We start from the raw sequence: 70,001 nt of genomic DNA, 5'->3' as shown, positions 1-70,001 counted from the left end.
TAAACATATGATCCTCCTGCCTCAGCCTCCCCAGTCACTGGGATTACAGGTATGCACCACCATATCTAGCTAAGTGTGTATCATTTTAAAGATGTCTAATTGCTACTAGATAATTCTTATTAGCCATGAGATACTGGATATAGTTAAAAATATAGAACTGTATTTAGCTGAGTGTGGTGGCACATGCCTGTAATCCCAGCGACTTGGGAGACTGAGGCAGGAGGATTGCAAGTTCAAGGCAGCCTCAGCAATTTAGTGAGGCCCTAAGCAAATTTTTGGTCCTCTCTCAAAATAAAAAATAAAAAGGGCTGGGAATGTGGCTCAGCGGTTAAGCACCCCTGGTCTTAATCCCCAGTTCCAAAAGAAAAAAAAAAAACCTGCATTTAAAAATTATAAGTAGGGGCTGGGGGTATAGCTCAGTTGGTAGAGTGCTTGCCTCTCATGCACAAGGCCCTGAGTTCAATCCCTGGCACCAAAAACAAAAACAAAAAAAAAAAAAATTATAAGTAAAATATTATAATGAAGTTTGCAAACAAGTTATACTTGCTATTCTTCCAGCTAATCTGGTTAAGTGTCTATTGGTACACAGACTGCTTCCCATTGACACACTAAAAGCCTGAGCAAGCAAGCATTTACTGAGATCCTACACAGTGTCAGGCCCTGGGGACACAATGCTGACTAAGATAGGACCCTGCCCTGAAGAAGCTGGCAGAAATACTGGCAATAAAGTGATTCATGGAGGGGCTTTGAAAATGAGTTGCATGGTACTATGTAGAAAAGACTCAGTGTTGGGGTTCCCCAGGACCATACTTAGATTTGATGATTCACTATCAGGACTCAGGACTAAGCATATAGTGATACTCACAGCTATATTTTTTTTGTTTGTTTGTTAAGATTGAACCCAGGGGCATTCTACCCAGTCCTTTTTATTTTTATTTTTTTATTTTAACACGGGGTCTCACTAAGTTTCCAAGACTGGCCTTGAACTTGAGATACTCCTGCCTTCAACATTCTGACTCACTTGGATTACAGGCATGCACCACTGTATATGGCTGATAGCTGCCTTTTTGTTGTATCCTGACATAACCTTTGCTTTGTCTGTGCAAGGGTAGGGAGAGACCTCTCTGCTATCTCTTCCTCTTCTTATAAGGACACCAGTCCTATGCACTTAGAGTCCCACCCTTATGATCTCATTTAATCCTAGTTACTTCCTTAAAAGTCCTGTCTCCAAATCTAGTTACACAGGAAATTAGGGCTTCAACATATGAATTGTGGGAGACAAAATTCAGTCCATAACACCACCAAGGGCTAATCTTTGCAAGTAGGTCTTTCTAAGAATAGCAGTCTTGGGCCTGCTATTGTAATGTTTTCCTGTACAGTCTCTAATAACAGATTCTGGAAGCCTTGAAATGGTTGCCAAGTACATTTCAGCCTGGGAGAAAGGAGGCCCCATTGGGTTCTTTGTGATCTACATTACAATGGCTCTTCCCTGTGGATTGAGAACCTCCCTGAGCTGGGGGTATAGCTGTGACAGAGCACTTACCTAGCATGCAGAAGACCCTGTTTCATCCCCAGAACCAAAAAAAGAAAACGGAGAAAAATAAACTGATCTAGGCATGGTGGTGCATGCATTTAGTTCCAGCATTCCCAGCAATCTGGACACTGCGGTGGTTGGGTCTCTTGAGGTGAGGAGTTCAAGACCATCCTGGGTAAGAGTAAGATCCCATCTCAAAAAACAATCAGGACCAGGTATGGTGGTGCACGCCTGTGATCCCAGTGACTCAGGAGGCTGAGGCATGAGGATTCCAAGTTGGAGGCCAAACTCAGTAACTTAGTGAAACCCTATGCAACTTAGCGAGACCATATAGCAAATAAAAAAGATAAAAAGGGCTCGGGATGTGACTCAATGGTTAAGTGCCCCTGGGATCAATCCCTGGTACCCAAATGAACGAACTCAAAAACAACAATAACAAAACTCCAAAAAAATTCAAGCAAGATTTTGCCAGTAATTGCTGACCAAACATGAATTGTGGGCAAACGACCTGGGGTTCTATGTCATTTCTGAGAGAACAGCGAAGAGCTTCTTGAGTCAGAAGCAAGCAGATGTGTTCAAAAATACTTTCCACATTATTCATGCTTTTTTTTTTTTTTTTTTTTTTGGCAGTGCTGGGAATTGAATCCAGGGCTTTGCACTTGTGAGGCAAGCACTCTACCAACTGAGCTATATCCTAGTCCTCCACACTATTCATGAATCCTCATAACCACTCATGAAGTAGGTAAAATACTAATATACCTGTTTTAAAGATAAAGAACCTGAGGTACAGAGAGCTTTAGTAACGTGTCCAGAGTCACACAATGAATAAATAGCAAAAATGGAATTTGAACCTAGCTGGCTTCATACCAATCAACTTATCCCATCTTTAATCAGTGGAATCATCATCACATTGGCTTCTGGATCTTTCTTCATGTCTTCTGGAATTGCTACTAAGAGGAATTCTTTTCTAATGTTGCAGGCACCTCTTATTTGACCCTGACTTGAAACTTTCTCATAGATTCCTTTTTTTTTTTTTTTTGGTATTGAGGATTGAACTCAGGGGTGCTTAACCACTGAGCCACATCCCCAGCTCTTCATTTATTATTATTATTATTATTTTAATTTGAGACAGGGTCTCCCTCAGTTACCTAGGGCCTCTCTAAGTTGCTGAGACTGGCTTTGAACTTAAGAGCCTCCAGCCTCAGCCTCCCCAGTCGCTGGGATTACTCTTACAGATTCCTCTTTTTTAATTTTTTTTAAGTTGTTGACGGACCTCTATTTTATTTATTTATTTTTTGTGGTGCTGAGGATCGAACCCAGTCCTTCACACATGCTAGGCAAGTGCTCTACGGTTGAGCTACAACTTCAGCCCTCACAGATTCCTCTTGATGGCAGTGTTGCTCCAGAAATACACGAAAGCCCCACCATCCCTCACCCAACCCCCAAATATATGCATTTTCCTCCCACCCTTTGGATCTGAAAAAAAAAAAATTACCCAACCAGGAAGGCTGAAAAACAGGTTGCATGCTGTTCTCTCTGCAGGGGGAGCTTCTCCTGGATGCAGCAGCTTTGTTTCTTTGAATTTGAAATCTTTCTTTCTGTTGTCTAAACTGCTATCTGTCGTCTTTTCTAGAATTCTATTTTTTCTCTACTTATACTTTGTGAATCTGCACTCGATCACTCCACGTTAGATCCTGTGTAGTCAGGTTGTCAATTTGAGGGGGCCCATCTCACGAGCCAGCAACCAGTGCTGGAACCTAAAAGCCACAAGTTCCAGGGCCTTGCTCGCTCAGGCTGTCCTCCAGTTACTGACTCCTACACACAAAGGGGTGGTCTCAGAACCGGCTGCATCAGGATCAATGGGGAACGTGTTGCAAATGCACATTCTCAACTCCAGCCCAGACGCACTGAATTGGAAACTATATGGCTGGGGCCCGCAGTCTGTTTTCGTAAGACTCCAGGGAATTTTTGTTGGTGCGCTTAATAGGACACAGCTATTTGGTTCAGATTCTCACAGGACTCACCGGATGATTCATCAGTGTGCGCTACACAGTGCTCACCAAAAGGACAAATGTCCGTAGGAGTGTGCGCATGTACATCTATGCAAGAGTGCACTGCTGCATGCACGTGTCCTGTGTGTGCGCTTGTGTGTGTGTGTGTGTGTGTGTGAGTCTCAGGCAGAGGGAGGGACAGTTTTGCCTTATGGTTTTACCACTTGCCATTGGAAAGAGAGCCTTTTCTGCCACCATTAAATAGCCTTCCATTGTTTCCTTCCCTCTACCCCAACCCCTTTCTTTGAGAAATAGTGTTTTCTCTTCTTGTTAGAAGAATCATCCTTGACCATGCCCTGGCGCTGGCCTATAATCCCAGCTACCTGGGGAGGCTGAGGCAGGAGAATCAAACCTCTCAAAGGTTGAAGGCCTGTCTCAAAATTTAAAAGGGGTCTGGAGGTGTAGATCATTGGTAGAATGCTTGCCTAACATGCTCAAAGCCCTGGGTCCTATCCCAAATGGAGGAAAATCAAACAAATAAAAATGGTCATGAGCCTCCTGTAATCCCAGCTACTCTGTGGGTTGAGGCAGAAGGATGGCAAGTTCGAGGCCAGCCTGGGAAATTTAGTGAAACCATGTCTCAAAAGAAGAAATAAAAAGGGCTGGAGATGTAGCTCAGTGGTATAGTGCCCCTGGGGGTTCAATTCCTATTCCCTCCACACACACATATTCTCTGTCTCTCTGTCTCTCTGTCTCTCTCTCTCTCACTCACACGCGCTCGCGCGCGCGCGCGCGCACACACACACACACACACACGTCATCCATGCCACTTGAAAGTTTTTCAAAAACAGAAGGAACTTGAATTGTGGGTATAGCTCACTGGTAGAGTGAGGCCCTGGGTTGGGGCCCCAGAACTAAAGAAAAAAGGAACTACATTCTAGAAATAAACGGCACACATAACCAACATACTCCTATGTATCATTTCTATAAAACTGAATTTACTTGTATATATAATTTTGATTTATACTTTTTCTCCTCTATACTTAATGTGAAATTTTTCAGTTACTTGTGAATGCAAATTTTGCAATTTTAAAATTGTAAATCAGTTTTACTTGATTATTTTTATTTTTGCAGTGTTGGGGCTGCACGTAGGCTTGCAATTGTTCTACCACCAAACTCCACCCAGTCACATTAATATATAATTTTTACACTTTTGACAACAAGCTGAAAATTAAACTACCAAAAATATTAACTTGAGTTATGAGAGGAAGTGTCCTATGATGCAGATGAAGCTATTCTTGTTAACGTGATATGTACGATCTGGTGTTTTAAAAGCAGATAATAGGGGGCTGGGGTTGTGGCTCAGTGGTAGAGCGCTTGCCTAGCATGCGCAAGGCACTGGGTTGGATCCTCAGTACCACATATAAATAGAATAAAGGTATTGTGTCCATCTGCAACTAAGAATTTAAAAAGCAGACAATAGATTTATTACTCAGTGACTTTATATAGGTAAAAAATCCAGGTTTCAGTTAAGAATCCTGTATAAATGATAAAGTAACAGGAATATGAAATGTAACTTCCAAGGCATTGAGGGAAAGGAATAAAAGTCTCTAAATCAATCCAAGCATAAGCTTTTCCCTTCCCAGGAAAGTTATTTGTAGTCCAATCCTCTCTGGAGATGCTGGGCAGTAAGCTGCAGCTCCCAGTCTGCCACACCACCACAGGGGAAACAAGGAACCCCCTTGGATGGATTAAATATATTTTCAATTTACAATCTTTTCAATATACAATGGGTTCATGACGATATAATCCCATCCACTGTAAATTGAGGAACACCTGTACCCATATTCTACACCAGTTTCTTTCTTTCTTTCTTTTCTATTCTTTTCTCTTCCTTCCTTCCTTCCTTCCTTCCTTCCTTCCTTCCTTCCTTCCTTCCTTCCTTCCTTCCTTCCTTCCTTCTTTTTTGATATCAGTGATTAAACCCAAGGGCACTTAACCACTGAGCCACATCCCCAGCCCTTCTTAAAATATTTTATTTAGAGACAGGGTCTCACTGAGTTGCTTAGAGCCTCACTAAGTTGCTGAGGCTGGTTTTGAACTTGCAATCCTCCTGCCTCAGCCTCCCAAACCACTAGGATTACAGGTGTGCAACACCACACCCAGCCTCCATACCAGTTTCTTTGCTTATTTTTCACCCTTGTATCCCACTACTTCGTTCTGTTTTGTTCTGTTTTGTTTTTCCTCCTGTTAACTGGAGTACATTCTCTGGGACATAAAGTCTCTGGGTGGTAATCATGGAATTCTTACTGTCCCATGGTAACTATGATGTTCATTTTTTTTTTTTTTTTTTTTTTTTTTGCAATACTGGAGAATTGAATCCAGGACCTCCAACATGCTGGGCAAGTACTCTACTACTAGAGCTAACCCCCATGGTAACTATATCTTTTCCTCACTCTTGCAAGTTCACTGGCCAGTGATGAAGACCTAGGTTCTAAGCTAGTTTTACAAGTGTTGGCAAGGATGTGGAGAAAAGGGAATACTTGTACACTGTTGGATGGAATGTAAATTAGTACAGCCATGTTGGAAAACAATATGGAGGTCCCTCAAAAAATTAATAAAAGAACTACCAAATGATTCAATCATTCCACTACTGGGTATATATACAAAGGGAATGAAATCAGTATGTCCAAGAGGCATCTGCACTGCCATATTCATTGCAACACTATTCACAGAAGCCATGAAATGGAAACAACCTGAATGTCCATCAACAGATGAATGGATGAAGAAAATGTGGTACCTGTACATCAAGGAATACTATTCAGTCATAAAAAAGAATGAAATCTTACCATTTATGACAACATGGACGAAACAGGAGATCATTATGGTAAGTGAAATTAGCCAGGCACAGAAAGACAAATGCCACATTATCTCATTCATATGTGGAATTTTTAAGTTGATCTCGAACTGGGCTATATACATATAGCTCAGTGATAGAACACTTGCCTAGCATTCATGAAGCTATGGGTTCCATCCCCAGCACTGCCAAAAAAAAAGTTTATCTCATAGAAGTTGAAAGGGAATGGTGATTATCAGAGGTCAGGGAGAGTAGGGTGGAGAAAGAGATGGGGAAAGTTGATCAATGGGTACTAAGTTACAGTTAGATAACAGTTAAAAGTTCTAGTGTGTTATTGCACATTGGGGTGACTATAAAGAACAATAGTATGCTATAAAAATTTAAAAGCCAGAAAAAAGGCTTTTGAAAGTTTTCACTATAAAGAAATGAAAAATGTTTGAGGAGTTGGGTATGTTTAACCTGATTTGAATATTCCATAATGTGTACATGTACCAAAATATTACATGGTACCCAAATAAAATTATATATATACATACATATGTGGTACTGGGGATTGAACCCAGGGCTGCTGTACCACTGAACTATATCCCCAGTCTTTTTATTTTTTTTATTTTAAGACAGTCTTATTAATTTGCTGAGCTTGGCCTTGAATTTGTGATCCTCCTTTGTCAGCCTCCAGAGTTATTGGAATTACAGGCATTCACCACCACGCCTGGCTGTATGATTTTATGTATCTTTTTAAAATAAAATTTTAAATGCTAGTTTTAAAGACACTGCTCTAATCAGTCATTACAAGTAGGTACTAAGTGTCCATCATGTGCCTGGGGCTTGGACATATCAGAGAGAGAACAATGAACAAACAGTTCTTATTTTTTCTTCCAGTCTAATGAATAAAGATCCTTTTGATACTTACTCTTCCAAATTTAGTCTGTTTTTTCTCTTAGATTTTAGAATTTTTAAAAATTCTTACACTCTTGAAGTTTTTTTTTTTGTATTTGGTATCAGGGATTAGTCCCAGGGGTGCTTAACCATCAAGTCACATTCCCAGGCCTTTTTAATATTTTTATTAGAGACAGAGTCTCACTGAGTTGATTAGGAGCTCACTAAGTTGCTGAAGCTGGCTTTGAATTCACAATCCTCTTGCCTCGGCCTCCCAAATCACTGGGATTACAGGCGTGTGCCACCACACCTGACTTGAAGTTTTAATACCAGTTGTCCGAAGAGAAATTTTAAAATATGTGACTCAAGTCCTGGAAGCTTGAAGAAAGCACTGTGCTAAGGAAACTAGAAATGGTAGGTGAAGGGACTTAAAGTCTCAAAGAAATAAGCATGCTGGAGCAGAGAGATTATGAAAGACTGGAAAAATGTGCTGGATGACTATGTCCCATGGAAGTCCAGGAGATTCGAGGTTTATCAAAGTGATAAGTGATGCCCAGATAAGGGGGCCAGCATCACTAAGAGGCTGGGCAGAGGCCCTGTGTTAGCCACTGTCAGCAGGAGCTCTTCAGGAAATGGTGGAGTGGGATGTGGGTGTGCCATGGTCTATATGTGTCCCCCAACATTCACATGTTGAAACTTAATCATCAACATAATAGTATCAAGAGATGAAGCCTCTCGGAGTGGTGAAGTCAGGAAGATGGAGTCTCCATGGATGGGATTGGTGCCCTTATAAAAGGGGTGAGAGGCAGCTCTTTGCTCTTTCTGCCACTTAAGGCAGCAAGAGATGCCATCTATGAAGCAGAAGGCAAGCCTTTACCAGACATCGAATCTGCCAGTGTCTTAATCTCAAAGTTCCTAATTTCCAGAACTGTGAGGAAGAAATTTTTGTTCTTTATAATTTACCCAACCCAGAGTATTTTGTTATAGTAACCCAAACAGGAATGGAGAAAGAATGAGTTGAGTAAGAAAGTCTTGTGCTCAGCCTGAGATACCCCACTCATCCTTCAGGTCACCAACATCCTCAGGAGGGATTCAATGTCAACAAAATACATACTCCTTGTGTTTCTCAAAAATAAAATTGGGAGCCGGATGTGGTGGCACATGCCTGTAATCCCAGCAGCTCCAGAGGCAGGAAGATTGCAAGTTCAAGGCCAGCCTCAGCACCTTAGTGAGACCCTGTCTCAAAAAATAAATAAGTAAATAAACAAACAAATAGGGTTAGGGATGTGGTTCAGTGGTTGAGCACCTCTGGGTTCAATCCCTGGTACCAAAATATAAAATAACATAAAATTGGAGTTTTGGGATGTGACTCAGTGGTAGTGCACTTGCCCAGTATGTGAGAGGCCCTCGGTTGGATGCCCAGCACTGCAAAAATAAAACAGGGCTGCGGGTATAGTTTAGTAGTAGAGAGCACTTACATGAGGCAGGCCCTGTGTTTGGTTCCACAGTGCTGCCAAAAAAAAAAATATAAAGCCAGTGAATGTAGCTCAGTGGCAAAGCACTAGGTTCAATTCCCAGCATCAAAAAAAAAAAAAAAAAAAAAAAAAAAAAAAAAACAGCGAGCTCGGTGCAGAGGCACACACCTGTTGTTCCCAGTGAGGCACTAAGCAACTCAGTGAGACCGTCTCTAAAACACAAAATAGGGCTGGGGATGTGGCTGAGGGGCCGAGTGTCCCTGAGTTCAATTCATGGTACCCCGCCCCCAAAAAGAACAGCATATAAATGCAATCATAGATCCATTTCCATACAAGCTTCTTTCACTCTACGTAACGACATTGAGATTAATCCAAGTTGTGCTGTGTATAAATACCTTGCTTCTGCTATTACAGAGCACTATTCCATTGTCTGATTCTACTATAGTTTGTTTATCTATGTACATATGGATAGATATTTGGATAGTGTCCAGTTTGGGGCAATGATGAATAGAGCTGCTATAAACACTCATGCATGACTTTTTTGTGTGCATATAAGCTTCTGATTCCCAAGAGTAAATATCAAGATATAAAATAGCTGGGTCACAAGGTAAGTCATGTAGAGCTATTTAGGAACCTACAAACTATCTGAAGAGTAGTTGTACCATTTTACTCTTTCAGCATAAATGTACATGTGATAACAGTTTCTTTGCATCCTTGACAGTATTATCAGCATTATTTTAGTCATCCTGCCTTTTTATGTTTATATTAGTGCATTATAGTTATATATAATGTTGGGGTTCATTTTGACATAAGAATATAAGCATCAAATATAATTTCCTCTGCTTCAGTCTCTAGTACTTCCTCTTTCCCTCCCCGCCTCCCCTCTTCTGTTCCCCTTCCTCTACTCTACTGGTCTTCCTTCGATTGATTTATAGTTTTTATAACTAGTGCTTTATAGACATACATAAAGGTGAGATTCACTGTGGTATATTCATATTATCCATAAAGTCTTTTTTGTGCTATGGGGATTGAAATTGGAGACAGCATCTTCAGCCATATTTAAATCTTCTTTGTTTTGAGACAGGGTCTTGCTAAATTTTTGAGGCTGGCTTTAAACTTGAGATCTTCCTGGCCCAGCCTCCCAGGTAGCTGGGATTACAGGTGTGTGCCACCACACCCAGCATTTTAGTTATTCTGATATGTGTGTATGTCATTGGGATGCAAACCTGCATATACCTAAAAGGTAATGAGGTTGAACATCTTTTTATGTGCTCATTTGCCATCCTTATATCTTCTTTGGTGAAGTACCAGTTCAAATCCTTTCTTCTTTAAAGTTGGATAACATGGTTGAGTATGGTGACACACTCCTGTAATCCCAGTGGCTCAGGAGGTTGAGGCAGGAGGATCATGAGTTCAAAGCCAGCCTTAGCAACTTAGCGAGACCCTAAGCAACTCAGGGAGACCCTGTTTCTAAATAAAATACCAAAAAAGGCTGGGGATGTGGCTCAGTGGTGAAGTGCCCCTGGGTTCAATTCCCTGTTCCCCCAAAAATATTTTACTAAAAATCATTGGACTGACACAATGGGAGAATTTTGTGGTATGCAAATTACGCCTCAAAGAAGAAAGAGAAGGAGGGAGGACGGGAAGGGAAGGGAGTCACTAAGCAAGCAAGTATGTACAGAACCAGATCAACAGGCTTTATCTTGTGCCAGCAGCCACAGTAGCACCAACCACAGTTTGTGCCTGGAAGATAAACACAGGGTCTGGCCTTCACTCCACAGATGCAATGCAAGAGCTGGCCATGCTGCAGCTTTCTCTCTACCAAAGAAGGTCAACTTGCTCAAGGACCCGTGATGGGAATTGTAAGCACCTTTTCTAGGAGTCTTCAGAGAGAACTCTATAATTTCCTTTGTTTGCAGTCAGACTTTTCCAGCTCCCACAAATGGACCATAGTTCATGGGGGATATCTCCCCATTGCCCCCAAATCTTTTTTTCTTCCTTCCTTCCTTTTTTTTTTTTTTTTTTCATACTGGGGATGGAACTCAGGGACACTCAACCACTGAGCCACATCCCTATCCCTTTTTTTGTACTTTATCTAGAGACAGGGTCTTACTGAGTTGCTTTGCACCTCGCTGGCTGTTGCTGAGGCTAACTTTGAACTCATGATCCTCCTGCCTCAGCCTCCTGAGCCGCTGGGATTACGGGTGTGTGACACTGTGAACTGGCTCCTTCCTTTCTTCTCGCCTTTTTTGTTTGTGGTGCTGGGATAGATAAACTCAGGGTCTTTGGCATACTAGGCAAGTTCTCTTGCAATGAGTCACATCCCCAGCCCTTTGCTGTCCTTTTAAACAAGGTTCTTTCTAGCTGATGTATCTGTAGTTGGAGCACTGGGGAGACTGAGATAGGAGGATCACTTGAGCCCAAGAGTTTGAGACTAGCTTGGGTAACAGCTAGGTCCTGCCTCAAAATAAATAAATAAACACAAAGAATGTAATCTAAATTATTTCTGTTCAATTTTTGTTCTCTAGTGGCCCTATTTTTCGCTTTCTTTTTTTTTTTTTTTTTTTTGATAGAAAAAGAATTGAACCCAAGGGTACTTAACCACTGAGCCACACCCCCAGCCCTTTTTTATATTTTATTTTGACACAGAGTCTTGCTAAGTTGCTGAGACTGGCTTTGAACCCACAGTCCTCCTGCCTCAGCCTTCCAAACTGCTGGGATTACAGGCATGCACCACCAAGCTCGGCTTGCTTTCTATCATCTCTTAAACCTGTTTCCAATATGTGTCTCTGTTTAGACTATGTTAAAGAGAAATAGCTTTTCGGCTCTATATAGATCCTACTCTTCTCTTTTTCTTGTACTTCTATATACTTTTTTGTATTTTTAAAACTTATTTTTATTGCTGCATATTAGTTATACAGAATAATGGAATTCATTGTGCTATTTTCCGATATGTATATAACATACTTGGATCATATCAACCCTCCCATTACCTTCCTCTACCTTCTATTCCTCTGTCTCCCATTCCCTTGGTCTTCTCCAATAGACTCCCTTCTACTCTCTTCACCCTCTCACTGGGGATGGAACCCAGGGGCACTCTACCACTAAGATATATCTCTAGTCCCTTTTAAAATTTTATCTTGAGACAAGGTCTTGCTAAGTTTGTCCAGGTTGACCTCGAACTTGTGATCTACCTTAGTCTTCTGAGTCACTGGGATTATAGGCATGTAGCACCACGCCTGGATCCTGCCTATTTTCATGTTTTTATTATTTTTTTTAATTTTGCCAGATTCCACATATGAGAGACAATATACAATACTTATCTTTCTGAGTCTAGCTTTTTTTGCTTAGCATGATGATTTCTAGTTCCCTCCATTTTCCTGCAACCAATTTGATGTCCTGCATGATACATTTCTAGAGAGGAGAGGCCAGGCCTATTGCAATATCATTACATAGTGCCCCCAAAATCGCTGTGTGCAACAAGGTATTTAATAAATATTTTTTGAAAGACAGTTTCTAATCTCTTTGGATCATTGGAAAACCACAACCAAGCAAAGGCAGTAGAATTCAGTGGCTGATTAAAGACCTGCAATGTATTTCTATTTCAACTGTGAAGACTCTAATCATATGTTAGTTACTTAGTAAAGGAATTGATTGAAAGGACAAATTTTCAGTGAGGTATGTGGGCCCACAGTCCCATCTGCATCCCCACCCCTGGATTTCAAATTTTGAGTTTGGTTATTCATTTCCTCCAGAGGAAATGTCACCTAGGCATTGTCAAGTGGCAACTTTTAGGAGGTCACTCTGAAATGAAAGGACAGGGTGGTTCATTAGGGAGTGCTTAGTCTCAGCAAAGTGGGACCCACATGTTTCCTTTCCTTAGAAGAAGACTGAAAGGCACCGCGGGACATTGGCAAGCCCTGGGGAGCAGCAGGGGGCAGCAAAGGTCTTCTCCAACTGTGCCTAATTAGAAAGCCAGGGATTTAAGAGAAGGCCAAGAAGATTCCAAAAGGGCCAGGAGTTCTCTTTGTTCTACCACTTTTCCCATGCTGAGAACTGGAAGAGAAAACACACTGCAGGACAAGAATTAATGGTGTCAAACAAATGCCATCAAACACAATTGAAGAATTGATTTCTCTGTCGGAAATGGATGAAGGAGACAAAAGAGGAGGGACATGCATTTTACCCATTAACTAGCCCACTTTTGGAAAAGACAGGCAGACCATTATTTTATCGTATTTTTATTCACCTTCGCTAATGCTCACGAATATACAATTCACAGATTTTTTTTTGGAGGGACTTGCTACAAAACTTATAGTTTACACTGATCATGACCATAACCTTGTTTATATTCGGTCTTAATTATAATCTCAAAATGCTAATATGCCTACAGTGACTATGGAATCGTTGTTTTAAATTCTTTTTAAAATAGACTTTATTTCTGTCTAAAAACGGACTTTATGTTTTCAGTTTCACAGCAAAATTAAACAGAAATGCAGGGATTCCCCAAACACCCTATGCTCCCCCCACATACAGTCTTCCCCATTTTCAATATCCTCCACAAGAGTAGTACATTTGTTATACTTGATGAGCCTACATGGACACATCATTATCACCCAAAGTCCAAAATTTGCAATAGGTTTTACTTTTTTTTTTTTTTTTTTTGCAGTGTTGAGGATCGAAATCAGGGCCTCATGCATGCCAGGCAAATGCTTTACCATTAAGCCACATCCCCTGCCCCTTGGTATTGTATGTATTTTCTGTGGATTTGAACAAGTATGTATAATGATAAGTATTCACCTTTACAGTAGTGTGCAGGCTTTTTTTTTTATTGGTGCCAGTGATTGAACTAAGGAACACTCGACCACTAAGTCACATCCCCAGCTCTATTTTGTATTTTGTTTAGAGACAGGGTCTCACTGAGTCGCTTAGTACCTCTCTTTTGCTGAGGCTGGCTTTGAACTCGTGATCCTTCTGCCTCAGCCTCTTGAGTCTCTGGAATTGCAAGTGTGAGCCACCACACCCAGCATGTGTAGACTGTTTTTTTGTTTTTTTTTCCCCCCAGTGCTGGGGATTGAACCCAGGGCCTTGTGCTTGGGAAGCAAGCACTCTACCAACTGAGCTTTATCCCCAGCCCCTCATAGACTGTTTGTTTTTTCCTTTTTTTTATCTTTAATTTCCCTTTTTAATTTTATTTATTTATTTTTTAAATTTATTTTTATTGTAAACAAATGGGATACATCTTGTTTCTCTGTTCATACCTGGAGTAAAGGCATACCATTTGTGTAATCATACATTTACCAAGGGTAATAGTTTCTGATTCAGTCTGTTGTTTTTTCCCTTCCCCCCACCCCTCCCACACCTCTTTTCCCTCTATACAGTCACTCCTTCCTCCATTCTTGCCCCCTACTACCCTATTATTTGTCATCATCTACTTATCAGCAAGATCATTCTTTTTTTTTTTTGAGATTGGCTTATCTCACTTAGCATGATATTCTCCAATTTCATCCACTTGCCTGCAAATGCCATAATTTTATTCTTCTTTATGGCTGAGTAATATCCCATTGTATAAATATACCACAGTTTCTTTATCCACTCATCAATTGAAGGACATCTAGGTTGGTTCCACAATCTGGCTATTGTGAATTGAGCAGCTATGAACAGCCCCACCAGCAATGTATGAGTGTACCTTTTTCCCCACATCCTCGCCAACACCTACTGTTGCTTGTATTCTTGATAATCACCATTCTAATTGGGGTGAGATGGAATCTTAGGGTAGTTTTGATTTGCATTTCTCTTATTACTAGAGAAGTTGAACATTTTTTCATATATCTGTTGATTGCTTGTAGATCTTCTTCTGTTAAATGTCTGTTCATTTCCTTAGCCCATTTGTTGATTGGATTATTTGTATTCTTGGTGTAGAGTTTTTTGTGTTCTTTATAGATTCTGGAGATTAGTGCTCTATCTGAAGTATGGGTGGCAAAGATTTTCTCCCACTCTGTAGGCTCTCTCTTCACATTGCTGATAGTTTCCTTTGCTGAGAGAAAGCTTTTTAGTTTGACTCTATCCCAGTTATTGATTCTTGCTTTTATTTCTTGTGCTATGGGAGTCCTGTTAAGGAAGTCTATGGCCATACTACCAAAAGTGCTATATAGATTCAATGCAATTCCAATTAAAATCCCAATGACGTACCTTACAGAAATAGAGCAAGCAATCATGAAATTCATCTGGAAGAATAAGAAACCCAGAATAGCTGAAGCAATCATTAGCAGGAAGAGTGAAGCAGGGGGAATTGCAATACCAGATCTTCAACTCTATTACAAAGCAATAGTAACAAAAACGGCATGGTATTGGTACCAAAACAGACAGGTAGATCAATGGTACAGAATAGAAGACATGGACACAAACCCAAATAAATACACTTTTCTCATACTAGACAAAGGTGCCAAAAATATGCAATGGAGAAAAGATAGCCTCTTCAACAAATGGTGCTGGGAAAACTGGAAATCCATATGCAGCAGAATGAAACTAAACCCCTATCTCTCACCCTGCACAAAACTGAACTCAAAATGGATCAAGGACCTCAGAATCAGACTTATAGAAGAAAATGTAGGTCCAAATCTTCAACATGTTGGCCCAGGATCAGATTTCCCTTTTTTATTAATGAGAAGGTTCTGTGGTTTCAAGTCTTGATGGGACACCATTCTTCCGTGGCAATAAGTTAACCCATGTAGAATTTGGTATAGAAACATCAGATACTCAAGGACCAGAGTCAAAGATTTATGTGTGTAAATGATGTAAATGATGTCTTGTAAGGTTACTATGTTTGCATGTTTTAAATCCTTTAAGAGTGAAACTTTCCAAGTTTTTCTAATTTGATTTCCCAAGCCCAATTTCTGCCTGCGAGCAAAACTGATAAATTGAGTATTTATTCTTAAAATTTCATCTCTTCCTCAACTTCTAAAACTCTCTAATTCTGTATTGAGATCCATCTATGATTTCTGAGACAAACACCTGTCGGTGACTGGACTTCATCAGATGACTTCCAGAAGATTGGCCACTCTCAACATCTGATCTCATTTTTAGATATTTGTGATCAATATCTCCTCGGGGATGGCCAGATCCGCAGTCGAGGAGGCCGCAGCGCCAGCCTCCAACTCCATGTCCCAGTTGAACAGAGCCTGGCCCTGTTCCGTGCTGCTGCCGCCGCTCAGCGCCACCATCTCATAGACTGTTTTAACGGCCCTAAAAATCCTCTGTGCTCTGCCTGTTTATCCATTCCACTCTCCTGAGTCCTGGTAACTACTGATCTTTTTACTGTCACCATAATTTTTCATTTTCTGGAATATCATATAGTTGGAATTATACAGTATGTTGCCTTTTTTAGACTGGCTTCTTTCACTTAGTTATAAGCATTTAAGTCTCCTCCAAGTCTTTTTTGTTGTTGTTTGGTTTTTTTATTTTTTTGGTTCCAGGGATTGAACCCAGGGGCACTTAACCTCTGAGCCACATCCCTAGCCCTTTTAAAAATATGTATTTTATTTAGAAATAGGGTCTGACTGAGCTGCTTAGGGCCTCACTAAGTTTCTGAGGCTGGCTTTGAACTCTCAATCCTCCTGCCTGAGCATCCCAAGCTACTGGGTTTACAGGCATGTGCCACTGTGTCTGGCTTCCTCCAAATCTTTACATAGCTTGATAGCTCATTTCTTTTTAGTGCAGAATAATATCCCATTATCTGGATGTAATGCAGTTTATGTATTGAATCCTCTACTGAAGGACCTCTTGGTTGCTCTCAAGTTTTGACAACTCTGAATAAAGCTGCTATAGACATCCATGTGTGGTTTTATGTAGACATAAGTTTTCAAGTCATTTGGGTAAATATCGAGGAGAACAATTGTTATATGGTATGGTAAAACTTTGCCTAGTTTTGTAAGAAACAACAAAACTATTCCAAAGTGACTGAACCATTTTATACTCCAATAGCAATGAATGAGAGTTCCTATTGTTCCACATCTGTGTCAGCATTTAGTGTTGCTAGTGTTTTGTATTTTTGCCATTCTAATAGGTATTTGATGGTATCTTGTTGTTTTAAATTGCAATTTCCTAATGATACATGATGCTAAGTATCTATTCTTTTTTTCTTTTTTTTTTATTTATGTTTTGAGCCAGGTTCTCCCTACACAGATTCTTCTGCCTCAGCCTCCAAAGTACCTGGGACTACAGGAATGTAACACCACATCCAGCTGAGCATCTTTTTATGCTTACTTTCCATCTGTACTTCCTCTTTGGTGAGTTGTCTACTCATGTCTTTTGCCCATTTTTAAATTTAATTTAATACCTTCATTTTTTAAAAAGTTTTTGGTATTGGAGTTTGAACTCAGGGGTGCTCTACCACTAAGTTATGTCTTCAGTCCTTTTCATTTTTAATTTTGAGACAGGGTCTCATTAAGTTGAAGAGGCTGACCTTGGATTTGAGATCCTCCTGCCTCAGTCTCCTGAGTCACTGGAATTACAGGCATTGGCCATCACACTGTTATTGTATTGTCCATTTTAAATTGGATTATTTGTTTTCTTATTGTTGAGTTTTAAGAGTTCTTGGCAATTTTGGATAACAGTCCTTTATTAAATATATCATTTGCAAATATTTTCTCCAGTTTGTGACTTGTCTTTACATTCTCTTGACATCTTTTCAAAAATTTTTTTTGAAATGGCTTCAAACCACTGGGCTCAAACAATTCTCCTGCCTCAGCCTCCCAAGTAGCTAGGACTGCATGTGTGTGTCACTGTGACAGACATTTTTTTTTTTTTTTTTTTTTTTTTTTTGTGGTACTGGGGATCGAACTCAGGGCTTTGTGCTTGCCAGGCAAGCACTCTACCATCTGAGCTATTTCCCCAGCCCTATTTTCAAATTTTTAAAAGAAGTTTAGCAGTCAGGCATGATGGTGTACAACTATAATGCCAGTCACTTGGGAAACTGAGGCAGGAAGGTCACAAGTTCAAGACCAACTTGGGCAACTTAATGAGACCCTCATCTTAAAATTTAAAAATAAATAAAAAGGGCAGGGCTAGGGATGTAGCTCAGAGATAGATTGCCCCTGGGTTCAATTCATAGTACCAAAAAAGAAAAGAAAAAAGGAGTTGATGTGGTCCAACTCTCTCTATTTACTCCTATCTCTCCATTTTAACATTTCTTTGTGGTTTTGTTCTAGGTATCTTCTTGTCACCAATCTATAACTGAATTTATAACAGCAAACATCCCAATCCAGTGACCTCTATGTTTAGTAGGCACATCATTGTTTACATTTATTTCAAACAAATAGTATTTGATTTATTTCTACCATCTTATGTTTGCTGCTTACATCCTTTCCTCCTCTTTTTTTCCTATTATATGTTGGAGTAATAAAGTTTTTAAAATTTTCCATTACACAATTAAATTTTTCCTCACTGGTTCAGAAGTTATAGCTGTTATTTCTCTTCTTTCAATGGTTTCCACTTAATTTTAAAAGATATTTTCTAAACTATAAAATTTAATAATGTGGGCTGGGGTTGTAGCTCAGTGGTAGAGCACTTGCCTAGCATGCATGAGACACTGGGTTTGATTCTCAGCACCATATATAAAATAAATTTAAGAAAAGGTCCATCAACAACTAAAATATATATTAAAATTTTAATAATGTATTAGGTCCAAAGTTGATCAGTGTTTCTATTATCTTCTTATTCTTTCATAAAAATAAATCACAATGAAGGCTGGGTATGGTGGCACACATCTGTAATTCCAACTTCTTGGGAGGGTGAGACAGGAAGATCCCATGTTCGAGGCCAGCCTTAGCAACTTAATGAGACCCTGTGTCAAAAGCAAAATTAAAAAGGGCTGAGGATGTAACTCAGTGGTAGAGCAACCCTGGGTTCAATCCCCAGTACTGCCAAAAAAATCCACAATAAATTAAATTATTTAACAGTAGAGTCAAGAAGAAGACTGTGGTTGGTAGCTTCCATCATGGCTCCCAGTGACCACACCTTCTGACATCCACACCCCTGTGGAATACCCTCCTCTTGAATGTAGGCTGAACCTAGTTACTAGCTTCTAATAAACAGAATGTGGCAAAAATGGCAGGATGTCAATTCTATGGTTAGGTTCCAAAACACTGAGTTGTGACATTCTCTCTCCCTATTGCTGCCACTCTTTCTGGCCCTCTTGGCTTCCTCTGATGAAACCAGCTGCCACGTAGTCAAATGCCCCAAGGGGAGGCCCCTGTGACAAGGAACAGAGACCCTTGGTCCAGCAATTCTGTGAGCTGGCTTGGATCTGGATATTTTAAGTGTCAAGTCTTCAGATGAGACCAAAGCCCCAGCTGGCACCTTCATGGCCACCTTGTGTGAGACCCAGAGCCAGAGGACTCAGTTAACCTGAATTACAGAAAGTGAGATATAATAAATGTGAGTTGTTTAAAGCTGCTTAGTTCTGGAGTAATACATAGGAAAGAGAACTAATAGAAAGAATTCTGTGACTACTCCATTTATCACTTGGAAAGATGGGGTGGAGCTTCGGCTTTGCAGACAAACTTGATGTTAAATCTTTCACTCTGGGCATGTTATTCCATCTCCAAGGCTCAGTTTTCTCATTTGCAAAGTCAAGCTAACAATACATTCCTTACACATGAGCTTTTAGGACTGTTAGTAAATTCTATAAAGGCACGACACACAATAGGTCTTCATTTTTATGACTTCTATTCTTGTAAATCTGATGCTTGTTCCAATGGCAGTGCTACTAATTCTAGAAAACAAAATTCCCTACCATTAAAACTTTGCTTTGACATGAAGATTTCACATAGTTCACTGTGTGACAGTATTTATAATGCACTTGAAAATACTATTTCTCAAATGAACATCTCCCTTTTTCAAAGCCAATATTGCACAGACTAATTTTTGTTACATATGCTTAACCCTGGTACTGGGAATGGTGAATTAGGCCTGGATGCTGTAAATGATGACCTGCTACTGAACATCAAATCGTGCTGAAAAAATGTGGTAAACTTACACCACGAAGTATTCCTCAGCCATAAAGAAGAATGAAATTTTGTCGTTTGCTGGTAAATGGATGGAACTGGAGAATATCATGCTAAGAAAAATAAACCAGACCCAGAAAGGCAAAGATGAAGTGATTTCTCTGATATGTGGAAGCTAGCCCTAAAATAAGGGGACAAAAGAAAAGTGTGTGTGTGTGTGTGTGTGTGTGTGTGTGTGTGTTGGGGGGAAATGCATCAAAATAGAAGAAAGATCAGTGGAGTACAGCAAGGGGATTGAGTTGGGGGAGGAGGGACCGGATAAGAGAATAGTCGAATGAATCTGACCTAACTTGCTTTTATACATATATGAATATACCACAGTGAATCTCATCATCATGTACATCCACATACTAATTTTAAAAAACTATAACTAGTAGAAATATTAGTAGAGTATAGGGAGGGGAATAGGGGGAAGAAGGGGGAAGGGAAAGAAGAAATACTGGAGACTGAACTATAGCAAATTATATCCAATGCTTTTATAATGATGTCAATATAATGTTATGTATAACTAAAAGAACCAACAAAAAAGAAGAAAATTGTTCTGAAAAACAATATATATTTTTGTAACTCAGAAAAAAAGATATTCCAAGTATCTTTGTAGTTGGTATGTAAATGAGTGGATCTCATCTGAAACCCTTTTGGAAGAGCAGTGACCCACACCCAAGAGGGCAGGATAATGTGGGAACATCTATCTTACCAGATACTCACAGATACATGGCTCAAGTCTTGTTTCTTCCTGTACTAAATCTCCCTATAATTTTGTGCCTGCTCATGAAATGTGCATTTGCACATCATATGTTTATGCATAGACTCACTCAAACCTTTCAAATGGAAAATAAATCCCTGTCAATGACAAAAATAGATACAAAAACAATTAGTCTTAGGTTATCTTCTAAATCTTATATTGTCTGACATTAATTTTTTTATATTTTTAATGTAACTCATGATCCTCCTGTCTCAGCCTCCCAAGCTGCTGGGATTACAGATATGTACCACTGCACCTGGCTCTAACCTGGGCATTTTAGAAAAATTGGACAGTAAATATATGTCAATCTACATATACACTAAGAATTTTACTACACTGATGAAAAGGGAATTTTCTCCCTTTTCCTTGTAATTTGGTTTTTGAGTAACAATGTTAGAGTCATGTGCCAAAGGGCTTTTATTTTTTCTAATTAAAAAGCATACCCCATCAAAATACCAATGACATCATTCATGTAACAGGTCTCTAATCCATTTGGAAGGAAAAAAGACCCAGAATAGCCAAAGCAATTCTCAGGCAAAGAAGCAACATTGGAGGCATCACAATATCTGACTTCAAATTATACTACAAAGCTATAGTAACCAAAACTGCATGGCACTGGCATAAAAACAGACACAAAGACCAGTGGTATAGAATAGAAGACACAGACAAACCCACACATGTACAGTCATCTGATCTTTGACAAAGTTATCAAAAACATATACTGGAGAAAAGACAGCCTATTTAACAAATGGTGCTTGGAAAACTGGTTGTCCACATGTAGAAGACTGAAACTAGACTCTTATCCCTCACCCTGCAAAAAATCAACTCAAAGTGGATCAAAGACCTAGGAATTAGACCAAAAACTATGCAACTCAATAGGACCCCTAAAGCTCAAGAAATAATGCCAAGAGTTAATAAATGGGATGACATCAGATTAAAAATCTTCTTCACAGCAGAGGAAGGAATTAGAATGTGAAGAGAGATCCTACAGAATGAGAGGAAATCTTCACTAGCTACTTTTCTGATAGAGGAGTAATGTCTAGAATACATGCAGAACTCAAAAACCTTTAAACCAAAAATCAAACAACCCAATTAATAACTGGGCAAATGAAGTAAACAGACACTTCTGAAAAGAAGAAATGCAAATGGCCAACAAATATACGAAAAAATGTTCAACATCATTGGCAATCGGGTGGGCCATATAGCCCATCTCGTAGAGTGCCCGCCTCTCATGCTGGAGGCCTGGGTTCGAGTCCCCAGCCCTCTGGGATTATGGAAATAACAAACAAAGGCAACATCATTGGCAATCAGGGAAAGGCACATCAAACTACACTGAGATTTCTTCTCACACCAGTCAGAATGGCAGTCATTAAAAATATAAGTAATACTAAATGATGGAGATGACGTTGGGAAAAGGTACACTGTTATACTATTAGTTGGATTTTAAATTAGTACAAAATTAGTGGAAATTAGTATGGAAGTACCTCAAAAGACTATGGAACCATCATGTGACCCAGCTATACTACACCTTGGTATTTATCCTAAAATATTAAAGTCATCTTACTACAATGATACATGCATACCCATGTTTTTAGCAGCACAATTCACCAGCCAAGGTGTTCATCAATGGATAAATGGATAAAGAAAATGTGGTATATATACACAATGGTGGTTTACTTAGCCATAAAGAAAAATAAAATTATGGCATTTGCAGGAAAATGTATGAAAATAGAGACCATCGTATTAAGCGAATAAGTCAAACTCAAAAGGTCAAGGGACATATGTTTTCTCTCATATGTGGAAGCTAGAGAGGAAAAAGGAAAAGAAAGGTAGGGGCAGATCTCATGTAATCAAAGGGAGATCATTAGAGGAAAGGGACCAAGGGGTGTGAAATGGGGAGGGAGGGGAGAGTGCTGGGGGTGTTGGTCAAATTACATTGTTATATTATGTGCATGTATGGATATGTAGCAACAAATCCCATCATTATGTGCAACTGTCATGTACCAATTAAAAATGTGAAAAAAAGCACAATATTGCTTACTCTCATTAGCAAAGTTGTAAAAAAGACATAGGAGGAAAAATAAAATTGAAATATAGGCCAGTATTTTTCATAACATCGTCTTCTTTTGGGGGGGTGGGTACTGGGGATTGAACTCAGGGACACTTGACCACTAAGCCACATCCCCAGCCCTATTTTGTATTTTATTTAGAGACAGGGTCTCACTGAGTTGCTGAGCACCTCGCTTTTGCCAAGGCTGGTGTAGTACTTGGTATCAAACCCAGGGCTTCATGCATGCTAGTTGTGCACTCTAGCCCAACCTACATCCACAGCTCTGAGGCTATTATTTTTCATTTAAGTATTCCAGAAAGAACCTATAGAATTAGGATCCATACCTTTCTAAATTCCTGAAATAGAAATCTTTAGTCAAAGTTCTAATTTTAGGGGAGTAAAGATAACTCTTATACACTATGAGTAGAAATGTAAATTAGTGTAGCCATTATGGAAAACAGCATGGAGTTTCCTCAAAAAAATTAAAAATAGGTGGGGGTGTAGCCTAGCATGCACAAGGTCCTGGGTTCAATCTCCAGCACCAAAAATAAATAAATAAATAAAATATATCTGCCATATGGTCCAGTTATTTCAATTTGGATATTTTCATGTCCAAAGGATATGAAATGAATATGTCAAAGAGACACCTGCAACCCATGGTTACTGCAGCACTATTCACAGTAGCCAAGATATGGAATCAAACAAGAAGTCCAGGGCTGGGGATATAGCTCAGTTGGTAGAGTGCTTGCCTTGCAAGCAGGAGGCCCTGGGTTCAAAAAAAAAAGAAGTCCACCAACTGATGAATGGATAAAGAAAGTATGGTCTATGTACATCACAGGATACTACTGAGCTTTAAAAAACAACAAAATATTGTCCTTTACAGCAACATGGATGGACCTGGAGGACATTATGTTGAGTGAAATAAGCCAGGCACAGAAAGAAACGTCACAAGTTCTCACTAATTTGTGGGAATTAAGAAAGTTGATCTCATAGGAGAAGAGAGTAGAATAGAGGTCACTGGAGGCTGGGAAGGGTAGGAAGAAGGGGAATAAAAGGGAAGTAAATAACAGGTATAAAAACACAGATAGGCCTGGTGAGGTGGCGCATGCTTGTAATCGGCAGTTTGGGAGCGGGGCAGGAGGATCTCAAGTTCAAAATCAGCCTCAGCAACTTAGCAAGGCCCTCAGCAACTGAGTGAGGACCTAAGCAACTTAGGGAGACCCTGTCTCTAAATAAAATATAAAAAGGACTGGGGATGTGGCTCAGGGGTTAAGCACTCCTGGGTTCAATCCCTGGTACCAAAAAACAAAACAAAACAAACAAACAAAAAAACACAGATAAGAGGAGGAAGATTTAGTGTTTTACAGCACAGTAAAGTGACCACAGTTTATAACTTATTATATATGTTTTATTTAAAAAAAAAAAAAAACCTAGAAGAGCAGCATTTGAAGGTTCCCAACACAAAGAAACAATAAAATATTTAAGGAGATAGAAATGCTAATTACCCTGATTCCATCATTACACATTGTATAATATATATACTATACTGTATAAACATGTACAATTTTATATGCCCATTAAAATTTGTAAAAAAATATATCCTTCAAAAAAATGTTCTCGTGCCGGTGATATAGTTCAGTGTCAGACCACTTGCCTACCAAGTTCAAAGGCCCTGGGTTCAATCCCCAGCACTGCCAAAAGAAGTTTCCAATTCTACTCTTTCTAAATATCCACCCCCTGGCTCATCTAGATGGCTGTCAGGCTGCCAGAGAGCAGTGTCCAAGAATGGGGACAAAAAGCAGAGCTTTTTGGGCTCAGGCCAAAGTTAAAATGTGCCATGGAAAAATGCAAACTGCTGGTACCTGCAGAAGTAAAATCCTAAACTATTAAACCATAAATCTCTGCATTAAGGTTCTGGAATAGCTGAACATTGTGGCACATGCCTGTAATCCCAGTTCAGGATTACAGGAGGCTGAGGCAGGATTGAAAGTTCAAGACCAGCCTTGGCAAGTTAGGGAGGCCCTATCCCCAAAATAAAAAAGAGCCGCGGGTATAGCTTAATGGTAGAGTACCCCTGGGTTCAATCCCCAGTACTCCACCCTCCACAAAAAGAAAAATAGAGCACGACAAACATTTATAAGGAAGCAATACATTATCACACACATATTATATACTCTTTGCCATTTTATGGTCTGGTCTGACCCAGGCACCATGGAGGAAGCACAGAAATATAAGTCACTATTCCTGTCCTCTGGCTGCTCCCTGTCTCCTTGAGGAGCTCATACCTGTACCTTCCATTGAAGACTCTGGTTTAGTGGAGATTGAGACTGGAGTCCCTAGAAAATGCAATGTGTGATTGAGGGAGGCTCCCTGGAGGAACCAGGTCTGGGAGGGATGTGAGAGCAGGAGAAGGGGACAGATGGTGTCCAGGTGTTCTAGATTACTGGCATTTGATCAATCCTTTGTAGTAATAACCACTTGTAAATGTTTTGTCACTTTCAGGTGGATGTGTTTATATGTGGCCTGTTCATCAACATTGACATCCAAGGTGTCAGGCCAGACTCTTCAGTTCAAGATCTGTATTCACGTGATTGTTCTCAAATTGGAATTGAGAAACTAATTTAAACTAACCAAACTTTATTTGCTACTGGTAGAGCACTTGCCTGGCATGTGTGAGGCCATGATTTCGATCCCCAGCACCACAAAAACAAACTTTTTGAATTTGCCTCTTTTCCAGTGGATTTTCCTCCCCCGGCATTCTCTCCATCCTGCCTGTTAGGGCTGCCATAAGAATACCACAGATGGGGTGGCTTATAAACAACAGAAGTATGATTTTCACATATGGAGGAGGGAAAGTCCAAGATCCAGGTACTGGCAGATACTGGCAAATACTGTTATCTAGTGAAGGCTGCTTATTGGTTTATAGATGGCACCTTTCCCTTGTGTCCTCACATGGCTGAAGGAGCAAGTAGCTCTCTGGGTTCTCTTTGATGAGAGTACTAATCGCATTTAGGAGGTCTGCTCATGATGTATTCACACCTCAATAGATCCACCTCCTAATATCACAGTGAGGATTGGATTTGAGCATTTGGCTTTTGGAGGGGACACATTCAGACTATAGCATAGCCCTCTCCTGATTGCTAAAGCATGGCCCATCTCTCCTCCAGCCCAGGGCACGTTGCATAGCCATCACTTGTTTTCTGCATTGTTTCTTTATCACTGTACCCATTTTAGTATCCTGTCCCCCTCCCCAGGGGGCTAAGAATGGGCCTGGATCTATGAAAACGGGCAAAGGAGACTATTGGGGAACTTTCAGAGTGCATCATTCACACATTTATGTGGGGGTGTTGGGAGCAAAATGCAGGGCCTTGCACATGTGAGGCAATTACTGTGCCTCATTGAGCCACACCCCAAGACACATTCACACATTCATTTATTCACTCATCCAACAGCTTTTTTTTTTTTTTTTTTGGATCAGGGATTGAGCCCAGGGGTACTTAACTACTGAGCCACATCCCCAGCTCATTCTTCTTTAATTTTTTTTTTGTTTGTTTGTTTTTTTTTTATTGTAAACAAATGGGATACATGTTGTTTCTCTGTTTGTACATGGCGTAAAGGCATACCATTTGTGTAATCATAAATTTACATAGAGTAATGTTGTTTGATTCATTCTCTTATTTTTCCCCTTCCCCCCACCTCTCCCACCCCTCTTTACCCTCTATACAGTACTTCCTTCCTCCATACTTGCCCCCCTCCCTTCTTCTTTAATTTTGAAACAAAGTCTTGCTAAGTTGCTTAGGGCCTTCCTAATTTGCTGAGGCTGGTTTTGAACTCACGATCTTCCTGCCTCAGCCTCCCGAGCCACTGGGATTATAGGCATGCACTACCATGCCTGGCTCCAACAACTAATTCTGGACCACTTACTACATGCCTCAAACTGTGAAATATGGCCAGAAAGTCCGTTGGTCACTTAGGAATTACAGAGAAGTGATGTGTGGGCTTGTAGTAAACATTGCTGTGCTCAGTCCAGGGAAATGTGGGAGCAGACAACAGAAGCACAGAATCTGAATTTGAGCACTGGGGAAGGAGTCCTGGGGAAATTGAGGTCTCAGCTAAGATCTGAAGGATAAAAAAGGAGTTTTTAAAAATATTTGTCTATTTTATTTTTTATTTATTAGTGAATATTAATTATACAGAATAATGGGATTTATTGTGGCATATGCATATAACATGCTCTGATCATATCCATTCCTCACTGCTCTCCCTTATGCTCCCCTCCCCACTTCCCCTTCCTATAAAGAAGACTTTGATAGATGAATGGGATGAGAGAAGAGGAGAGGTCGGGGTCCAGATTTCTGAGGATACAGCTCAGCTTTGTTTGTGCAGGCTGTGTGACCCTGAACAATAAAGTCACCTAAATTCAATCTTGGATTACTCACCATTGAAATGAGCATAAAAGCAGGTACTTCTGAATTTGTCTTGGGGTTAAATGAGACAACGTATATAAAGCATCTGGTATGCCACAGAAGTTCAACAGATGTCTGAAAAAGGACTCAAGAAGTTATGAGGGGATCTGGGGGGATAGCTCAGTCAGTAGAGTGCTTGCCTTGCATGCACAAGGCCCAGGGTTCATCCCCAGTACTGAAAAAAAAAAAAAAAGCCACCCAGCCCTAGCCCCATATTAAAGCTAGGCAGATCTCTCATTTTGGGCAAAGATCCAGTTTAAAGTCAAATTTATTTTGGCTTTCTAAACTGAAGGAAGAGTGGACTAAGAAGACCTTAAATGTTCAGCTACTGATGACAGTTGATCAAATAAATAGTCACTACAAATGCCAGTCCATTACACATCAAATAATTTCATTCTACAAACCAGGTAGAAGACCAACAGGAAAACTGATCCTGAAAGTTCCAATTCAAGACAGGCATGGTGGTGCATGCCTGTAATCTCAGTGGCTCAGGAGGCTGAGGCAGGAAGATCTCAAGTGCAAAGCCAGCCTCAGCAATTTAGCGAAGCCCTAAGCAACTGGTGAGACCCTATTTCAAAATAAAAAAAAAATTTAAAAAGGGATGGGGATGTGGCTCAGTGGTTAAGTCTCCCTGGGTTCAATCCCCAGTACAAAAAAAAAAAGTTCCAATTTAAGTATGCAAGAACACACTAAATAAATATTTACCCTGGGTCTGGGAAAGGGATAGGTTTGTTGATGGTGCTCTGCATGTGGAGAACTGGGGAAAGTGTTTATTCTTCTAAACACACTTTGGCAAAGATGGCTTTAAAAAAATTTGGCAGTTATGGGGAATGAACCCAGGATTTTGGGCATGCTAGATAAGTGCTCTACCAACTGAGCTACATCCCAAGCCCTTTAAGGCTTGTTAGAAAAGCATAGCTTTTAAAATTAACAAATAATGAATAGGTCACTTCAAGATACTGTTAAAGAAGTTTTTTTTTTTTTTGCTGTCATTATTGAACTTTTTATTTTGAGCTAATTTTAGATTTACAGGAAGTTATAAAAATAGTACAGAGATTTACTGCCCGCCCATCTATCTTCTCTTAATGGTATCACCTTGAGTATCTGTAGTAAAACAATCAGAGCTATGGAGTTAACAGGTACAATGCCAACAAAGCTTCAGACCTTATTTAACTTTTATTGGTTTTTTTGTGTGTGCTAATATCCATTCTTTTGTTCCAGTATCCTATGGCTGAGTAATATTCCATTGTGTGTGTGTGTGTGTGTGTGTGTGTGTGTGTATTTATATATATATATATATATATATATATATATATATCACAGTTAGGTCTGTTATACTTTATACAAGCTGTTATACCTTATAGAAACAAAAGCCAGGTGACATGCATATGTAAATTGAGTTAGTAGACAGACCTGAGTAGGGAGCTATCTCTATTTTAGGTTTCCTTGGTATCCTCCAGGTGGGGGAAGGGAGAAAGGAGGAAGGGGACAGCCTTTCAACCTTTACTCTCCTTGTGAAGTTGTCCTTAAATTGTTTCAAATCCCCCCATTTACTTCATTTCTCAATTTCTGTCTGTCTGTCTGTCTGTCTCTCTCTCTCTCTCTCTCCCTCTCTCTCTCACTTTTGTACTTGGGATTGAAGCCCGAGTGTTTACCACTGACCTAAGTTCTCATCTCTTTCTATTTTTTATGTTAATACAGGATCTCACCAGTTTACTTAGGGCCTTACTAAATTGTTGAGGCTGGCCTCAAACTTGATATTCTCCTGCCTCAGCCTCCCAAGTCACTGGGATTGCAGGGATGCTACACCTCCCCTGGCTTATTCCTCAATCTTGAGGGACTAGGATTGCCATGCCATCTGGCTGGTCGTTCATCCCTGGATTGATGTGCACAACTCGAACGCGAGTCAGAAGCTAATTCCTGAACCAGGCAAATTCTGAAATATTTAACAGTCCCCTGTAGGGGAAGGGCTTAGTGTTAGTTCGGGTAAGAATTCCTTTTCCATAACCTCTCCACTGTTTGTTTTTGGTGGGGTTTGTCAAGTGACTTTACGTGATTTCCCCACCTCTCTCTGAATTGATTTCCTCTTAAGACATTACTGATTATTTGTAAAGCGGGCTTTTTTTTAACTGTTGAAAATTTTGTATCCGTTTTGTCAAAAAGAGAAAAGTTAATATAACCTCGGTGCATTGTATCTAAATATCATACACTGTTCACCAAACACCCACTGTGCTGATCCCATTCCAGAAGATTCAAACAAAAAGCAACCTTTCGGTGTTAGAAACTAGAGAATAAAAGAATTTAAGAACAGCTGGATGCAGACAATAAACCTCTCGTGGGTTTGTTTCAGAGGTTACAATGGAAGTGCCACGTCCTGGTGTGTGATCTCACTAACTTCTGACAGAAAACATCCCACTCTGCCTCTTCAGAGGTAAACTTTACACTCAGTATTTGATGTGCGAACCCACGGAGTGAAATTCCCAAAGCCAGGATTCCTTCGAGCAAGAGCAATGGGCTGACACCACTGCGCATGCCCTGAAGCAGTGACCAATAGGAGCACAGTGCGCAGAAGCGGCAACAATTCCCGGAGCTGTGCAGCTTCTGAGAATAATAGGGACCATAATTCGGCCATCGACCAATCGGAGCCTACGACAGCTTGCTGAAGCCAATTGCCTGTTCAAGTACATTGCGAGCTGGTTCAAATTTGAGAAATACAGGGTGAGCGAGGTTAACATGGCAGATGGGAGCGAAGCCGAGGGCTGACCGAAGAGTGAGATCCACCTAAGGCAGGTGGGAGTAGGGAGTACAGGATGGGATCCAGGGACTAACAGGCCGGTCCCAGTGCGGGGACGGAGCAGTTCTTCACTGTATTCCGCACTCCTCCCCCAAACACAAAATGGTATGTTACAAAATGGCTGCTCCTCTGCAGTGGTACGATGCTGGGTGTGCTGTTCCAATTTGAGCTTTCCTCCCCACACCTGGCACAGTTTATTCCCGCCTGTTTAATTCTCATTTCTGTGGTTACACATGGGTTTGGAAGGTGGTAGCTTCACACCTGAGTGTGGTCACCCCTTTGGGCACACAGACTGAGGCAGGAAGAGTTGGTGGATATGGGCAATGTATTTTCGTGCCTGTGCTAGTGCTTTGCTGTACAGGTGGGGGTGTAGGGTGGGAAACACGTGATGTTTGGAACCCTAGGGAGATCGTGTCACATCCCCTAGAGGAGTCTGGCTGGGCCTGACAAAATGAACCTCTGACATGGGCTTTGCAGGAGGGAAAAGTAAAGAAGAGGCAGTGTGAATGTGGTTATGTATTCTGGTCTCTGGCCATTCACCAGTGGTGGTGGGACCTGAAAGTGATGGAGAGGTGTGGGGAGGGGCTTGGGGGTAATGCTAGGTGGAAGGGAAGATAGTTCATGTATCTGTTACTCAACTATTTCATAAAAAAATATACTGCATAATTAATAACGTGGGTCAAGCTCTGTCCTAATCACTTTACATGTATGATCTCATTCAGTTATCACAACGAACTTAACTATTATTATCTTCACTTTGTGGATGAGAGAACTGAGGCACCCAAAGCTTACCAGAAGGTGTACAGCTGAGAAGGGCCAGAGCCAGAGCAGGGCCAGGCTGAAGGGCTCCACTGAGCCACTCTTGTTAAAGATGTCTCTTTTTCTGTATTTGCCCAGTCCTCACCCTTCTCCATCTCCAAAGAGCTCCATTTGTCCATAGACTCTGTGAACAATTTTGATACATATATGGGAGGGGCCTGACCCCTGGGCACTGTTTTTCTTCCCTCTATCCCCAGGCAGGGGGAGTGGAGAGAGGACAGGGAAGCCTTATAGGAAGAGGGTAATAAATCACAGCTAGATACCTAGACTGTGTGATTATCTATGAATTGCATGCAGCGACCTGTGCTAGGTGATGAGGATACTGCAGTGAAAAAACAGAAAAACCTGCCAGCTCTGTGGGTGGGGGTTATCTGGGGGATTCTTAGTAGGTATGTTTTGGTTGTTACCATGACACATAGGTGTGTTTCTGCATTGAATGGACAGCCTGATGCAGGCAGCAGCTCCATACCACCAAGATTTGTAACATCCATGAATGCCACTTAAGGGTAGTAAAAGGTCTTCCAAAACATTTCTTAATGGGAAGCATTGAGTCTTGGGGGTTGGGAAATGATGTTTCCTTAGGTCAAACCTGTCCCCAAGAGACATTCCTTAGTCATGGGTACAGAGAGCCATGAGGAACAGGAAGGTAAGGAGAGAAGAATGATGCAGCCATATAAATATTGCCATTGGGCTTCAGTTTGGTACAAAAGGACAGATGGATACTCCCTACGCCTAGGTCTCTTCCATAGATTCAATCATGTGGTGGGGACTGGAGCATGGAAGACACCCCCAAGTTGTATTAGCTACTCAGGGCTTGACCTACGGTGATGAGGATCTTGTGGGCATGACCTTCCAACATAAAGCAAAATAAGCAAAAGCCTGGGCTGGGGCTGTAGCTAGGTGGTAGAGTACTTGCCTAGCACATGTGAGGGTTTGATCCCTAGCACCGTATAAAAAAATAAATAAAGGTATTGTGTTCATCAACTAAAAACCAAAAATAAAAAAATAAACAAAAGCTTATTTTATTCTCCACTTAGTGACCCCTGGGGTACGGGGAAGGGTAGGTGATAGGGGAGCAACAGATGCATGAAAGTTATTGGGTGTGTCCTGGTTCTTGAGGGTTCCTGGAATTCATTGTACTACTAAAAATTAGATTACAACTTCTGCTTCCAGCTGTGGTGGACTGACTTGCATTAGACCAGAGAAGCTGCATTAAGGTTTCTATGGTTTTTAAGTCTATCTGAAGGCCCAGGAGAGCAAAGTGCTTTTGAAGGCATCACCTCCATAAGTACTGACATCAAGTGTGGAAAAGCAAGAGCTCAGGGGGACCCAGAAAAGTCAAATAAACCAGTTCTAAATTATTAATGCAGGTCAACAGAGTAATCCAGTGATAAAAGCAATATGAAAAATAATACTGAAATGATTAATACATCACTGGAAACCTTATTCTAGTAGGGACTAAAGATAATATTAATATGTTTTATGTTTTTATTTGGAGAAAAACATACATTTTATACCTGTCTGCTACTTATAAATAAGAACAGAAACAAACAACTTTTAAATGTTAATGTAAGAAGCAATCAGGAGGCTGGGGATGTACCTTAGTTGATAGAGTCCTTGCCTTGCAAGCACAAGGCCCTGGGTTCAATCCTCAGCACTGGAAAAAAAAAAAAAAAAAGCAATCAGGAAATGTAGCAGAGGTTTAGCATCCCCTGATGTAGAGTTAAATGGGATAAATCTGGAGGCAGAGAAAGGAGTTAGATAGAGAATGAAAGACACAGAAGACATGATAATTTTATCCTGGTCCCTATTGACACCTAATAGTTTAGAAAACATTTCTCACATAACTGGCCACAGCTCCAGCCACTCATAAGCTGTGTGACTTGAGCAAATTACCTGAACTTCTCTGGGCCTCAGGCTCCCCATCAGGAAAATGGTAATAACAGTCATGTTGGCCCCACTGGGTCATCTGTGAATGTTAAATTAGCTAATACATGTAAGACACTTAGAAAAATCTAAGGAAACACCAAATCAAATTAGACATTATTATTAATCTCTCATTCATTCCTTCAACACATTTGAGTGTCCACTTTGTGCCAGATACTTTATTTTTTAAATTCCAAAATGTTATATTTGATTTAGAACTTGTCAATCTAATCAATCTTAGCAGCTGTATAGATGAGCAAATGACTAAAATAGCCAAGACAGAAAAATTTGGTAATGATGTTGGAGATGGGGTTGTTCAATGTCATGATGAAATGTGGAGGCATCCTGGTTTTTATTAAGACATTTTTCTAAAGTTGCAGTAATTAGGACTATACAGCACTGCTGCAAGGTTAGACAAATTGACCAATGAGTCATGAAAAAAAAAAAAACATTAACAGATAACAATTACACAGAAACTGGAATTACAAAAGAGTCAGTGTTACAGATGAGTGGGGAAAAATAAACCTTTCAGTAATGGCACTGGGACCACCACTTATCCCTAGGGAAAAAATATTATTTTGAGCTGGGCGTGGTGGCACACACCTGTAATCCCAGCAGCTTGGGAGGCTGAGGCAGGAGGATCTAGAGTTCAAAGCCAGCCTCAGCAAAAGCAAGGTACTAAGCAACTTGGTGAGACCTTGTCTCTAAATAAAATACAAAATAGGACTGGGGATGAGGCTCAGTGGTCAAGTGCCCCTGAGTTCAATCCCTGGTACCCTCCAGAAAATTATATTGAATTTCTACTTCATACTTTTCAAAAAATCAGGGCAGACTAAAGACAAACATGAAGAGTAGAACTGTAAATTTTTACAAGGCAGTGAAAAATATCTTCAGACTTTGGGTAGAGAATGATCTTCCTACCCACAAGCCAATTTGTATCCAGCTTTATAAGATACTTTTCAAAAACAGTTACTTCCAGTAGGACATGGGCAACAACCTATAACATTTTATAACTTCCAAACTCCCCTCCCAAAAGGTCATTGTAAAAGTCAATAGATCCTCCTGTTGCTGCACTAAAGAAGAAAAATTTACAGAGGGGGTGGACATGTTACACTAAGCACTTAGCTTTTCAAAGGTCAACTCTGACATGGAGGAAATGAACTAAAAGCTGCAGGATTCTCAGCAGGATGATCCACAAACTAAAAACAGGTATATTGGCTCTTTTGAGTGACACCATCTTTTTTTTTTTAGTAACAATATATTTTATTGTTTGACCAAGCTCTCTTCAGAGTAAGCTAGTTATTACACAATATAAAAACAATAGCCTCCTGTCAAAATGAATTACTCTATTTAGCAAGCCTTACTTGTATAAACAAATTAAATGCCATGTTTAAATGCACTTTATATCCATTTTTACACCTTTATCCTTTCCTACTAGGGTGACTATTCAGTCACAGTTCCCATATAGTATTGGAGTGACACCAGCTTGATATCACAACATACTCTTACCTGACAGTTGATTTCAGGGTTCCAAGGCCACATTGTGACTCCCAATTTAACACAGTCAAGTGTATGCTGGTACACTGGGCAAGAAGAAACAAAACTTTGCTCCCCCAAAACTGTAAGGCTTCTGTGCCAAAGTAGTCACATATGTGAATGTCAGAGAATCTTTCCTGGGAACCAAGAACAATCGTCAAACACCCACCAGGATGGATTTGTGCCAGCTTGGGTGGCTCATGCCTGTAATCCTAGTGACTTGGTGATGGTGAGACAGGAGAAGTCCAAGTTCAGGGCCAGCCTCTGCAATTCAGCTAGACACTTCTTCAAAATAAAAGTATAAAAGGGCTGAGGATGTAGCTCAGAGGCAGAGCGCCCCTGGGTTCAATTCCCAGTATAGGGAGGGCGGGGAGTGAATGCAATGACTTTTTTTTAAATTATTGTTTTAGTTGTCAATGGACCTTTATTTTATTTATATGTGGGGCCGAGAATTGAACCCAGGGTGTCATGCATGCTGGGCAAGCGCTCTACCACTGAGCTACAACCCCAGCCCTGACTTTTAAAATACATATAAATTTTACTTTTAATTATTTTTTTCTTTTTATTTTTTAGTTGGAGATGGACACGATACCTTTTATTTTATATATTTATTTTTTATGTGGGGCTAAAGATCGAACCCAGTGCCTCACAAGTACCAGGCAAGCACTCTACCACTGAGCCACAACCCCAACCCCACTTTTAATTATTTTTGTGGGGCTGGGGATGAAACCCAGGACCTTGCCAAATGCTAGGAAGTGCTCTACCATGGAGCCACACCCCCAACCCATAATGTTTTTTTAATGCCCAAGTAGGACTTGCTCTCATCAACAGATTGGAAGGGGCTCCAGGTCTGGAGGTGTGAGATAACCCAGTGAGGTGGGGGCACCATAAGCTGAGCTGGGAAGGGAAGAGATGGGAGGGAGGTTGGAGCTGCCATACCAGAAGGAGCTTTGAGCCTAGGTTCAGGACAAAGGCTCTGAATCTGCAGGCGTGTGGAGCCAAGAGGTTTCCAGGCAGGCCTGTGGGCCATTCAAGAGATGTGCTGTTTCACTTTCAGTTGCTTGGGAGTGTCAGTCACATCCCAGACCTGCTCAGCTCCCAAAATGCTGTCCTTGTACCTAAGAATTTCATATCCCCAGGTGGTCTACTTCATGGATGGGGAAACTGACCCAGGGAGGCAAGGGACTGAACTGGCATTCACTTGGGGAAACCTGACATTACCTGGAAAATTTAGAGACATGCAAACCCTGAAGCCACTGATGACCCTTGTGTGAGTTTGCATGTCAATGTGGACCATGCAGCATTGCTCACAACAGAAAGAACCAGAAATGCCTCAAAATCTGTTTTTCTTGTTGTTGTTGTTGTTTTCTTTTGTTTTAGAGAATGAATCCAGAGGTACTTTGCCACTGAGCTACATCCCCAGTCCTTTTTATTTTTTATTTTGAAATAGGGTCTCACTCAGGTGCTATGGATGGCCATGAACTTGCAATCCTTCTGCCTCAGCCTCCTGAGTCACTGGAATTAGAGGCATGTGCCACCATGTTTGGTTAAAATCTGTTAACAGGAGTCTGTGGATAAACAGATGGCACATTCACACCATAAAATACCATACAGCAATGACAAGGAACAGCTTCCTCTATAATCAAATATGAATTGTAATATACACAGGAGAGAAGGCATGAACAAAGAGAAAAAAGTGCACCCCACACCCCACTGCCCTGCTTGCAATCTGGGCTCTGTACTTGCTAGCTGGATACTATTGAGAAAACTATTTAACCACTCTGAGTTTCAGTTTCATCATCTGTAAAATGGACATGATAATAGTGTGTATCCCACAGGCTGTTATAAGGATTTCAATGATTCAAAAGACTTCTGATACAAAGGGATCAGAACGGTGCCTGGTACACACATTAAATGCTACATGAGTGTTATGACAAAATTAGAAGAGGTAAGGATATAGCTCAGGGATACAGTATATGCTTAGCATGTGCAAGGCTCTAGGTTCAATCCCTAGCACCAAAAGTAAAAATGTAAAAAAGACAAAAGTACAGTATCAAATGAGGAAAAAGCAATTCTCCAAATATTACATACTTTCAAAAAGTTCAAAAACTAAGTGGGGGGCTGGGATTGTGGCTTAATGGAAAAGCACTTGCCTAGCATAAGTGAGGCACTGGTTTGATCCTTAGCACCAAATATAAATAAATAAAATAAAGGTCCGTTGACAACTAAAAATATTTTTTAAAAAATAAGTGGGCTTGGTGGTACACACCCATGATTCCAGCTACTCAGGAGGCTGAGTCAGAAGAATTGCAAATTGGGGGCCAGCCTGGGCAACTTAGTAAGATCTTGTCTCTAAAAGTGGGGGGGAGGGGGTGGGGTATAGTTCAGTGGTAAAGTATCCTGGGTTCATTCCTCAGTTCTGGGGAAAAACCATTATTTTTAAAGGGTCAGGGCTATAGCTCAGTGGAAAAGTGCTTTCCCAGCATGTGTGAAGTCCTGGGTTCAGTGCCCAGCACTGGAAGAATAAAAAACTTCAATAACTCAACTAGCCAGGCGTGGTGACACATGCCTGTTATCCCAGTGGCTGGGGGTGGGGGCTGAGATAGGAGGATTTCGAGTTCAAAGCCAGCCTCAGCAAAAGCAAGGCACAAAACAACTCAGTGAGACTCTTTCTCTAAATAAAATACAAAATAGGGCTGGAGATGTGGCTCAGTGGCCGAGTACCCCTGAGTTCAATCCCCAATACTAAAGGAAAAAAAAAAAAAAAACAGAACTCAATGAGATGTTGCTTCAGCATTTGTATATTATGCACAAAGTTCCTTTTTGCGTGTGTGGTGCTAGGGATTGAACCTAGAACTTCATACATGCTAGGAAAGCACTCTATGACTGAGCTACACCCCCAATACCTCCTTCCTTTTAGAAAGGGGATGATACACAGAAAGTAATTTGGGAGCTACAGGGAGGCAAGGGAAAGGGTTGGAGAAATGAGTGGGGCTTGCTTATACATTGTTAGCAATGTCCAGGGTCGGGGTAGGGACTCAGAATAGGGATGGGATTACAGGGGCTCACTATATAATTAAAGGAAAAATTGTAATGAAGTAACTCTTCATGATTAGGGCCATTGAGATTTAACCCCAAGCTGACCGGGTGGTCTGGGGAGGAAGGAGGTCACCCTGCCACATGACTACTCTTGACAAATCCAGCCCTGCACAGGTGCTCAGATGGTTCAGCTCTTGCTGCCAGCCAAAGGGAGGTGGGTCTGAGCCAGCCAGAGGAAATGGGCCTTAAGAGATGAAGAGAAGGAGGAGGACCTGAAGTGATCAAAACGATGGGTCTAGTCAGTCAAATGGAGGAGGGCCCAAGCCTGTCCAAGGGAGGAGGAGACCAGGCCCATTGAGGGGCCCTTGGAGGACTTGTTTCCCTTGTGGTTTTTTGCACTTCCTGTTCCCTTGCTCACTGCGGAAGTTCCTCTTCTTACCCTACACCCAGAGCCTAACCGGAGAGGACAAGAGCAGAAGGCACTATGAGTGGGGGTCCTGTGGGGAGCAGGTCTGGGGGCCGAGGGGGACCAACAGCTCAGCAGAACATTCCCTCCACCCTCCTCCAGGACCATGAAAACCAGCGACTCTTTGAGATGCTTGGCCGAAAATGCTGGGTGAGTTGAAGTCCTGGCCCTCCCTTCGACCCTCCCTTCCCTTCTCTTCCTCTCTAGCTCCTCTTCCTCTCCTATGTCCTTCTCTTCCCCATCCTTTCTTGATGCTTCTTTTTCTTACCATACTCCCTCTTCTCCTTTCCCTCTCCTCCATCTCATCTCCTGGGATCCACTCATTCATCCCAGGAAGATATCACTGTCTACTTGCCTTCCCTCTGGCTATAGCTCTTCCTCTGGGCCCATGACAGCCATGGACGAGGATGGACCAGGCCTGGCTCCACAACTCTTTGACTACCCCTGACCAGACTCCACTGACTCCTACTCTCCCCTCCCAGACACTGGCCACTGCAGTTGTTCAGCTGTACCTGGCGCTGCCCCCTGGAGCTGAGCATTGGACCATGGAACACTGTGGGGCTGTGTGCTTCGTGAAGGATAACCCCCAGAAGTCCTACTTTATTCGCCTTTATGGACTTCAGGTGACTCTGTGCCCCACTGGATGTGCAAGCCAGTTCTTAACCTGCAAAACAAGATCTGTGTCCACAGTCTGAATTCTCTGACAGATAGTGAACCCCTGAGCCCCAGAACCAAAGACCTATCCAGATCCTAAACTCAGTTTCCCAGGGATGCATTACCACTGAGCTATATCCCCACCCATTTTTATTTTATTTTGAGACAGGTCTCGATAAGTTGCCCAGGCTGGTCTTCAATTTGTGATCCTCCTGCCTCATTCTCCCAAGTTGCTGGGAGTGGCATGTGCCCCTCAGTTTTGCCTTTCTAAATCTGGGATGACTAACCCTAAGGTCTCCTATCAAGACCTCTAAGCCCAAATATATAATACACTCCTAAGCCTAATCTATTCCACAAACTAAAAAAAAAAAAATGAGCACTATTATTTTATCTGTCACTTGTTCTAAATTCAACATTCTGAATTTTCCTAGGCCTAGAGTTCTAAATTCTCACAGGGCCCTGAACCTCCAATCTAAATTTCTCATAATAGTATTTGATTCTCAGCAGTATCTGAGTAGTCTGAATCCCAACTCTCCATATCTGACACCTAGAACCCCAACTCTGATCCTGAGCTAAAAATCTCCAAATCAGAGCCTGAGGCCCCAAATCAGGACACCACACTCCATGGCTAGATAATAAAGGACTGACACCCAGAGTGTGCCTCAGTGCCAGCTGACTCCCACCCTGCTCCTCTCCAGGCTGGCCGGCTGCTCTGGGAACAGGAACTGTACTCGCAGCTGGTTTACTTCACTCCCACCCCCTTCTTTCACACATTTGCTGGAGACGTAAGTGGCCAACTGATCCTTGGGCATTATTTGGGGTGTGGGGAGAAGATGGGAAAGGTGTGGGGGCCTGTAAGGCCACTGACCCCAATACATGTGCAGGACTGCCAAGTGGGGCTGAACTTTGCAGACGAGGGTGAGGCCTTGGCCTTTCGGACCCTGGTGCAGGAGAAGATACAAAAAAGGAGTCAGAGGCAAAGTGGAGGTGAGGAGGTCTTAGGGGAGGGCAGAGATTGGGAAGAGGTGATTACACAGGTGGGGAGCTAGAAACACCCTTTTCATGGTTCTGACTCCCAATCCACCTGTCTAGCTGCAGACAGACGTCAGCTACCTCCACCACCAGCACCAGCTAATGAAGGTGAGTCCTCCAGTGCAAGTAGGGGTAATAAGGGTCTATCCCAGGAACTCGTGGTAAGGTTGTGACAGCTCTCAATTTATTCCATCTTCCCAGAGAGAAGAGGAGGGCTCCCACCCCTGCCCCCACATCCAGGTGGAGACCAAGGTGGTAAGTGCCAATTCTTTACTGAGTCTCTGGATGGATGGGTGGGCGGGGAGTACATCAATGAGTAGCTGGGTGGTGCATGAAGAGGTGGGTGGATGGATGGATATGTGGATGGATAAGCAGATGCATGGTTGGATGGATTGGTGGCAGACAGATGGCTAAGTGGGGGGAGAAGAGAACGGATGGGAGGTTGAAATATAAATGTATGGATATATAGTCATACATAGATAGGTGAATGGGTATGTAGATAAATGAATGAATACATGGATGACTGAGTGAATGAACAATGAATAAATGACATAATATTCTAGCCAGAGAAGAAAGCAAATGAGTAAATGAATGAGTGAGTGAATGAATAATATATTAAATTAATTAGTCAATGAATCCGGGAATGAATGAGCCAATTCTTAAGTGATAAGCATGAGTGAATGAATGAATGAATGAATGAATGAATGGTTTTCTGGATCCACCCATTTTTCCATAGACCCTACTTAGGTCCCTCACCCACTCCCTCCATGATCATCAAACCCATGTAGCAACTACCCCTACAGTCTTTCCATTTCTTTTCCCTATGCTTTGGCTGGTAGAGAAGTTGGTCAATGGTCCATTCACCCTATTTTTCACCATAGGCCCACCAGCTGGCCCACTGTCCCTGGGGCTGGTGACAGTGGACATCCAGAACCCTGACATCACAAGTTCACGATATCGTGGGCTCCCGGCACCTGGCCCTGGCCCAGCTGATAAGAAACGTTCAGGGAAGAAGAAGATCAGCAAGGCTGATATTGGTGCCCCCAGTGGATTCAAGTGAGAACTTCTGTCACAGGGGCCCACAGATCCCTGGGGGTAGAGAGCATATGAATAGATTGATAGCTGAGTGAATGTAGGATGGGCTGGGTGGGTGAATGGATAGAGAAATAAAGAAGGAAAGAAAGAAAAAGAAAAAGAAAGAAAAGAAAGAAAGAGAAAGGAAGGATGGGAGGGAGGGATAGATGGATAGGTGATTAGATGGATGGGTAGATGGGTTGATGGGAAATGGGTATATAGATGGATGGATGAACAGATGAGTATACAGACAGATTGATATGCAGGCTGACTGGTTCACAGACAAGGTAGATGGAGATCAATAGGCAGACAGATATATAGACAAATGAACACTTTAACAGCTAAGTGAACAGAAGTACATGGTTGAATGAGTAGAAAAATGACTACATGGATAGAAAGATGGGTACATGTTTAGATGGACAAGTGTATGAAAGGACAGGTTGGTGGATAAATGAGTAAACAGACATGTAAGCAGGTGGGTGGGGTGCAGATATATGGACAGGTCAGTGGCCTGATGAATATGAATGAATAGGTGGATATGTGAATGAGTAAACCTATGGTAGAAAGAGGGATGAATGGACAAACTGGCCCCCAAAACTATGTACCCTTCTAATTCCCTAACTCCTGCTCACACTCATTCAGACTCATTTATTCATTCTGGACCCTCCATGTCCCTCTGGGCAGGAGAGGGCAAGGGGGCTTCAGAACTAGGAAGGTAGGGCAGCAGGGATTCACTGGAGTCTTCTTCTTACCTCTTTTAGACATGTCAGCCATGTGGGCTGGGACCCCCAGAATGGATTCGATGTGAGTAACTCCCAAGTCCCCTGCTCCGCACTCAACTTCCACCTACAGTTCCATGAACCACTGCTCAGACCCCACCCCCAGACCCTGCCCTGCCCTCCCCACATCCCTCTCAGATTCCTCCCTGGGATGGACCCAATGCTAATCTGTGCTCCATCCCTCCTCACCTTCTTCATCCACCCTGGCTCTGGCCTTTTTCCATCTGGGCAGGTGAACAACCTAGATCCAGATCTACGGAGCCTCTTCTCCAGGGCAGGAATCAGTGAGGCTCAGCTCACTGATGCAGAGACCTCCAAACTTATTTATGACTTCATTGAGGACCAGGGTGGTCTGGAGGCTGTGAGACAAGAGATGAGACGTCAGGGTGAGCCCTGCCTTTCTATACACCCACTCCTCTCCAGCCCCAACAGTTGATGCCTCAAAGATATACTGAAGTTACTCTATTATGATGGAAACCTCTGTGCTGCATGAAGGGGGAATTGATCTCTTTGGGTACCCATTTTACAGATGAGCAAAACTGAAGCTTGGAAGAAAATGATAATAATCACAGTTATGGGTTATTTTCTGCCCACAGAACCGCTTCCACCACCCCCACCACCATGCCGAGGAGGGAATCAGCCCCCGCGGCCCCCTATGGTGGGGGGTAACAAGGGTCGATCTGGTCCATTGCCCCCTGTACCTTTGGGGGGTGCCCCACCCCCACCAACCCCCAGGGTACCCCCACCCCCAGGCCGAGGGGGCCCACCACCACCACCCCCTCCAACCACTGGACGTTCTGGACCACCACCTCCCCCGCCCCCTGGAATTGGGGGGCCTCCTGCGCCACCCCCACCACCGCCACCCCCACCCCCACCACCCACCTCAGGGGTTGGGCCAGTCCCTCCCCCAACTCCTCCTACTCTGGTGCCTGGCGGGGGGCTGGCCCCTGGTGGGGGTCGAGGGGCACTTTTGGATCAAATCCGGCAAGGAATTCAGCTGAACAAGGTAAGGACTGGCAAGATGGAGAATTGGGGGTCTGGAACTCCAGGTGTTCAGTGCAAGTCAGAATGTTGGGGGAACAAGGCTGGACTGACTGTGGTGCCAAGCGTTTGGGTTGTGTAAGAAGGTTAGGAGGTTGGGAGGGATCCTTGAAGGGGACTGGAATGTGTGGGAGAAGAAATAATGAAAGGAGGGCCAGGGGGAAATGCTCCTCTCACGGGTTTAAGTTCTCTGTACCAACTTTGCTTGCTGCAGACCCCTGGGGCCATAGAGAGCTCAGCACTGCAGCCACCACCTCAGAGCTCAGAGGGGCTCGTGGGTGCCTTGATGCATGTGATGCAGAAAAGAAGCAGAGCTATCCACTCTTCAGGTGAGCCTATTCTACTAGGCCCATGAACCTGGTTCCCAGGGCTAGTATTGGCTGAAAACTCCAGAAGTCACTATCAATAGTGACACTAAGGCTTGGGGGAGTAACTCAGTAGTAGAGTGCTTGCCTAGCACCCTGAGTCCCTGGGTCCCATCCCTAGCACTACAAATATAAAAAATAAAATAAAGTGATACTTGCCCTATTTTTGACGATTCACATGGATCTCCTTTTTGACACTGTTAACATTAAGTCATTCTGTGACAATAATACAATTAGTCTATGTTTGACAATAATATTAGCATTAACCTCATGTATTCAGTACTAGTTAACATTAGCCCACTGTGTAATGATAATGTTATAAAAAACTCCATCTTTTTTTGCAACTCTGGGGATCAAACCCCAGGCCTCATGCATGCTGGGGAAGCACTGTACCACTGAGCTATATCCTCAGCCCAATAACCTTGTCTTTGAAAATAATACTGACATTAACTTCACATATCAACAGATTTCATTAACTCACTATGTGATAATAATATCATAACTAACGCAGTTTTTTTTACAATAATGTCAACATAAATCTCCTAATGAGCCAATGGTATTGTCATTAACTCAATATAGAGAGTAATATTAATTTCAACCTCTATTATGTGGCAATAATATAATGAACTCCAACTCTGACAATAATATTAACATTAATCCCAGAGAGTGTCCACAAGATGAATGTGAATCCATTACATGACACTAGTATAACAAATCTCATTTTTGACAATGATGTTATCATGAACCCCATTATGGGTCAGCAATATCAGCCCCAACCTTGTGCCATGAAACAATAATAATTTATCCCACCTTTGCTAATAACATTTAAGTTTGCCCCCTTATGTGACAGGGAGGGCTGGGGATGAAGCTCAAAGGTGGAGCACTTGCTTAGTATGCAGTTATATAGAGGCTCTGTGCTCAATTCCCTAGTGACAGAGGGATTGCCATTAACCCTTTGTGTGACAATAATATTCTGACTAACCACACTTTTTACAGTACTTATTGATTTCAACTCCAACTAGAACCCAGACCCCTGGCTACAATTCTTATCTTGCCCCAACTCTCCCTCTAGCAGGGGACTTCAGTTCCTCGGGGCAGTCCTCACCTCCTAGGCCCTAGGAACCCCCTAACCCTCCCAGGGCTTTTGAATCGTCCTGTCCATTTGGAGTCCCACTTCACATCTTCTTCTTTCTCCAGACGAAGGAGAGGACCAGGCCGGGGATGAATTTGAAGATGATGAATGGGATGACTGAACTGCCCTCAGAGTTCCTGCAACCCAGTGGCTCCCACTCCACCTGTTCCGTGCCCACCCCTGTAGCCCAGGTCCCTCCACTGTCAGCTTCCTGTCGCCTAGTCTCCAATGCTGTCACCCTTGACGGGTCTCCTCCACACTTGCCCTAGAGACACCTGGGCCCTTTGTTGTTTTTTTTTTTTTTTTAACAAAATTTCTCACTTCTCTTCACTCAAGGATTTTTAAACAAAAATAAAATAATTGTCTTTTTGTCTCTCTAAACCTCAATTTGTTTATATTCCAAATGTGGAAATTTGGGGTCCTCCCTGCCATGCCCCTTTTATTCATTTATCCCATTTTATTTATTTAGCCTAACATGTATATATTCATATTCATTCTTTCATTCATTCCATTATTCCCTCAGTCATTTAGTCTGTATTTTTTTTTACTTTACTTTTCTTTTTTAATATTCTCTTCTTTTTTGAGAGGGAGTCTCGCTATGTTGTCCAGGTTGTTCTGAAAAATGGGCTCAAGTGATCTTCTTGCCTCAGCCTCCAGAACAGCTGGGAATCCTGGCCTAAGCCAAAACTCCTGGTTTTAGACTATATTTCTTTGTTTCCTTCTGCCCTTTCCACAAACATTTACCGCCAGGTACTATTTTAGTGGCTAGAGTGGAATGGATAAATTAGGGGGAAGAGACAGACAAGGAACAAGAAATCAAAATTAAATATAGTTACAGGTCATGATAACTATTATGAAGTGCTGAGGCAGAGGTAAAAGGGAAACGACATTCCAATGGAGCAGTCCTGGAAGCCACTTGAGGTGGTGACAGTTTTGCTGGACCTAAACAGAGAGAAGGGTAGCTCAGGTAAATACTTTTGGGAAAGGCATTACAGGTCCAGAAGAACAGCCAGAGCAAAGGCTCCAAGATGAGAAAAAACTTGGCATGAAAATAGGTGTGGTGAATGAATGTGAGTCATTTATTCATTCACATATTTAATTATTTTTTCTTTTCTTTCTTTCTTCTTCTTATTCTCCTCCTTTTCCTTCTCCTTCTCCTTTTTTGGTACTGGGAATTGAACCCAGAGGTGTGTTACCCCTGAGCTAAAACCCCAGTCCTTTATATTTTTAGATAAGATCTTAGTTACTGAGAGTCTCACTAAGGTGTTATTTTTTCCATGGACACAATATGAGATCAAGATCAAGATCAAAAGCATACTTGATGATCAGACTTCCCCACTTTCTATACACACAACTCATATACCAGGATTCTGAGGGATAGGATCCCCTTCTCAATTTTAAAATTCAGCTCTGCCCAGTAACCAGTGCAAACCAAGAACTGGCCAATTGCAAGGGAAGAGGCAAAGACTTCATAACCAGACAGATCTGCTCTGGAACCCAGGCAAGACACCTCATGCAGCCTCAGTTTCCTTATCTATACAATGGTAATAACAATACATGCCAGATTTCCAATGGTATCCCACTGAGTCAGCCGTCCTCCTCCTCCTCCTCCAAGACACTTTTTTTTTTTTCAGAAAAAAAGGAATAATTCAAAACTCTCTGGTAGTTAAGGCTATTTCCAATGGAATAACTAGAAACTCTTGTGCATCAAAATCTAGAATTGAGATTCCTACTCCTTCCCATTTCTGAAATTTGGTGAATTCAAGATCTTAAATATGCTACCTGAAGAGGAGGAGGGGAGAAGGGAGAAAAATACTGAGGAAACTGAGGCCCAGAGAGGTCAAGGAACTCATTCACAGTCAATTATTTTTCTATTCTTTTTCTTGCAGTGGTTGGGATCTTACCAGGGCCTTGCACTTGAGCACTCTGTCACTGACTTATACCTTCATCCCCTCACTATCAATTATTTTGCCCCCAGTCTGTGAGGTAGAGTTCATAGAGGACAGGCTTCCTCAGTCTGCAAGATCAGTGGAATAATTTCTGAACTATCAAAATGGGGTAGGGTGGAATGGGGAGGTAGGGAGGAAATCAAACCAACTGAGAGGATGGAGCAGCAGGAGGAGAGGGGAACTGACTTTGCCCCTTAGGATTTCCTGGTGGAAGGGAGAATTCCCCTAGAGCTAGAGAAGGAGGGAGTCTCAGGTTTCCCTGAATTCCTACAGGATCCTTCATCCCTCTCTCCACTCCCTACACAGGACAGGTCCCATGTCTGCGGTGGTAGGCACTGAATCCAGGAAGGGTCTGTCAGCATCATCTATTCCCCCTCCCAGTTGCCTATAGAAACCCTAGAAATCTGGCATTCAGGAACCCCCTTCCTCAGGCTTTGTCCTGGAAAAGACCTTACAAAGAGCAACTTCTCACTGCCTTCGAGCACTGACTAAGGGCCTAGGGATGCAGTTCAGTGGTAGAACACTTACCTAAAACCCCCTGTACCACAAAAAAATCATCTGAGCAAGTTGCCTGACCTCTTTGGTGCTCAGTTTCCTCACTCTTTAAAATGAAGACAAAAAAAGTTTATTTCCCAGGGTTGTGGAGAGAATCAAAGTAAATGATGTCTGCAAAGTGCCTGGTTCCTTGCAGGCACCTATAAATGGTAGCTGTTATTATCATTGTTGTGTTGTTATTGTTAACACCGGATTCACTGACTCTGAATCATCATTGATTGTTCAATGCATCATTATTTTATGTTTCACTAAGAAAGAGAAAAAGAGTACTGTCATTTAAATTATGACTCACCAGGACTTGTAAGATTGCAGGCTGATTTCAGAGACATTAAAAAATTAAACAAGGGCTGGGGTTGTGGCTCAGTGGTAGAGCACTTGCCTGGCATGTGTGAGGCCCTGGGTTTGATTCTCAGCACCACATATAAATAAATAAAATAAAGGTTCATTGACAACTAAAAAAATATTTTAAAAAAATGAAACATTTCTTGAGCCCTGTCTGGCAATAGTTTCTTACCCTGTGTTTGGGTTCCACATGTGTGTTCCATTGTGGAAACTCGTTCATTGTGCCCCATGACCTGTATACCCTTCTGTATGTATGTTACACTCCAAAATGATGTTTACATTCAAATAGGTTAAACTTGTGCAGCATGAAATGGATAAAATCTTGCCTTGGCCTCAGCATTAGGCAAGGTAGCATATACAATAGGCACTTCATTTATACTGAATGAAAGAAAAATGACAGGGAAAATGACATAGCCATAATAAGGTGACATTTACTTCTGAGGTCTCCTGAAAAATGCTAGTCCAGAAAGATTCATTTTCTGGAAGTGGGAGACATCCACTCCAAGGTCATTCATCAGGGGAAGAAACTGCCCAAGAAACTGCCAAGAGTACAGTAAATGGTGGAGCCAGGATTTGAAATGGTTCAGGCCTTTATCCTTATTATATTATTATATGGTTTGGGTAGGGCCAAGGGCTGCTCCCCATCACCCACAGACCCTTAGATCTCCCTCCAGATCCAGGCAGGCAGAGGTCATGTCTTAAAGCACTCTCATGAGTTAGACAGGTTTCCTGAACTCCTGGGAGTTGGAGGGTCTTGCCTGCCAGCAATAAGGGAGCATGTGAAGACCAGCATCTGACATTTCTAGAAAGAATAAGGAAGGGAAAGTGTTGCATGTTGGGTCTTAACACTGTTGACTGTTCTATTCATGGTAAGCAGGGGCTGATGGAACCTTAGATAGGCCAGCCATTTCTCCAATAAGCTGATGGAGTTACAGAGAGAGGGACAGTTTGAGAAACTGACAGTGAGGTTTCCCAATGCTGTGAGGCAATGGACATGCAACTGAATGATAGCCCGACTAGGACTAGTTGGGGCTGGTGGCCTGACATTGGAGAAGGCCTAAGGGTCTCCCAAGGCTGGATGACTGATGACACACGGTCCTGCTGTTGGCTTGAGTGTCTGTCTGGAAGTTGTAAATGGCTCACTACTGCTAGGAATCACACTTGGACTGAGGGAATGTCTGGATATTGTACTTTCTGGCCCCCATGTAAGGAAGTGCTAACCTGAGGGGATTTTAGGATGACTGATTGACAGGTTTGTGGTTGCCTGCTAGGCAGTTGTATCTGGTGAACAATTGTCCACCCTGACTGCATCACATGCTTGAGGGCCTGGCTGTGTCCTCTGACCTACTGATCACCCCACAGGTGGTGTGATCAATGAGATGCAGAGAATGACTACCTGGCTGACTGACAATATGGTGAGGGGTAGATTGAATGAGACAAGTCACAAGCCAGCTTATTGATAAACATAGCTTCCTGACTCCTTGACTGTAGGTATGGACTGTCTGCCCTGATAAAATCTCAGCCTCTCTGAGGCATCCAACACATCAGAAGATACCAATTGACTGACCTGCAGTGGGGATACCTTGCCTGAGAAATGGCAGACTGGCTGTAGAAATCCAGCTTGACATGACTAAAGCCATCTTGGTTATAACAGCCATCTTGCCTACCAGATAACCTTAGCACTTATTTAAAACCCTATAGGGGGTGGGGTTGTAGCTCAGTGGTAGAGCACTTGCCTTGTATGTGTGAGGAACTGGGTTCAATTCTCAGCACCACATATAAATAAATAAATAATAAAAATCCATTGAAAACTAAAAAATATTTTTTAAAAACCCCTATAGGATAAAAAAATCATTAAGATAAATCAGGCAAGCATTTCATGCTGACTTCTGATGCCCAGATTTTTTTTTGACTGACATTGAATGTATTAGTAGCTTTTTTTTTTTTTTTTTTTTGTGAAAACCCAGGGATATTCTGGTTGGCCTCACCCAGCTTAGCATATAAAGACCTTCTTCCTGTCTCAGGGTATGGAGATTCTCCTGCCTTGCTGTCACCTAACATGTGCTTCTGTCTGCAAATCCCTATTGAATTGGACTTTATGTAATCTTGGATCTGTCTAGCTCTTTAATCTTTCCACACCTTCCACCTTCAGCAGCCAGTTCTCCTCCTACACCAGGTTTTCCTTATACACCAAGTGACCTACTAACAGGTAGCCAGGAGACTGCATCATACCTCTAGTCGCTGTGACTATTTGCTTTAAGGGCTAGCTTGATGTTGACTGCTCTTGATGTAAATAAGGAATAACCTGAGGGAAATGCAGCGACCAATTGACGTGTGACTGTTAGACAGGGCTATATTAGAAACTGACAATGACAGTTTATTCTAACTTAATCCCAGCCTTCCTGAGGCAAGGCTGAATACTGTAGTTTATGAGGTTTGTTCTTGGGGGAACCACAGGTGGTTACAGGGCAAGGGTAGATGGGGAGGAGGACTGCTTAACTGGCTGAAAATATGATGGGGACGGTTTGAGGTAAAGACAGACTTACTGGCTTACAGCACCAAAGGGCACAAATGGATGCTACTATTGACAGACACTCTCTCATACAGAGAGAGTGAATGGGGAGACAGGTCTGAATGGACACCTGTCTAGGGTGACTGACCTACGGTCTGCTTTGACTGATTGAGCAGCTAAAAGTGGCACTAGTCCACCCTGGGAATCACGGAATGCTTGGGGTTAAAATGTGAGGACGGACTGACAGACTGAGGTAATTGGGGGTCTGACAGAACAGAGAATCCCCCGTATAACTGGCTGACGACGTGATTGGCTATCAGCGTGACAGACAGACCGGCGTACGGGTAGGGCCTGAAGCAACCTCAGGCACCGCCGTCACCGTCGTCGCCGCCGCCCAGACGCACTCTGGGAAAACGCGGCGAGCACCCGCCTCCGGGACCGAGCCGGTGGTGGGGAGGGGTACGGTCACGGCTCGCCGGTTGGTCCGCGCGGGGGCTGCTGGCGGGGAGGCACGGCCAATAGGCTGCGCGTTCCCGGCCACGCCCGCGCGAGCTCTCTTCTCGCGAGGCCGGCTAGGCCCGAATGTCGTTAGCCGTGGGGAAAGATGGCGGAAAATTTAAAAGGTGAAGCAGTGGCGGCGGAGGCACGGGCCCGTTGGCCGGGCCGGGTGGGCTGGAGGGGTGGTGTAGCGGGCTCGGGGTCCCGGCGTCCGAGACCACGGAGCCGAGAGCCGGAAGCCCAGGGCGGAAAGGATAGGGCTCAAGGAGCGCGGGCCTGGCGCGCGGGGCTGGGCGGGGCTGAGAGGAGGGGGCGCGCGCTTCAGAATGAGTCGGGCGCGGGGCTAAGTGGGGACCTGGGAGGGTGGCGCGCAGCAGATCGCGACAGGACCGGGTCGCGCACGCGCGGGGTCTTGTCGGGGAGGCCGCGCCCGCGCGCGGGAAAATTGGCCCCCGGTGACCGTTACCCTTTCGGTGTCCACGCGAGACGCCGGAAGGGGAGGGAAGAGAAGGGGGACGCATCACTCACTTAGAGTTGGGGGACTGACGAATCTTTAGCAAGGAGCGTATAGCCTTCTCTGCGTGATGTGGGAAGGGTTTGGAGTAGAGGATTCCCCTCAGAGAAGGGAATGGGGCCTCCCTAAGAGTAGTACTGGACTCCCCCGTGTGTGGTGAAAGAGGGGTGATTTGTGTGTTGGGGGGTTCCTCTGCATGAATAAAGCTTTGAGGAAGGGTGGATTCCACAAGTGGGAGCGGGACCTCTGAGGTATAGGAGAGTAAAGCGCTGGTCAGTGCAGAGCCAGCAGCTGGAGATGTTAGTTTGGACCACTTCAGTGGGGTTTCAAATGCAAGTTAAGGGCTTTGGAAGGGAGGCATCACATAGAGTAGTGTGAGCACAGGTTCAGTCTCCACTAGGCCTTGCTAAGTGGGGGGAAGTTGCACACAAAATAATTCTGAATGGCTCTTCTATGTTTTTAGGTTGACATCTAGAGTATTTCATCATTAAGTTAAATGTTCAGTGCTTATCATGGGCGGGCGAAATAAGAAATGTTTCTTTAAAAGGTAGAATAGGATGTGAACTAGTTACTCTGAATCATGTGTTTTGTAACAATTTCATAAAATGGCTTCTTAAGCACATTAATGAAAGATGTGCCTTGAATAAGAAATATATGCATTTTTACATCCCTGTGTTTTGAAAAAAAATTGCTGAACCCCCCCCAGGAACATTTCAGATATATTTAAAGGAATGTATGTCACTAACCTATATTGCATTGTGTGTTCCTGAATTCAGAGCACAGCCCTTTGCTCAAGCTCTACATCTTTCACCTATTGTGAATGAGATAAAGTTAAAATGTAGCATTGTGAAAAATTTTACTTTGTGTATTTAAGGTGCCACAGACTGTCATTAAAGGAAGCTTTTTGTAATGTAGTATCATTCTATATTTTTTATTTATAATTCAAAAAATCTAAAAGCCCTGAAAATGTGTATCTTTTTCTTAAATTTGATACCATTCATGGTAAAAGGAGATTTTAAAAAGTTGGATTATTCAATGAAATTATCCTACATCTTTATCCCATATCTTTTTTCCTATTTAATGTGGAAAACTCATACTTTTGCTGCAGAAATGTTTGATATAGCTTGAGGACCCTGAACACACTAGGGAAGTTAGCTTAATAAATGGGGTATACCTAGAACTGTACTTGTACAATCCCTCAAAATGTGAATTACAAAACACATCTGGCCCAGGAGTTACAGATAAGGTATAGAAGACCAGTCTTTCCAGTTACGCCTTTGTTTGGTGCCCTGGAGGTTTTAATCCCATCCCTACCCCACCTGCCTTAGGGCAGTGCACCCTGCTGAGATGGGGGGGTTGGTCTCTTTCTTTTGCAAAGTGGAGAGAAGGATGAGCTGGTCTTGAACTGAAGGTAGGTTTTCAGAATAGTGTAGGAGTTAGAAGCTCTGGGAGTAGATTCCTTTGGGACTATGCCTGTAACAAATCCTACCTTGACCCCTGCTGCAGGGATAGCCTTGGACCTTAAGCATTGGGATTCAAGGAAAAGACACATTTAAAGGTCTCAGCCTTAAATAGACAAAGCCTGTATATTAAATTTCTCTGACTCCTAGGCAGCAGCCCTTATGATGTCCCAGAGAGGATCTGGGGTCCTCCTAGATCCCTGGCTCGGCCAGGCTGCCCACTAACAGCTACTTTCACCCACCTTGTTCCAGGCTGCAGTGTGTGTTGCAAGTCCTCTTGGAATCAGTTGCAAGATCTGTGCCGCCTGGCCAAACTGTCCTGCCCCGCCCTTGGCATCTCTAAGAGGAACCTCTATGACTTTGAAGTGGAGTACCTGTGTGATTACAAGAAGATCCGAGTGAGTCTGGGCCCAACATGTCCTGGGAGAGAGTGGGTCTCAAGGAAATTGCCTCTTTGCCTCTCATTGCCCTCCTTTGTTTCCAAAGAGAATTTTCTCCTCTGCTCCTTCCTGAGGGGGGGAAAAAAGAAGAAGAGACCCACTTATCCCCATTTTACAGGTGGGGAAACTCAAGTGGTTTTTTGAGGGCAACAGAAGCCAGAACAAATTCCCAAATAAATCTTTCTTCTACCACCCTAGAAATACAAAACAATTGCAGAGATGAGATGCTGAGCCCAGGAGGGGAGATGATGATAGCGAATGGTTATTGAGCACTTTCAGCCTGCCAGGCACTTCCTCTCAGAAACTCATTTAATCCTCCCACTGCGCTGTGTAAGTGGCAACAGTTAATGATTGCTGGAGGAGGTAAGCCAGGATAGTTAGGTGAGCAGACTGGAGCCAGTGTGCTTGGGTTCAAACCCTGACTGAGTAATTACCCAAACTCTCAGGACTTCATTTTCCTTGTCTGTAAAACAGGGAGGACTAGTAGTATCTACCTCATACAGAGTTGTGAGGATTAAATTTGTTACTAGGACATGTCAGTTGCTTAGACCAGTACCTGCTACTTTATACATGGTAGAAAAATGTTAGCTATTTTCTTTGTTGCACTCAAGGAAACTGAGGCCCAACAAAGTTAAATTAACTTGCTTAAGGCAACACAGCCAGGGAGCTACAGATGGACGATTTGTACCCAGATGTCTAACTTTAGAATCTGTGCTATTAAACTCTGTCCTCTAGCTGCATCCCAGCAATAAAAGCTCCCTCTGGCCGCTTTGTGCAGAACAGCATATAGGGACAAGGGCAGAAATGGGGACCAGTGAGATGGCTCCTGGGCTCCTGGGGCTTGGAGAGCCATAATGGTGATTAGGTAGTTTGAAGGGGTCAGATTCTACATGAGTTTGGAAGGTGGGGCTAACAGGATGTGCTGAAGGTAGATGTGGGGTATGTGAAAAATGATGAGTCAAGGATGACTTTCGGATTTGGGGCCAAAATAGCAAGAAGGAAGGAAGAAATGATGGGGAAGACAGAGGAGGGAGTAGATTTGGGAGATTGCATGAAAAGTAGCAACTGGGCATGGTGGTACGTGCCTGTAATCTCAGAGGCTTGAGAGGCTGAGGTGGGAGGATTGCGAATTTAAAGCCAGCCTCACAACTTAGTGAGGCCCTAAAGCAACTTAATGAGACTCTGTCCCAAAATAAAATATAAAAAGGGCTGGGGATGTTGCTTAATGGTTAAGCACCACTGGGCTCAATTCCTGGTACCAAAAAAGTAGGAATTTGAACAGATAGTAAGGGGGAAGAGTGGGAGTTAAACCTAATAATCCTTATTCCAGAGCTTCATGCTTTCTAGCTACTGCATAGAATCATTCCAGAAGAGGGGTGGGAAGGGATGGATGGTCTCCATTGTCCCACAGGTCTTACCACTTATGGTGACCCCAAACCTCTGCCCCCTCCAACAGGAACAAGAGTATTACCTGGTAAAGTGGCGTGGATACCCTGACTCAGAGAGCACCTGGGAGCCACGGCAGAATCTCAAATGTGTGCGCATTCTCAAGCAGTTCCACAAAGACTTAGAAAAAGAGCTGCTTCGGCGGCATCACCGGTTGAAGCCACCCCGGCACCTGGACCCAAGCTTGGCCAACTACCTAGTGCAGAAGGCCAAACAGAGGCGGGCGCTTCAGCGCTGGGAGCAGGAGCTCAATGCCAAGCGCAGCCACCTAGGACGCATTACTGTGGAAAACGAGGTGGACCTGGATGGCCCCCCACGGGCCTTCGTGTATATCAATGAGTACCGTGTTGGTGAGGGCATTACCCTCAACCAGGTGGCTGTAGGCTGCGAGTGTCAGGACTGTCTGTGGGCACCAGCTGGAGGCTGCTGCCCTGGGGCATCCCTGCACAAGTTTGCCTACAATAACCAAGGCCAGGTGCGGCTGCGAGCAGGGCTGCCCATCTACGAGTGCAACTCCCGCTGCCGCTGTGGCTATGACTGCCCCAACCGCGTCGTACAGAAGGGCATCCGCTATGATCTCTGCATCTTCCGCACAGATGATGGGCGCGGCTGGGGTGTACGTACGCTGGAGAAGATCCGCAAGAACAGCTTCGTCATGGAGTATGTGGGAGAGGTAGGGAGATGGGACTTGGGCGTGTGTGTAGCTTTTCCTACCATGCATTTGCAATGTGCACACCCAGCTTCCGCACTGTGTATTTGAAACTTCCCTGCTTTCCTTGTGGGAAAGGCCTGAGTGGTGGTTCTGAGTGTCATAGCAACATTCTGACAGGGACTAGTATTCCAAGCTAGTACACATCAGCGCAACCATGCTGGTAGTGAAAAGAACATTGAAGTACTTCTGGACAGGGTGGCTTCATAAGGATACCTAGCAAAGAAAGAAAGTGGGAACTGAGACACAGGGCGTAATTCTTTCAGAGGCCATGTGGTCTGAAAGCACAGGGTTGTATCACCTGAAAAGGCATGCCCCCTTCTCATCTCACAAGGGGCGATCTTATCACAAGCAGCATCTGCCCAAGGAAACACCTTTCCCTACACTACACAAAAGGAAGATGAAAACTCTAGAATAGAATGGAGATACTCCTTAAACAGAGGTTGGCTACCTCCTGTAGACTTTCAGGTCACCCTGGGGAAAGACAGGGTACATTAGCCAGGCCAGCTGCTGTAATGTACAACCCCCAAATCTTAGTGGCTGTGCACATCAAAGTTAGTTTGCTCATGAATGGTCCAGTGTGGGTGTTTTGGTGGGCATCATTTCATAGTGACTCCAACATTCAGGTTCTTTCCCTCTTGTGACTTTCCTGTGCTTTTGAGTCTCTAAGTCATTTCTAGATTCTCAGCATTGCCTGGCAGGCAGGCCCAGTGGGAGACAGATGGGGAGGGTTCTAATGGCTCAGGTCTGGATGCAGTGCACATCACTTCTGCCCACACTCTGTTGACTGGAACTGAGTCACAGGCCTTACCTCAGTGCAAGGGAGGCATGGGGGGTATGTGTGCTTTAGCCTTGTGCTCAGGTGCAAAACAGAAGGGGTCTAGGTGAGTAATCTGCAAGGGACTGTAACAAAGTGTCACCTCCTGACATAGTACATGGTGAGCATTTGTGGGGGAGCAGTTCTTTTTTATGTATACCTGTCTCATGCATTGGAATATATTTAGCATCTCTGAACCTTGACCATCTAAATCTGAGTGTGCCTTGTAGTCATGACAACCCCAAATACCTCCATATATTTCCATAGGTTCCTCAGGGGTCTCATATGGTTGAGAAGTGACAGAAACTGGCCTGAGGGACACAAACCTAAGGGTGTCCACATTGTAGTAATGACACTGATAGTGAGGAGAGGCTCCCATTTTGAGGAACCAGAGAGTAGAGAAAGCCAGACCTCAGAGAGTCTAGAGGCAGAACAGTCTACACCACAGAAGGACATAACAGTCTGGACAAGGGGACAACCAACACCCCAGATGGTCTGCCAGAGGAAACGGCCACATGCTGGAGGGCCAGACAGTCTGGAGGAAGGAGTAGGTGTCCACACCCAGAGGGTTCCTCCTAGCAGGGGGAGGGATCCTCAGAATCTGCAGAAAGAGATATCCACATCCTAGAGTAACCCAAAGACCTGGAGGAAGGGCTTAAGCTCTCCATACTACAGAGGGCCCTGACTTAGGAAGTGTTCACACCCACACTGTCCTGAGTCAGGAAAAAGACGTGTCCTTACCCCAAATGGATCTGGACAGCCTGGAGCTTAGGTCTATACTGGTGATTACCCTGACAGGCTTGGAAGTTTGCACACTCTTAGTAACCTGATATTCTGGAGATCACTAGACCCCAGAAGGGACCTCAGCCATCTGGAGAAGGATGCATGCTTACTATGGATGGCCCCTGACAGGTGTAGAGAGAAAGATATCTAGATCTCAGGCCCTGGGCAGTCCTAGATGCTCTCTTGAGCAGGAAACATTTTGACCTAACCATGCTGAATGGAAGAAAACACACAAGTTTCTGCAGGAGGAAGAGCCCTATAGACCACAAACAGCCTGAGTTCACTGGGCTTAATGTCCTCACTCCTCCATGCCAGAAACAGCAAGATTTTCAGGGGCCTTCTCACCTGTTTCTCACTTTTCCCACTCTCCACACATTCTCTTCACAGTTCCTTGATCTCCCACTTGGCTACATTCAGTGACTTTCAGGCCCCCTCCGGCATCCTACGACCTATGATTCCTCCCAGTGATGCAACAGGTCTCCAAACCCTGCCAGAACCAAATTCATCTTCCTACATGGCCTTGGAAGGGGTAGCATAGCAAAGCGGGTAGGAGGGTGACCCCTGGAGCTAGCGTGCCTGAGATTGCATCCCTCATCATCTCTCTCTCAGTTTTCTAGTCTGAAAAATGGGATTGATAACAGTACCCACCTTGTATACTTGTTAGTGGCATTTGTTTAAAAACATTTGGGCTGGGGATATGGCTCAGTTGGTAGAGTGCTTGCCTTGCATGCACAAGGCCCTGGTTCAATCCCCAGTACCATCAAAAAAAATTATTGGTGCATTATAGTTATATATAATAGAGGAATTCATGTTGATATATTCATATCTGTACATAGCATAATTTACTCAATCTCATTCCCCAGTAGTAGCTCCCTGTTTTTTTCCTTTCCCATGATCACCTTCCTTTACATTACTGGGTCTCTCTTGTCTCTCTTGTTAGGAACATTTAACTAGATTTAACTAGGTTTTGTTTTTTTTTTTTTTTTGTACCAGGGATTGAACCCAGGGGTGCTTTACCACTGAGACACATCCCAAGTCCTTTTTTATATTAATTTTTAGAGTCAGGGTCTCGCTGAGTTACTTAGGGCCTTGCTAAGTTGCTGAGTCTGGCTTCCGGCTTTGAACTCGATCCTCCTGCCTCAGCCTCCTAAGCTACTGGTATTACAGGTGTGGGCCACTGTTCCTGTCTTAACTAGTTATTTTATGTAAAACAGTACTCAGTACACAGTAAGCCTTGGGTCTTAGCTGGTAGAGTTCAAAAGTCAGTAAAATCCAAAATGCTCAGAAAGTGAAAGGGTTTTTTGTAACCCATCTAGCTACAGATCCCAACCTGACCTCATAAGGGCCTATTTATAGTCTTTGTTATTCTATTTGGGGTGAATATTCATATATTTCATCACAGAAATATTACTTTATTATGTAGCACTGCCCCAGATACTTCCAGGGTGCTATGAAACCTGGATCCCATGCTCTCCTTCCCCTCTGGGGACACTGACAATCTGCTTCGACAGTTCCTGCCATATAAGCAACCCTTTACTCCTTTGCACCTTTGCACTCTTCCTTGTTTGGTCCACACTGACATTTTTGCAGAGCATTTCCATCCACACCCAGCAGAGGATGTTAGCACATTTTATGCATTCTTAAACATGTACTCTTCATAGTTTAATATCTCCGAAATGAAGATAAGTCTTAATTAATTAAATGATACTATATCATTTAATTAGCAGTTTTTCCTCTCTTGGTAAAGGGTTCATAAAATAAGGTACAACACTCAACTACTCATTACGTTTCTCTGTTCCTAAAAAAAACACTTCCTATCTATGTTCACATTTGTATCCATGATCTAGTTTTTTTGTTTTTGTGTGTTTCTCTCTCTCTCTCTCTCTTTTTTTTTTTTTTTACCATGCTGGAGATGGAAGACAGGTCTTGGAGCATGCTAGGGTAGCATTCTACCACTGGGCCATATCCCAGGCTCCTCCATGATCTCGTTTGGTCTTTACACAGGTCCTGTCCAGTTGGGATTTTGTCATTGTCATTCCCATTCCATAGATGCAAAAATGGAGGGCCAATGAGGTTTAGTAACTTTCTCAGAGTCACAAAGCCAGTAAAGTGAGCAAGAGGAAAAAAAAAGGCCCAGGGGCTGGGGTTGTGGCTCAGTGGTAGAGTGCTTACCTAGCATGTGTGAGGCACTAGGTTTGATCCTCAGCACCACACAAAAATAAGTAAAAAAAAATAAACATTAAAAAAGGACCCAGTGTCTATAACTGGTGCTCTGCCAGGCCTATTGGCCTTTTTGGTTTTGTTTTTTTCTTTTTGGCTGAGGACACAGGCAGAGAGAGAACATTTAGGATCCCACATCCAGGAGGGGAAGAGAGGCAGCTGACTCCAAGTCTTCTAATTCCCATTCACATTGGCAGCCTAAGCTGCCAGCTCCTAGACTGTCTTCCCAATGGTCTACAGAGCTAATAGGGGGCAGGAATTGGGGTAAATTTATTCCCAGGTTTTCAGGGTTAACCACCTACTACAGAGTGGGACTAAAAAGAAGGTAAGAGAGAAGCAACCGTTTGTGCCCTGGAGGGCTTATAGTATGACTCACTCTTGGTGAGACTGGGGGAGCAGGTAGGAGCAGAACAGGCGGGAAGATGGAACCCAGGGAGGCATTACCCCTGGCTTGGGGAGGGGATACAATTAAAAAGATGGTTCAGATAGTAGCCACTATGCTAGTGAGCTGAAGAGGCTGCCCTTTGATCTCAGGGTTTAATGAGAGGCTGCTGGCTTCTGAGGTGGGCTGGGAAGGTGGAGACCCAGAGCAGTCCCATATGAGCCAACACCACAAAGTAGAACACATATATATTCTCCAGGAGGTGTAGGGAGACTGACCTCTGCAAACATCACCTCACCATGTTCCTGTGGCTTTTTTTTTTTTTTTAAGGATTGAACCCAGGGGTGCTTAACCACTGAGCCACATTCCCAACCCTATTTATTTAGAGAGAAGGCCTTGCTAAATTGCTGAGGCTGGCTTTGAACTTGCAATCCTCCTGCCTTAGCCTCCTGAGTCACCGGGATTACAGGTGTGTGCCACTTTGCCCAGCTTCCTGTGACTTTTGTTGCATCCCTCAGGAGAGTCCCACTTCTGGTGGCAATGCCATTTTATGAGCTACAGCTTGCTTTAGAGAATATATGTCTTGCATTCCCCCTCAAATTCCCCCTTAGCACTGTGTTTCCTGTTCAACATCTTGTACTCTGGGTATCTTGACTCCATTTCTCTGTAACACCTAAGGGTAGGGATGAGGCCTGTGCTCTGTGTCTCCCCCACCAGACTCTGACCTCTGCCCCCTGGGACTAAGCACAGTGTAGGCCTCAATCCTTAACACAAATCCACCAAATGGACTGGGGGTGTAGCTCAGCAGGAGAACACATGCTTATTAGTATGTACAGTTCCTGGGTTCCATCCCAAACACCACAAATACAAAAGAAAAAATGAATGAGTAAACAAAAAACCAAATTGTGTGTGAAGGAGCTAATTTCCTCTAGGAAATGAGTGGAACAGGGTGTGGTGAGCAGTGTGGCCCCTGGGCAAATCTGGGTTTCATGAAAGCAAAGTTGATTAGCACTTGGCATATAGCATAGGCTGGAGGTAAGGGCATACTGAGTCAGTATGGCCATCACTGGAGAACACAGAGTGGTCACACATGGAAGTGGACAGATTTGAAAGCTGGAAAAGCATGGTCCCCAGGCCACATGAGGGAGGGTAGGGAAGGGTCTTGGGTTTGTGTTTACTGTTGGCAAGTGGCTAAGGGGTGGGCAGTGGATCTCTTAGGAAGGAAGAGGGAAGGAATAAGAGGTATGGGGGAAGGGAGCATTAGAGCTGCCTGAAGTATGGCACTTGAACAGAGCACAGGTTACTGTGCTAGAGAGCAGAAGGGGAAAAAAAGTAGTTATTGCAGATCTGGATATGGGTTGTACACAGTTCTGGCACTTGTCTCTAGGGGTTGGGAAGAAAGGCAGGAGAAAACCCAGGAGTGGGGGGACCCCAGGCTGAGGAGGAGGCAGACTTGGGTACAGTGGGACCCCCATCCAGAGAAGGGCATAGTCAGCCACATGCACTGCCCGAGGATGTAGTTATTGGCCCTGGAGTGGGAGGAGAGGAGACCTGCGGCCAGAGAAGAGAGATCTGTTTGAGTATGGAATGGAATCCATCAACAGCATTTAGGAGGCGAGGACAGGTCAGAGCTGGGCTGGTGGAGCAGCTTTAAGTTCACTAGGACAATAGGGGACCCAGCTGGGAAGTTGGCACGGGAGGAGGTGCCTACTGCTCTCCCAGTCCCAGTTGTTGGCACTGCTCTGAAGGAGGGCTTCTGCCATCTGCACTTTGGTTTCCTTTCTTTCATTCCCACTTTTTGTGCTTACTCTCATTGTCTTGTCATTCAGTATCTTAAGTTTAGGGCATCACCTTGCCAGCCATCTCAGACTCTCAGGGATCTTGGCCTTGGACTTTCTCCAGGAACCTTGGTCTTCACTCTGGGCTTTCATACAAACATCATATATGTTTCTCACTCTGTCTCTGCTTCTAGTTCTCTTGTGTGAGTCTCTTGCCCATTCACTCAGGCCCTTTTCCTCACCATCACAGGCCTCTTTCTTCGCCCGGTTCCTATGTCTTTCTGGCCACCTGGCTTTCCGTTGTGCTGGGCCTTGCACTAGCCCCTACCCTCTTGTCCTGTATCAGGTTTTTCCCCCGTCTCCCTATGATACCCCAGCCCTCATTCTTTTTTGCCCTTGCTCTGGGTCTCTCTGTGTGTCTCTGTCCCTGTATTGCTCTGTCCCAAGGGTTCAGCAGGCTCTGGGACATCTCAGGCAGTCTCACTGGGCAACAGAAGGTGCAGTTTTGTTTCTTTCATTTCACTCTAAACGCCCCCCGCCACTCCTCCTGCCACCATTGAGAGATTCTTCCTGCCATCCAGAGGCTTAAGGGGGAGTGGGCAAGTGGGCAGCCTCTGATAGGGCTAACAGACCCATTGCATTACAGTCCCCCATGTGTTTGGGGTGGGGGTACCTCCTGCTCACTGCTCTTCTCTTCCCAGGAGGCCAGGCCACTGGGGTCAGGAGCAGGACTGGCTATCCTGAACCTTGATTACCATCTCCCTCACCCTTTTCCCAGATCATTACCTCAGAGGAGGCGGAACGGCGGGGCCAGATCTATGATCGTCAGGGTGCCACCTACCTCTTCGACCTGGACTACGTGGAGGACGTGTATACTGTGGATGCTGCCTATTATGGCAACATCTCTCACTTTGTCAACCATAGTGTGGGTGCTCCCGGCAGGTGGGGAGGGGGTTGGGAAGGGCAGGCCAGGGCCCCTCCTCACCCTCCCACTGTTCTTTCTCGCCCAGTGTGACCCCAACCTACAGGTGTACAACGTCTTCATAGACAACCTTGATGAGCGGCTGCCCCGCATTGCTTTCTTTGCCACAAGAACCATCCGGGCAGGCGAGGAGCTCACCTTTGATTACAACATGCAAGGTGGGGGTGGCAAGGGCCCAAGGGCAAGGGTACATGGTGATGGGGGATGGTGAGGACCCCACCCCAAGGCACACCAGTCACTGGGGGAAGCAAGGGAAGTGCTTTAGCTGGAGCTTTAAGATGCTCCTCTTGATTCCCAGTCTCCTGTCAAGACTCTTAGAACCCTGCCTCCCCCATGGTGCCCCAACATTTTTACCCCCTGAGCGCCAATCCAGAGCTACTTGTCCCATCTTCTCTCAGGCCTCCTGGGAGAAGACATGTGACTGGAGAGTTAAGGCACTTCTGGCTCCCATCTGGACTGAACTGCCCCTGCCCCTCTCCACTCTAGCCGCCTGTGACCTTTCTTAATCCAAGCCTTTGGAAAACCAGTCCCTTCCTTGACAGATTAGCCATCCCTGAGATACTCAGGGTGGATATGGGGCAGTAGGGTTCAAATGCTCCTACCCAGGGGGCCTTTCATTCCCCATCTGACATAACCCTCCTGGTTCCCTGACAGCTACCCACTTCTCCCAATAACCCTTAACCTCTGGGCTGAATACCCCTTTGGTGCTATGCTCAAGTTCTAGCCCTAAACCGTCATCCCTAAGATGATCCCTCCTAATTTAAATCCTAAACCTGCTTCCAGCTCCCAAGATCCATGGGTCTCCTGGTATAAAGGGTAACAGGATGCTTCATCCAGGCCTTCTAACAAATCCCCTCCCTCCCCCTCCTGGCTGTGACTCCACAGTGGACCCCGTGGACATGGAGAGTACCCGTATGGACTCCAACTTTGGCCTGGCTGGGCTCCCTGGCTCCCCCAAGAAGCGGGTCCGTATTGAATGCAAGTGTGGGACTGAATCCTGCCGCAAATACCTCTTCTAGCCCTGCGAAGTCTGAGGCCAGACTGACTGAGGGGAGTCTGAAGCCACCTGCCCCTCCCCCACTGCTTCCCTCCTATGGGGGAATGACCGCCAGGGCCTCGCCTGCCTCTACCTGCTCCCACCTGCCCCCGCCTGCTCTACCTGCTCCAGGGTCAGGGCTGCAGTGAGGACCAACTCCAGGAGTCCCCTTTCCCTGTCCCAGCTCCATCCGTGGGTTGCACTTACAAACCCCTGCCCACCTTCAGAAGTACCTTTTTCCCATCATCAGGATTTTCTGCAGTTGGGATTCATGACCTGTGAAGGAGGTCCAAGGGGTGAGCCCCGCTCCAGAACAGAAAGATGTTTGTTTCTGCCTGGGGCCTGAGGGGTCTGCTGCAGGCCTCCTCCCTATTACCTCAGGGTGTGGGGAAGCAACACCAGGGAAGGCAGACATCAGAGCCCAGTTTCCAGCTGACATGAAGCTGGTTCTCCAACCACAGAACCTTTATACTAGTAAAAGAAAAGGGGGTTTCCAGGGCAGGAGCCTGAGGCTGGTTTCTGCCCATTGTGCTTATGATGCTGGCTATTGTTGGCCTTAAGAGTCAGGATCTCTGCCAGGGCTGTACATCTGAGAAGTGGATGCCCATGGCCCACTGACCAGTGAGAAGAAGGTGATCTAGATTCTGCTAGCCCTGAAGATGGCCAGGACTGAGTTCTGCCTTCAGGGAACACAAAGAAGATGCCCCAAGCTCTTAGGAGCACTGGATGCTAGGGCTCCTGCCCTGGGTGTGGTGACTGCTAGGACTACTAAGAGCTGGAACCAAGACCTAGATAGTCCGTAGATAGCACTTAGGAAAATAATGTGCATTGATGGGAAGCTGATGAGGTGCACCTGGTCCATGTGGATTGTCTCAGGGAAGCCTTGATCCACAAAGGTGGATCCCAGGGGGTGGATCCCAGGAAGGGGCCCACGTGGTAGAAGGCAAAGTACAAACCAAGAATGGGGGAAAGCTTACCCACTAGGATACGGTGAGGCAAGAGGAAAGCTTCTACTTCCCACCAGCCTCAGCCTCCAGCCCTTTGTGCTCACCTTGGGTCCACTGGTCTCACAAATTAATTGCCTACAAATGTACAAAAGGCGAAGGTTCTGATGGCTGCCTCGCCCCTGTTCTCCACCCCTGTGAGGTCTTCTCTAGGAAACCTTTATTGACTACCTGTGCCCAGAGTGTCCCTATGTGAGACTGTGCACCCTGCTACCAGATCTGTGTGTCTGTCTATGTGTCTGTCCCGCCCTTGCCCCCAAGGCTGACCTTCAGGCATGGACTGAATGTGGTTCTCCTCTTGTACACCCCTCAGCCCTACCCAGCCTGGAGTGGGCATCAATAAAATGCATTGTTGACTGAACAAGCCAAGATGTGAGGGATTGAGGGTCTGGGATTTGGGGTTTGAGGGGCTGGGAATTGGGTTTGCCCAGGAATGTCGTCCTCACCCCTTAGCCATCTGACTTGAACCCTATTTTGGGCCTCTATGGTGTAGTACTTGCACCATCGTCTACAAAATAGCTTGACATAAAATAAATTTGCTTCATACTTCCATTTTAAAAGCAAGCCAGATGCAGTACTTTCTAAATGGATAAACCAATATCACTTGCCATAAGCAAAAAATAACTAGCCAAAAACGCCAGTACAGTGGAGATAAAGAAATGTGCTAAAATTCGAACTGAACCTTTCCTGCTCTTACAGGCTTTGAATCCAGTGTCTGCCTGTTGTATTCAAAAAGAAAACTTCTTGTGCCTGAAGAAGCTTTCTCTACAAATATTTATTGAACAACTACATGTGCCAGGGTATAAAGCAGAGAACAAAGACACCATGTTTCAAATCACCATTTTCATCATTCCTCAACCTGAATGTAAGTCTCTGGTTTTGCTCAGAGACCTCCCAAGCTGTGACATGAGACTCAAATGTTTTTAAAACTACACATAGGTAACAATCCCAAACCACCCAGAGACCTCATACCCTGGGTACCTAGGACACAAGCCTCCTAGCCTTAATTAAGTCTTGGGTATTGACCCCAGACCTCAGAGACCTCACACCCTGGAAAACACACCTCCATAGAGTGCAGAGTGCTCGATCCTGGACAAAGACCTCAGTTAACACAGGCTTCACTGGAACTGGGGTCATGGCTCCAAGACCTCACATAATGTCTCTCATCCTGGGATTCAGACCCGAAACACACCCAAGAACTTTCCTTCTGTCTTTTTTAATAGAGGTATGTAAGCACCTCAAAAGACCTTATGACCTAGACCCTGATCATTGTCTTCCAAACTGCTCAGTTTTCATATCCCAAGTGGCTGAGGTGTCACAGCCAAGAACCAAGATTGCCCAAACACCTGAAGACTACACAACTCTGAACACAGATCCTTAAATGTTTGTTTGTTTTGTCTTTGTGTGTGTGTGTGTGTGTGTGTGTATGTGGGTGGGTGGGTGGGTGTTTGTTTTTTTGCAATGAGGTCTTACTGTTTTGTCCAGGCTGGCCTCAAACTCGTAGGTTCAAGCGATACTTGTGTGCCACCATGCCTGGCTACTTAAATGGTTCTGAAATACCTTGGATAAAAAACTGCCAAATCACTCAGAGATACTCTAAAAAACATCATTAAACATTCCAGAAACCTTGTTCCCTAGAATATAGGGTCACAACAACTCAGAGACACAGACCCCAAGAGCTTGGAGATCTCATACCCTGGATACAAACCCTGTTCAGAATTCATACCCCAGGGACAAATCTATATGCAGCTCAGAGACCTTGTACCTTCTGACAGATTCCTGAACAGTTCATAGTCAGGGCACCCTAAGGATAGACTACCAAAACTTGAGACCTTGTACTTTGTAACCCACATGATTACAGACCCCAACAAAGCTCAGAGACCTCACAATTGGGAATAAAGACCTACTAATTTCTCAGAGACTGCACAAACTAGGACAAAGATGATGAAACAGTTCAGAGGTCTTACACCCTCTCCTCAGACCATCAGAGACCTCATATCCTGCACATGACAGGAGAGCACTCTGAAATCACATATGCTAGAACACTGGCCCTACACCAATTCAGATACCTTGTAACCCTGGACAGATTTCCATTTAGAGACATCAACTGCTAGACACATTTAAGAAAAAATAGCTCACAGGTGTTAGACACTGAGACAGATCAACAGCTTAGAGGCCTCACACTCTGATTCATAGAAGAGATCAGAGACTTGAAGATCTAGATACAAACCTTCTACATAGCTTAGACTCCTCACATTCTGTAATGCAGCCCCCACCCCACCAAATAACTCTAAGGTCACAGCCCGAATACAGACTCCAAACAGCTTAGAAACTTCATATCCTTGGCTCAGATGCCCGACAGCTCAGAATCTCCCCCACAGTTTTTTTTGGCAGTACTGGAGATTGAACCCAGGGCTTTGCACACATTAGGTAAGCATTCCACCACTGAGCTACATCCCCAGCCCCCTTAAAAGTTCAGAGACTTCCACCTTAGGGGAAAAAACTCTCATGAGTCAGAGACATCATATCCTCCCAAAAGGTACATAGACATCCCACCTGAAAATATATCCTAAACAGTTTAAGGAACTCTGGAACCAAATAGATCAGGGGCCATGTGCCCTGGGACACTGGTGACCAAACAGCTCAGACATCTTACAATGTAAATACAATCAAGCAAACAGCTCAGTAAACTCACCCCCACGAATGCAGACCAGAAAATGCTCAGAACCCTCGAATTCAGGATCAGAAATCCTTCTGAGGCCTAGGATATAGACCTCAAAATATAATTCAGAAACTTAATATGCTGGATGCAGAATATCAAATAATTCAGACCTCAAATTGTGGGACATACACAGCCAAACAGATCAGACTTCCCATCCTGGACATACACCAACAAACAGACCAGGGACTTCACTCCCTGTGATATACAAATGAAAACAGCCCAGAGAATTCAAATTCTAGGAAGCACACGCCCATAAAGAACAGAGACCTCACATCCTGTGACATACAAATAGATCAAAGACCACTCACACTGAGATACATGCCCACAGATATTTCAGAGAAATAACATTCAGGGTGATATACAGGTAAACAGACCATGAACCTCAATCCCTGGGACACATGCACACAAAAACACCAGACACTTTACATGACAGGACAAAAACCCACTCAGACCCTGGGACAAACCAAAGAATGTGTCAGGGACTTCACATATCGAGATACACACCCACAGAGAGGGCACACAAAAGCAGACCACACACCTGACAATTATAATGCACACACACAAGAGACAACAGTACTAACAACCTGGAAGTGTACCTATAAATGGAGTAGAACCCTCAAGCCGTACACAGTACTTTCACAACCATGTGAGTGAGTCACATGCTGAAAAATACACCCGGAACCAGACAGTGGATCTCACAACTCTGATGTATGCTTGGAAATACATCAGGAAGCTCATGAATGGGGACACACACCCGCAAGCAGATCAGAAATTTCAAATCCTGTATAACCACAATCATGTCTGACCTCATAGGCCAGGAAAACACCAGAAACAGATACTAGACTTGACATCCTGGAACACAGAACCACAAAGAAAACAGAAAGCGCATGTGCTAGTCGATCCCTTATAAAAGAGGAGAGAAACCTCCACCAGCAGACACACACTCACAGAGACATCATGGAGCTCCCATCATGGGATGTGCACCAATACCCAAACTTATCACAATCTGGGACATTGTATTAATTTTTATATTGTTGCAGAAACAAACCAACACAATCTTTTTGTTGTAAAACAGTACAAACTTATTCTTTTCCATCTCTGCAGGTCAGAAGACTGATGAGTTTTACAGGGTCAAAGTTAAGGTGTTAGCTAGGTATAGTGGCATGTGACTGCAGTCCCAGCTCCTGAGGAGGCTGAAGCAGGAGGATCACTTGAGCCCAGGGCCAGCCTGGGCAACACAGCAAGACACTGTCCTTAAAAAAAATGAGTCTTAGAGTAGAATATGTTACATGATCTTCTTTATGTATAAATGACCTAAATGTAAACATTAAAAACCACAAAAAAAAAAAAGAAAAAAAAAGATGCCATAAAAAAAAAAAAACACAAAAATGTTTTTTAAAGTCAAGGCATTGGTGGAGCTGACATCCCTGTAAAGTTCTTAGAGCAGAATCCAGTTCCTGTATAATGCCCACATTCCCCATCTCACTGCCCCTTCTTCCAACTTCAAAGCCAGTAGCATTTCACCTTCAAATCTCTCTCCCCACTATGTCTCTGTCTCTATATATATCTATCTATCACTCTCTCTGATCTGTTTGTGTTGTCATATCATCTTTTATCACTCTACTTCCATCACTACATCACCTTTTCTGACTCTCGCCTTCATGGCTCTCTCATATCAGGACCCTTGTGATTACATTGGGCCCACTCAGATAATCTAGGATAGTTTCCCCCTCTCAGGTGCTTAGTTTAATCACAACACAAAGTCCCCCTTTCCATTTAGGTTAGCACAATCATAAATTCCTGGGATTAGGAAGTGGACATCTTCAGAGTGCTATTACAATACCAGCCACCAGAGACAAACATGTACAAAACAGCTCTCAGATCTCATTTGAGTAATGCACTTCCAAATTGATCAGACACCTCCCACTCTCTAACAGACATTCGAAAAGAGCAGAGAGACACACATTCTGGGACACATACCAAAAAAATGTTCAGAGTTCTCAATTACTTGGAATTAAACTCACAAACAGAAGAATCCACCAGCTGGGATGTACACATTCAAATAGAACAAGAGACCTGACGTGCTAGGATACACTAAGAGATTAGGGACCCCATATTCCAGGATATATGCACCTGAATAAATCAGGCCTCCAGAGCTGGGACACACACACAGACACACACACGCATTGCAAAGAGAAACACGTTCTTAGATGTTTACCCATAAGCAAGTCAAGTACCTTACAAATTGGAATATGTATCAACAAGTGAACAGATGGAATGGGGTTGTGGCTCAGTGGTAGAGTGCTTGCCTAGCATGTGTGAGGCACTGGGTTCACTTCTCAGTATCACATATAAATAATTAAATAAGATAAAGGTCCATCGACAACTAATAGAAATATTTAAAAAAACAAGTGAATAGAACTCATGCCTTTGAAAAATGCATACAAAGACATCAGACACTCATACTGTGATATATACTCACAAACAAACCAGAGACCTCATGTAAGAAAAATGACCAAAAAGAGATCAGAAACTTCAAATTCTACAACATGAAACTACAAACAGGTTAGAGGCTTTACATGCAGAATTTGTAATTCCAGAATAAAGAGAGACCTCATAGCCACAGACAAGTCAGAGATTCCAAATCCTATAATAAATACCCACAATCAAGTTATAGTTCTCATGTTCTAGGGAAAAAAATGCTATAAACAGATAACAGATCCAAGATCTTGCAACATATAGCCATAAAGAGATTAGAGTTTATATTCTGAGACATACACTCCCAAACAGGTCAGAGGTTTTCAAACTAAGGGAAATAAAGCACAACAAAGTTCAACGATTTTGCAACCTACACACATACATACCTCAACATATCAGATGTAGATATATCTGCAAACAAGTTACATATGCTTAGAAATATACCTCCAAATCTCAGAGATCTGACAATATAACACACAGATGCCTCAACAGCTTAGTGAAGTCACATCCTAGTATGTACATTCATAAAGGTCTCAGAGACCAAGCTGAGGGTGTAGCTCAGTGGCAAAACAATTGTCTCACACACATGAGGCCTTGGGTTCAATTACCAGCACCACTACCATAAAAAAAAAAAAATTTAAAGCTCAGAAAAAAGCTCAGAGATTAAACATGTCCTAGGGCATGCTTTCACAATTAGATCAGGAAAACTCAGATCCTGGGAGGATACCCTCAACACAGATCAGAGACTTCATGGCCTGGCTCATTCACCAGTGAACACCAAGTATTTCATACCATAGAACACTACCCACAAATAGATCACATCACGGGACACACGCCAACAGACAGATCAGAGTCATCACAACCTGGACATGTACTCACAAATATCAGAGGCTTCTTTCAGTCCATGGGACCTAAAGCCATTAACTCCACACCCTGGACATACCTACTAAGATAGATCAGAAACCATACATCCTGGACCCAGAAACTGATGAGAGACTTCATATCCTGAGACATACATCCTCAAATAGGTGACAGACCTCACACCCTACTTCATTCACCTGCAAATGAATCAGAGAATTCACAATATACACTCCCATAAGTATATCAGGGAGTTCACATCCTAGAACATACATCAACAAAGATGAAACCTGGACAAGTAGCTACAAACACATCAGAGACCTCAAATGCTAAATTCAGAGCCCTAACATTATGTGACGTACAGTATCAAATGGATTAGGGAGCTGAAATCCTAGGATATACACCCACAGACAGATCAGAGGCCTGCCCATGAATCCACAGAGACCATAAACTTCAAACTCTACAGCACATATGTACAAATTGGTCAGAAAATGAGTCATATATAAAAAACTGATCAGATAGTTCACATTCTGAACTATCTGAATGTGAATGTGAATTCACATCCACAACCAATGCAGACGCAGTGGGCACCTAACACACACACCCACAAACAGATCAGAGACTTCAAATCTGGCAATGTAGACATAATTGAAGTCAGAAACCTCACAAGCCAGGAAAACACCAACAACAGATTGTAGGCCTGACATCATGTAACCTAGACCCATGAATAGATCAGAGAGGTCATGTTCTGGGACATTTACCAGCAAATAGATCAGAGGCCTCAATGCTAAGACAT

The 70,001-nt window shown here is 43.5% G+C and overlaps 2 protein-coding genes and 1 long non-coding RNA gene across 4 annotated transcripts; 2 read left to right on the top strand and 1 right to left on the bottom strand.

Annotated features, from left to right (window-relative positions):
* Nucleotides 1-12,208: 12,208 nt before the first annotated feature.
* LOC306651374 lies at nt 12,209-57,418 on the bottom strand. Of its 2 annotated transcripts, none has more exons than XR_013761138.1 (4): nt 57,293-57,418; nt 51,793-51,924; nt 41,372-41,541; nt 12,209-12,540 (listed from the first exon to the last, which is right to left on the bottom strand). It is a non-coding gene; the product is annotated as an uncharacterized lncRNA (long non-coding RNA). The 2 variants fall into 2 exon arrangements; XR_013761139.1 differs by lacking the exon at nt 12,209-12,540 and adding an exon at nt 18,446-18,580.
* Nucleotides 37,600-44,017, top strand: WAS (WASP actin nucleation promoting factor). Its single transcript, XM_079123955.1, has 12 exons — nt 37,600-37,793; nt 38,126-38,266; nt 38,996-39,082; nt 39,182-39,284; nt 39,390-39,437; nt 39,531-39,584; nt 40,211-40,385; nt 41,165-41,207; nt 41,415-41,568; nt 41,779-42,188; nt 42,438-42,552; nt 43,786-44,017. The coding sequence occupies exons 1-12, from the start codon at nt 37,662-37,664 to the stop codon at nt 43,839-43,841; spliced, it is 1,518 nt and encodes a 505-aa protein (XP_078980081.1). The 5' UTR covers nt 37,600-37,661; the 3' UTR covers nt 43,842-44,017.
* SUV39H1 (SUV39H1 histone lysine methyltransferase) lies at nt 49,463-63,650 on the top strand. The gene is made up of 6 exons (XM_079123956.1): nt 49,463-49,701; nt 51,803-51,948; nt 53,447-54,109; nt 60,904-61,050; nt 61,136-61,265; nt 61,993-63,650. The coding sequence occupies exons 1-6, from the start codon at nt 49,683-49,685 to the stop codon at nt 62,124-62,126; spliced, it is 1,239 nt and encodes a 412-aa protein (XP_078980082.1). The 5' UTR covers nt 49,463-49,682; the 3' UTR covers nt 62,127-63,650.
* Nucleotides 63,651-70,001: the final 6,351 nt, after the last annotated feature.

Source organism: Sciurus vulgaris, assembly GCF_902686455.1.
Source record: "Sciurus vulgaris genome assembly, chromosome: X".
Taxonomy (NCBI): domain Eukaryota; kingdom Metazoa; phylum Chordata; class Mammalia; order Rodentia; family Sciuridae; genus Sciurus; species Sciurus vulgaris.
Note: the sequence above shows the minus strand (reverse complement) of the source record. Positions and strands in the feature narration are given on the sequence as shown.

Coding starts and splice junctions, on each gene's coding strand:
- WAS (XM_079123955.1), top strand. CDS start 37,662: ATGAGTGGGGGTCCTGTGGGGAGCAGGTCTGGGGGCCGAGGGGGACCA. Junction 39,438..39,530: donor ACCAGCACCAGCTAATGAAG/GTGAGTCCTCCA, acceptor CCATCTTCCCAG/AGAGAAGAGGAGGGCTCCCA. Junction 42,553..43,785: donor CAGAGCTATCCACTCTTCAG/GTGAGCCTATTC, acceptor TTCTTTCTCCAG/ACGAAGGAGAGGACCAGGCC.
- SUV39H1 (XM_079123956.1), top strand. Junction 51,949..53,446: donor GTGATTACAAGAAGATCCGA/GTGAGTCTGGGC, acceptor CCCCTCCAACAG/GAACAAGAGTATTACCTGGT. Junction 61,266..61,992: donor CTTTGATTACAACATGCAAG/GTGGGGGTGGCA, acceptor GTGACTCCACAG/TGGACCCCGTGGACATGGAG.